The 54,394-nt window shown below is 39.4% G+C and overlaps 2 protein-coding genes across 3 annotated transcripts in view; one reads left to right on the top strand and one right to left on the bottom strand.

Annotated features, from left to right (window-relative positions):
* Positions 1 to 10,705: 10,705 nt before the first annotated feature.
* On the bottom strand, positions 10,706 to 28,476 carry RELL1 (RELT like 1). 2 transcript variants are annotated; one of them, XM_032187434.1, is made up of 7 exons: positions 28,338 to 28,476; positions 19,385 to 19,618; positions 17,842 to 17,913; positions 16,977 to 17,034; positions 14,243 to 14,482; positions 13,562 to 13,749; positions 10,706 to 11,010 (listed from the first exon to the last, which is right to left on the bottom strand). In XM_032187434.1, the coding sequence occupies exons 1-6, from the start codon at positions 28,426 to 28,428 to the stop codon at positions 13,569 to 13,571; spliced, it is 876 nt and encodes a 291-aa protein (XP_032043325.1). In that variant the 5' UTR covers positions 28,429 to 28,476; the 3' UTR covers positions 10,706 to 11,010; positions 13,562 to 13,568. The 2 variants fall into 2 exon arrangements, with proteins under 2 accessions (XP_032043325.1, XP_032043324.1); XM_032187433.1 differs by having other exon boundaries at positions 13,573 to 13,749.
* A 23,055-nt stretch (positions 28,477 to 51,531) lies between these two features.
* PGM2 (phosphoglucomutase 2) overlaps positions 51,532 to 54,394 on the top strand; it is a 17,711-nt gene continuing 14,848 nt past the window's right edge. Inside the window, exon 1 of the mRNA XM_032186848.1 lies at positions 51,532 to 51,617. Coding sequence (XP_032042739.1) covers positions 51,561 to 51,617 — 57 coding nt within the window. The 5' untranslated portion in view covers positions 51,532 to 51,560. The remainder of the gene's footprint in view (positions 51,618 to 54,394) is intronic.

Genomic DNA, 54,394 nt, shown 5'->3' with positions numbered 1-54,394 from the left:
GAATGCTGGTCTGACCATTAACACTTACGTGAGTGTTAAAGAACTGCATTTTAAGTAATGAGTAAATATTTAAAGTATTTGTTTAAATGCAGATTCCCTCTTTTCATCCAAACACTGCAAGATGAAACAAAGATCTCTATTCCTCTTAACATAAATGATACTCCTAAGTGCAACTGAATAACTGTTTCTCTTGAAGCTGAGACTTTAAAGTCAGCAACAGACTAAAATGTCACCACATTTCACCTTCAAAATAAAGCTTTCTATGTCAAGAATCACAGTACGGTTTACCAACTGATTTTCCTCTGCCCTTTTCCTCCCTTTTCAGTGGGAGTTATCTGTACAACTGTGATTTTTGAAAATACATGAGTAGTAAATCACCATGCAGATTCCAAACGGATCTGTGAGGCTGAGAAGCAACGTTAAGTACCAGCTTTTAGTAGGCAGTCCTAAGCATTTTCATGTAACACCAAAGGACAGCAGAAGACTACCAGCACGTTGCGTTCTCAGAATGACAAAGCCACAGCCACCAGGCCAAGGGGGACCCAGTGGACACTTCCCTTATGTCTTCTTGCTCGGCTTGGATCAGATCCACCTCCAGCACATCTTTTTTTTTTTTTTTCAGTACAGGTTTTCCAAGGTTGAAAGAGGAAACCCCGTCCTCCCCTTGGCCACCCCAGCCCCTCACAGTCATGCCAAGACACAGAGTGGTGGCAGGGACAGGTTGCCAGGACAAAGAGAAACAACTCAACAGCACCACAGGCTTTCATGTGCCCTCCCTGAGGGCACCGCCAGGCCTGAGAACAGGCCCCAGGCCTGCCACACTGTGACATGATTCTTAAAGTGTTATTTAAGCAAAAAAATAAAGAGCAGTTTATTATCTTGCTCCCCAGGAAATAAAGTAAAGCAAACCCATGAGGGTCAAACCAAAACCAGCTCCCCAGACATGCCAGACCACGCTTCTCCACCAGGACCAATGCCCGTTAGTGCAGGGCACTGCAATTGCATCCTCTGCTATAGGCCAGCCAGGCCATAAATACCTTATTTATTGTGGGCCAAGTTCCCATTGTCTCTACTGGGAGAGGAATGAAATGCAGTGAGAAATGAGTATATTCCCTGCATGGAAAATACCCGGCAAATGCTTCTCCTCACCAAATATGTCAGCACAGCACCTGCATCCCTCAAGTCTGCAGGATACGGAAAGCTTTCCTAAAACAAAAATGAGGGATCACCAACATTCAGGCTTCCTTATCTCCTATTTAATAGTATGCAGGTTATTATATGATACATTAAAAACATATGTATATAGTTTTATTTCCCTTCTGCTCCACCACTTCACAGTTGAAAGTGGCCAGAACCCCTAGCCACTGCTCACATTACAGTATGCTCTTCACAGTAAGCATGCGAGAGAATCAGTTCTTTCAGAAATAGTTTTAAAATTCCACAATTTTCTCTATTATTAATCAGCTTTTAATAATATCAGAACCAAGTCTTATTCGGTCTTCTCAGATGATGACGAAAAGAAACGTGAACGCTGCCAGCTTGAACAAGCCATTTGGCTTTTGAACACTTAGGTCAGACAATTGTGAAAATAAAGTTTAATATCTTGAGAACACAGAGAAAGTAACCAAAAAGTTTCTGGAATCTAGAATAAGCCACGTATGTAAAGACTTCTCTCAAAAACTACACAAATATTCCTAAATAATGCCAACCAGAATGGAAGACAGCCCAGTGCACCCAACTCAAGGAAGTGAATTGATTTAACCCCTACAGAAAACATTATGGGGCAAGTTCATTTACAGAGCAGCAAGAGAAACTGAAGTGATACTGTGGAATTCCTCAATTCAGCAAACAGGATCATTACAGGAAAGCAAAAACCTGGAAATAAATAAATTCCACACAGATGTTTATTATTATTATTTTAAAGAACAAAGGCAATTGGTTGGGGAAACGTTGCTATGGAGACTCTCCATTAAAAATTAAAGTCCAGAAATAGAAAGTCTATTTGCTAAAAGATACTTCAGATATGACTGCTTTAATCTAAAAACATGAATTCTTATCATCATGTAAATCATGAAAGAAGAAAACATTGACTTAAAAATCTGAAATAAATCCTGCCCTTGTGTTGTATGTGCAGTTTTAATTTCCTAAATGTGATTTAATTTTCCATAAGATTAAATCTTGCTGAGTCAGAATACAATATATCAACATTTATTAGGGTCCATGTATATGGCATTTCATACATTTATTCAAATGCCTAAGTTGGACATTTTAATTGCATTGAAATGATTTCTGTTAACATTTTATCTTGAACTGTGACACCCCTCCTTGCACGGAGATGGAAATTGGAATCTAAATTGCACAAGAGTAGCAATTAAAAAATAAATATATTAGAACTTCTTTAACATGCTGAGTAAACAAGAAAGTATATTTATCGAAGGCGTTCTACATGGAAAGATAATTTATTTTTAAAGGAATTGTTATCAACAGAATTGTTTGAGACACTGTGTCCTGGGTCTTAGTGCACCTGTATCTCATACAGTATTTAGGACTGAGAAGAAGCAGGTCTTTTCACTGGTCTTTCCAACAAGAACTGTCTTTGGCAAAGGATTTTTTTTCTTAGTATCATGAAATCAAAGTAGAAACTCACCAGCAACTTCCCTGGATAGATTTTCCAAACTTCATACACAGCCAGACAACTCAATTTCAGGAATCTTTTCCCAGTAACAATTTCACTTGGGGTCTCAAGGAAATTTGTTTTTAACCTTTCCTTCATTTTGAACCTTCACAGTCACTTTCTAGACTTCAGATCAGGCAACCCTTGAACAAATTGGAAAACCAGGAAATACTCAGTCTGCACCTACAGATTATACTCGTGTCAGCTACTACTGAGCGAGTAGTGTTCTAGCTGCTTTGGGACTTTTTCAATTTCAAGCAACAAGATGCTGAAATTCTGAAAAACGCTAGATGCACACCATGGATTCTCTAAGAAATTGATATTGATTACAGCAATGTCATGTCTCAACACAAGCAATTAATTCATTTTTGTTAAATAGTTTTAGTTTTTTTTAAACACAGTTTAACCCAGCTCTTGGGGAGCGACTAACTTACTGCCTCAACTCCTTTACCCATTCTCCCATCCCTCCCTTTCTGTAGTCAGAGAAGAGCAATATTCTCGTGTACGACTTCATTCAGGGAACAGGATTCTCTCAATGAATCTGGAAAGACGATAGATATCTCTATTTTGTTTTTAACCCAGTTCCTGAAGTACAGCTCACAAGCAGTCATCTCACAGCCATCACCATGAACAAAACTGCAGGGAGGTTGCACCGTTCCCTGCTCTGAATCGCAAGTGAAATGACTACAGATCAAACAGGACTTGACAGGTTTTTGCTGTACTTCACACCTCCACTCCGTACTAACTAAAAAGGAAAAAAAAAAAAAAAAAAAAAAAGAAAAAGAAAAGAAAAACTTTTATAGCAAAACCAACAAAACAAGTCTTTCAGGAAATACACCATCCCAATATTACGTCAGGTGGCAGATGACTTAACAAAAAGTACTGAACCAACCCCACAATAAAACCATGTCACACGAAGATTGCAATTTAATTTGTTTGCTCACTGAGCTCGCTGCTATTTACTGAGCCACAGATTAGCTTCATTTTTATGAGGCTGCAGAAGCAGAACAAGGCAAGCCTCTCATCTTAACCTCAAGGATGGCCAGATTTCCAATAGTCTGTGCCCATGTATGCTCTCCCCGGCTTTTAACACTCGGAGCTGTACCATGAGACAGCAAGTAAGTTACTGAGACTTACCTGAAATGAGAAGAAGGTAAGCAGAGGCAATGCAAGTGAGTACTGGGACCAACATGAATGTATCAATGAGATGAAAATACTGTTAAGTTTTAATGACAAACTGTAGGGATTTGGCCAAGAATCTCCTGGAATTGATAACACAGGTTGCTTCCATTTCTCATCTAAAGGTTGATATCTAAATAAAGCTTTATTTTCCTCTAGTACTCACTTGATAACTAATTGCAGCAATAAGATGGTATCAAATGACTGTAGGATCATTCATCAGATTAGCCTCTCCATACAATCTTCAGGAAAAAAAAAATGCACACAGATCTCAGCATTTCTGATATAGGAAATGTTATATGAAAAGACCTTGCTGTGGCCAAAACTGGTACAAGTTTCTTCACAATGCCTATCTCCCCCACCCCCAATTCCACCTCCAAGACTGAGGAAATTACATGTTTTTAACCCAACAAGTTTCAGTTTAGTAGATAAAAGTGATACAGAGGTTACTCTAACAAGTATTCAGCCTATTTTACCAGAACAATGCCGCTGTCTGATTTTGGTTATTGTTAATTTCTAGTGATAAATCTCCTGTTTATACGGACTTGCGTATGAAACATTCATACTAGCATCTTCAAAAAAGAAAAGACCCAACATTAATCAAAATAAAATAAATACACAGATTCCACCCCAATTGCAAATTACTTTTCCAGAGTCATGCGTTCACGTTAATTAGCAGCTGATGCGTGCCGCTATTGTTTTGACATGAGCCACACGGATCCTGTTCTTGCCCATCACTTTGATTAAAAATTTGGCTTCGGGAGAAGTTACGTTGTTCCTCTCAATAATTACAGCAGCCACTTCCCGGCTGACTCCAGCCCCAGGGATGGGGACAGGGACAGGGCTGCCACCAGCCAAGGCCACCCTGTTCCTGGGGCACATGAGACCCAGGCACTCAGCCCCGGGGAAGCAAAATGCAATTGCTGAGGTACCACTGATTAAATTAGAGCTTTTTGTTGCTGTGGTGTTTAACACTTAAACACACTCCAGAAAGTTTTCTGGGATTGTCAATAAAAACGTCAATAGCTCCCTCTGCTGCTAACAAATACATATTTCAGCTGCTCTACCCCAAACCTGCTCCCTGCTTACAGACCATCACACTCCTGCCCGTATCCCCCTGTATATCTCCACATAGTAAAAACCTTGAAAAACAGAAAATAGTATACACCACATGGGTATTTTAACACTCTCCTAAAGCCGTTGCTTTTAAAGAATAGTTATTTTGAATGTAAGTCAAGATGCTGAAGGCTACTACTTTTACATATTCACTACTTTTCAGTGATGATTTCACAATATCTTATTCCATGCAAACATCACACTGTATTACCTGAAGAGAGGAAAGGAGGAACCAAGAGTAGTGGATATTTAAAACAACAAAAATAATCACAGATCAACTGATTGCACATGGACTACGCATGCTAGTGACTCCCTGCACATTTAGTCAACCAAAAGCTCTGATGGTGCTTTAAGCCCCTCTAAGCATATAACAGGCATCTGTGAACTCTGTGCTAAGGCCCATTCCTCATCACAGGTAACTTGGTATTCCTAACCTGAACTCAACACCACAACACACTGCCAACCCACACCCCAGCGCTCCCAAATAACTGAGAAGTCACTCACTCCCTCCAGCAGTTCCCAAGCCTTGCCAGCACATCTCTTCACAGGCGTCCGCCATCTTCCAGCGCTACAGGCCGGGGGGCTCTCCTGCCTTCTCTTCTCTGCTCTGAGGGTTAGGAGAGCAGGCTCCTACTGTCCCAAAACTGCTCATCTGTTTTCCCCCATCCTCCTTGCTCCAGCCTTACATGCCCTTTTATTAATTTTGCCTCAGCAGGTGGTCTAACATAGCTCCTACGCTGACAGGGTGCCTTGCAGCTCTGTGGAGGGGCAGTTCAAAAATCCAGTCAGCCCTGCCACAGGTGGTGCTTCTTAGGCAGCAAGGGGAGGAAATGGTGCATCCAGAGCAAGAGATGAAACCAACTTGTGGCAAGAGGAAATGACTGGTGCTACTTCATTGTACATGCACAACAAATGAAGAAAAAAATGATACAGAAGAAAAAAGAAATGGAAATGCCATCTAACATCTGTAGAAGATAGCCAGTACCTTGAGCCTAACTTCAAACTTCAAGCAAAACTCCCAAACACATGACTTCACAAAACATTAGGAAAAGAAAAAAACGTTTAGAGTTTTAGATTTTATCTGCCAAGCCCCATGCTTTGTTTGTTAATATTAGATAGCCAGAGCTTAATCACTCTGTACCAAGTTTCCTTGTTTATTCATTAGCAGTAGTATTACATGCCTAGCAAGGAAAAGGAAAGAAGAGCCCTGAAGTGCAGAAACCCAGTTTAGATAGGTACAAGTTGATTTGCACTGCAAACCACCTGCAGAGCACAGGTGGGAGTATTCAACATCCATTACACATCCAGGAAATTTAACTCCTTAGGAGAAACAGATGCTCATGTTCCACCCCAGTAGGCATCAGCATTATCAAACCAGAATAAACTGTTTCCTCCGTTCAACATGAAACTAGCACTTTTAGAAAGAAGGCACTTTTAAAACCACATCATTTTGTAGCAGTATGCAGTGAAGTACCAGCTCAATTTATGTTGAAAAACTGACACTCTTTTTTTACAGTCTTTTCCCATCACACTCTCCGCACCCATCTCCCCATCTGTCTTTCAGTTTGACTCTACCACCCAGCCACATCTCCCTCCCCAAGCCTAGGAGAGGCCCCAGCTGTGTGCACACTTCAGAAGAACAGGAGCAGCCCAGGGTTAGCTTCCACAGAAAGTACACAGATAAAACAACTACCCATAGACTCAAAAAAAAAAAAAAAAAAAAAAAGCTGAAAGACACCCATGCTTTCACTTTTTTTTTTTTTTTTTTTTTTTTTTTTAATGAGACCAGCTGGATGAAGTTACCTTGCCTTTCCACACAGGAAAGAAACAGTCATCAGTACAGGGATCTTATGAGGTACCAATTTTATCAAAGTTTCTGTACCTGGGAAAAACAGGGAAAGAGCTGGGAAAGACCAAATGAAGAGCTACCAAGTACACTACGGTACAACATTCAACTGAGTGTTGGTAACAAAGAAAACCAGAAACATGAAAAGAAACTGTTTAATCCTTACTGTGTTTCAAGAAGACATTCCACACACACTCTTTACCTGTAAAACCATGGTTTATTAAAGACACAAGTAGCTTCCTCATCTATTTTGCTACAGTAAAATGAGGTAGCCTGCAGAATTTTGGCATAATGCCTCTGGGAAAAAATAACAATTGTATATTGGGGAGAAAATATCACAGAATCACAGAATTTCTAGGTTGGAAGAGACCTCAAGATCATCAAGTCCAACCTCTGACCTAACGCTAGCAGTCCCCACTAAACCATATCCCTAAGCTCTACATCTAAACGTCTTTTGAAGACTTCCAGGGATTAATTACATATGAACCATGTAATTACATATGGGATTAATTACATATGAACCATTAATTACATATGAACCATGTAAAGAAGTTTCGGGCTGGAAAAAGAACCTTCACATTTCTTTTGAGAACTGATCTATGTCAGTACAATTATAATAGCATTTCTCAAGATTCAGTACAGCAATCCTTTTTTATTTAACAAATGTGCATATTTAATAAAAGAATGTGTATTATACAATTATAACCACCATCCTTATCTTTTCTGGCATCAGAAAATGTGTTCAAATTCCAGAAATTTGCTATCAGCAGTGTCTCAGTTCTTTAAGGACTGGAAGGATTCTCCCCTACCCCCACCCCACCCCCATTTTTTATTTTTATTTTTTTAATTCTGAATATAAACTATAGCTGCTTTTGAACTTCTAAAATTCAGATACAGACCTCAAAACAGACCTTGTGCAATGCAGCTAGAAACATCAGAATAACGAACAGAAAAACTGCCAACTGGATGGTTGGTACACTGATAATTACATCTCAGCTAGCCATAACATCTTGCTTTGAGCCTCCTTCACCCTGTTTAGAGAGCAAAACTCGTTTTAATGCCATTTACAGATTGTAGTCATCTGTGAGAACATCATGTAACAAATTAAGCATTGTAATATCAGTGAGAGACACAGAGGAAGCAATTGCAAAGAGCTTCCTGTCATTTGTAATTTTTCTTTCCATACCTTACAAAAAACAATTGAGAATAATGAGAACGTAGCTTTTTTTTTTTTTTTTTTTTTTTTTTTTAAGTTTTTAACTTTGTATTGTTTGACGTTAAAGTCCTGATACCTTAGAGGTAAAGGTCTTCAGTCAGTTAACAGCTTAGATTAAAGCTTAGACTTTCTTCTTCCTCAGACAAAATAAGGAACAAGTAGCAGTTGCAATTGTTCTTTCTCAAGAAAATAAAACTCAAGTACAACACATAACAACCTCCATACACAAAAATTCTTCTTACTACCTCCATACACAAGAATTCATAGTGCAAAGAGATTGCATTACACATTAGGAGTTCAGACAGACTACTTAATGGCTAAGTTTCATACAACGGATGCAGGTTTAAGGAAATCACAAGCAAGCTTATGAATCAATGTTTTATTTACCGCTTGGTAGTACAAAAGTTGTATATAAACTATTTTGTTAAACATACATCTGATATGCAAAATTAGGAAAGGCTAATTAATATGGCAATATCCATATCACTACAAAATTGCAGAGTGTAGTGTTGAAGGCAATAAAACAGGCACAGTTTCTAATTCCTCTTACCGAAGCAGCAATGCACAAATTAGGTTCTTGCACATACCAGATCTTATAATACCTTATGTAAGTACTTTATACAGGTAAACAATGTTTTACATATCCACCACATTTTTTGTTTCTTTTATTCCACATATTTCCAATAGAAAAAAAAATAGAAAATACTTTTAAATTAAGTAAAAAATATAGGGTATTTCTGTTTAAGCTTTCTTTAATCCTTTTGGCATATTACCATATATCCCACCATGCATTAAAACACAATACTATCAAATTAAAAATTAAAAAAAATAATAAAAATAAAAATAAAAAAAAAGCTTTTGGGACAGTCTATAACTGCATATCTCCTTTCTGAAAGCTATTTAAAACTGCTTGGCTTTGCCCAATACTCCCTTTTTCCAGCAACATTTTATACCATACCTCTCAATCTCTTAGAAATTTAAAGTTAACTACTATAACCAACACTGACTAAATTATCCTAGAAAAATTAGATCTTTATAGAAATCAAGTGAAGTTTGAAGAAGAAAAAAAGCAAGAATCTAACAAATGTATGCCTATAAGGTGAGTTTGATAGTTATATATTGAAGAGATGTTATAAACCAGTCTTAAATTAACAAGAATAAGGATGCAAAACACTCAAGTACCAGTCCTGGTCAAAGAGTTATTTTAGGTGGTCAAAGTTATTTTAGGTACTCAAAAATTGACAGTTATCTCTGAAAATAATGAATTTTAGAAGGTAAAATAAACAACGATTTCTTTCCAAGGGCTTAGGTTTTGGTTTTATTTGTTTTCCCTAAACACAGTGTCTGTTAGGTCTAATCAGTTTCTACTTCTATCTATATCTCATTGATACAAGTCAAATGAAGATGATCGCAGCACATACTTCCCAGCACCTGTCAAGCAAACTCCATGTTTCCTGACAAGATGTAGCAGTATCTAACACGGTAAACAAAGAGTATTATTTCCTTTTTTAAAAATTGTTGTACACTTAGATTGTTAAGACTACACAAGCCACTGAGGAAACCTTATTCCCATATCTGAAAGAGAAACGCAGTTTAGAGCGCTCAGATTGAAAGGATTGAAAGCATTAATTTAAAACATAACAAATTTAAAACGAGCACTGATTTTCATGGAGTTCATAGATCAGATTAAATTACTTCATAGTTCTCAGAATATAGTGCAATCTCTAATAAAATGCATTACACAACAGCTTATATTCTTAGGCACTTGGAGTAAATGTTATTTTTCAGTTTCTTTTATACAGCAAAGTTTGCTGAAGTATTGCAAGGGCCCCTCCCTGCCTCTTTCCCTCCAACCCCCAAAAAAAAAAAAAACAGAACAAAATAGAGATCATAATAAGTGGACACAAAAGTAACATCACAAAACCATCACTGGCATTTTTAGCAGTAGGTCACGCTTAAGATATTAAGGTAGTGTAACAGTGGCTTAAGATTTCGATGCCAATGAGAACTGCTACCCTCAGTCCAATTAAGCCACTCTAAAGTACTTTAGTACATAGTCCATAAATTTTTAATGCCATATATTCCATATTCTTATCTAATGGTTGAAATATGTTGCCTTAGCTTAATAAGGAACCTGGGGGTAAAAACAAAAGAGAAAGGCAGAACTATTAGGCATTCTTCAAATAGTAGCAAGTAGTTACAAGAAAATGGGAGAACAAATGGCCTAGAGGAAAGTGACCTTCCCAAAGGTTCACCCAAGTGCATAGAAAAAGATACTCCTTAGCCTAATGTTAAGTAGTTATCAAGGGGGAAGAAAGACAGCAGTATCATTTAAAAACTATGTATAACTGAAATACTCCCTCCTGTGAATTACCCTTCACAGAGTCAGAGGGCTTACATACTAAAGGCACACATGCAGATCTGGATGACTGCTTATTTCCCTGTATGTTTCGCTTGGCTACCAACAGTTAGATTAACAGAGTATTTTAATCTTCTGAAGCCTGACTTTCATCTTCAGTGAATGCTTGTCAACTCTGGAAGAACACAGAAGTATCCAGATGGACCAGAGGGGTAAACACAGCTTATCCACAGGGTAATCTTATTACATCTAATATTAAGCTCAGTAAAAAAAAAAAAAAAAAAAAAAAAAAAAAAAAAAAAAAAAAAAGTTGTCTAAGTATAAAAAACACTATTTGATAAGGCTTTTTAATCTTTCCTGTCCAAAAATGTATACGTATTTTTTCTTTCAAAGATGAAGCCCAACATTTGGTGCTAGGTCCACAAGGTTCAACAGTATGCAAATGCCTAAATCTTAACGATTTTACTGGTGAAAAACCATCAACCTTGCACGGATGCCATCACAAAACTTGTAAAAATGCTACGGTGCCATAAATACATTTTCTTAAATAGTATGCATCTCTTGGGAGTTTTCTGTTTTCTCCAAAGTGCTAGTAGACAAACTTCTTCTAGAAGCTCCACCTACAAAAGAAAAAAGCAATTACAAAAATAAGCATGATTAGAAAAGTTAGTTTTAGGATGAGCAGGCCAATTAAGAAGTCAGCAGATGCTCTGAAATGGAAAAAAAAAAATGCCACAGTTACATAACGTGGTGGTTATGCATTACAAGTTTTAGGATGTGAAGTCAGAAAGTAAAGGAGCTAAAAATTCAGCTAGTAACCATGCAAAGGATGGACAAAAACATCAACATAAACTGGTAAATCACACTGCAGTGCAAAGCATACACAACTTTGAAAGGGATACTAGGAATGGAAAACATTACATAGCTGCAGCACAACACTAACTTCAGTTGTCTTCCTAGTAGTTTACCATGGAACTGCAAGAGCTCCACACAGAATTTGGACTAAGTATCTGCCATATATGTACTCCTTTTTATGTGCCACTTAAAAATAAATAAGTAAACTGAAACAATGAATTGTAGTCTGCTCAAGAACATGGACCTCAGAGATCTGGACAAGATGTGCTAAGCATAAAAGATGCAGACAGCAAAATGCTGAAACACTGCAAAGCCCATTTCAAGACAAGAACTTGTCAATTTTGGGAGGGGGGGAAATGAACTCAAAAGTAGAAGTGAACACAAGCAGCCAGCAACATTACATCATTCAAGTACTGTCCCACTCAGAAATTCCAAGTACAAGAACTCTCAGTAACGGCAGCTAAAGCGAGGCCACAAAGCACAAGTCCCCTGCCTCCAGAAGCTGTAACAAACCTTTTCTGGCACCAGCTACATGCACATTTGTGCCTTCCTTCTTCCTCCACATATGGAGATCTGAGCCAAATTCTCTAAAATAAAATGCTTTTAACATTTATTGGCTACAGACACAGAAGTCCTAAACATGGCTTATCCGTTCAATTTCAGTAAATTAAGCTGTTATCATTTATTAGAAGTTGAAGTAAGTAATTGAAGCAGGGGTCTAGCTAATATCTGTCTATGTATGAACAGCTTCTCATGGCAGTGGACTAAAACTGATACAGAACCATGCTAGGGAAGAGACTGGTAGGCTTTCAAGCAAAAGCGGTTTATTTTTTGTAGTACAGAGCAAACAAGCCTGGCTAGTTTCCCAGATTTACAAAATAGTTTTGTTGGACTGGAGAGAACTTTACAAGAGATTCCACTGAGCTATTTCTCTGCCATTAGAATATTTGTTTTCAGAAAGAGCAGCATTTTAAATCCTAGGGGAGGGTTATACAATAGAAAACTGCCATAGATGGACTTTTTTTTAAAGCTATATTCTAGAGCGCAGCCTATTTTTAGATTAGGGCAGTAATAGTTTAAACTTCGGGAACAAGTTTTATGTAGTTAGAGAACGGCTTTCTTTTATTTATGAGAGAAAGGAAATTAGAAAACTGAAGTACATAACATTTCTAGATTGTTTTGGAAAAAAATAATCTTTTCAATTCCAATGCACTTATGCACTTAACAATATTTTCATATTTGCCTCTTTCTTGCTATTTTTCTTGTTAAAAGACAGACATTATCTTCCCATTAGTCAAGGGACACATTACTAAGCCTGATCAAACTCCCATTGGAGATATTGGAAAGAAAAAGGTTGCACGAGTAACAAAACCACCCAGATTGACATGAAGATACCAGTGCAGTTAGTGACGAAACGCCCTTTTTACCTTCTTACCCACCGAGTAGAAAAAAAAAGTTCATCCAATTTTCCCACAACAGCTTTTTAAGTATTTGGAAGTACAGCACACCTCTAAGCCTCTTTCTCAGTAGGAATGATTGAAAAAAATAGGAGGGGTGTATTCTAATGCTGTGGCATGGTGTCCAGATCAATCAGTTTAACAATCACTTTTCTCTGCACTGCCAGTAAAGGTTGAGAGGAAGTAACCCATATAGCAAGCCAGCTCACAGATTTGTCTTCCATGTTAAATTAGCAGTTACAGAATGCTTTTTTAATGAATACCAAGGAACGCTATGGAAAGCCCTCATCTCACACCTTGGCCTTTCACAATGCTACCTTAACATGCTCAAGTGGTTTGTTTTTTTGTTTTGTTTAAAGCACACTTTAAAATGTGCTTTTGCTTAAAGGCACCTAGTAAGCAGTCAGCTGATACACACAGCACAGAGCAGCAAGCATAAGGAAGCAACACTACAGTTACTCCAGTGAAGCAGCTGTCAGCAGCATTTGTTTCTTTTGGGACACCAGCACATTGTCACTAAGATCTGAACTATCCATTTACTGTAAATAATTAATATGCATATGTTTTTTTCCTTGGAACAGGAATGCCACCTCCACAAAGCAGATTTGAATTTCCACATCTATCCTAATTTCAAAGTCTAAATAAACAATTAGATAAGAATTTGGTAGCTATTCTAGGCTTTCCAATTTACCATTAACTGATCAAATATAACTTTTGCAGTCTTTTATAGAAACTTTCAAAATTGCCCAATGAGTTCTCACATGGCTCAGCTATGTTTTCAACCTTATTTTTCCTCACTGACTACCTTAGTTTATTTCATAACATAGCACTTGCAGTGTTAGTCCCCAACATTTGGTACCTGCTGCTTACTCTGAGCTTCTCCGCTCTTGTGTCCCCTGTTTGGCAGGTGTGGCAGGCGCTTCTCTTGCTTCCTCCTTTGCAGGCGTGGCAGGCACATCACCATTGACGCTCTCCACTCCAGTAACAGACATCAAGCTTTTCCGTTCTTTGGAATTAGATTTGTGCTCCACTTTTGTGACTCTAAATCTGAGGTGTCCAAAAGAGAGATTCAGTTGCATTTCCATGGATATTAGCTAGGTCATTCTCAGTATGCAAGTTATGAATATGCACACATTTTTAGATAGGGGCATCTGAAGACCTGGACATTACAGCACAAGCCCATGCATACCCAGCTCCACTTCAGAGCAATCTTCCTTTTTATTACCTGTGCATACTTCTAAGACACACTGCTGCTGAGGGACCTGCTTTTTAAAACAATCCACAGATTCTATACTACTAGAACAAACATTTTTTAAGACAACTACAATGTAAGATAGGAATTAAAACTAACTGGAAGCAGAATTAGGTCATTTTATAACTCATAATTAACCAAGAAACATCAAAATAAGAAAGAAGAATTTACTCTAAAAAATGCAGTCACTGATTCTATAAATAGGGTTAAATCAACAGACAGCTGATCCAACACGGACCACTGTAGCATCTCTAAGGAAAGCATACAATAAAGCAGCATCTATCTTACCTTCCCACAGAAAGTACTGTAACCTCTCCAAGCCGACTTCTTCTGTGCTCTTTGGATTTGTGAGCTGGTTTTATGTGATGCCATCGTTTGTGGCTACAGCGAGTGCAAACATCCTTTTCTACTACTCCTCCTACAGTATGGAAGTGATGGCCTTTGCAGCTGTGCTTAAATGGAGCAGCACCAGGTGACAAAGGAGACCCCGGACTCGTTGGACTCCCAGGAGTGGCAGGAGATGAAGGGCTACATGAAAAAGCATAAAGGAATGGCAGAGTTTACTATAAAATCCTGTTTCATAAAAGAAAAAAAAAAAAAAAGAATGAAGTATAACCTTCAGTTGTATCTAATAGCCATTTTTTTTGAGGGACAGTTTATTTGTGAGAATGTGGGGTTTAAGGTTCCCTCTAGTGTATTTTTTTTATTTTTTTTTTTTTAAGGTTCCCTCTAGTATATTTTTGTGGTTAAAAATCACTTCCATCAATTAATTCTTCTGCAGTCATGTGGCTAATATAACTACTAGAAAGTAAAAGAAAGTGAAAAAGATCAGGCTAAAATAGATATAAACAGGTTAATTGAACACATACAGAGGAAAGAATCTAATCAGCTGATTAAATTTACACTTGGAGAATTAATAAGGGTGTTTCACAGTTGTTACAGCATTTTTAAGAACTCACAAAAAAAGGACACAGTCCCACGATACTGTGAAGAGGCAAAACTAAATATAGAAAAAAGGAATTAACATGTCATTCAATCTAAGCTTCACACAAAGTAAAAACATACTTTTGGACTTAAGCATCAGTTTTGACACTGCCTTTCAACATGTTCTCACAAAGCAAGCTAGAACTCAGTGTGTTACAGGTGAAATTACTATAGCTTAAGGTAGCACACCCTGTTTAAAAAAGACATACCAGAAAGTTACGTATCAGTAGATTACTGTGAAACTGAAAAGACATACTAAATGCAGTTATTCTGGTCCTGATGATAGTCAGAGTTTTACATAGTTTCTTGGGTAATAGAATAAAAGAATAGCTAAAGAATCTGTAAACTTTAGGTTACATATAGTATCTGTAGAGAATGAGACCAGAAATGAGGATGATCAGAGGAAAGTGTGAGAAAGATACTCACACATACAGAAGTATTATCAGAAATACTGGGTGTGTTGCAACATAAATTTCAGTGCCTTAGCAGAAAACAAACAAACAAACTTTAGAAGTCCTGATTAAAAAGCAGCTAGCCAGGTAAAGATTCTTCAGAAAAAGAAAGTAAAAATCACAAGCTGAACATGAATCATTAGGATGTTGTTGGTTTAAAATGACAAATTTCACCATGGAAATAACAAGAACACAACCTGTCAACCTAATAAAGTTACAATTCTAAGCTTTGACCTTTGATTCCAGTTACCTGGAATGTTTGCATCCAGTTTTTGGAATGTTACTTCAAGAAAATAAGGGACTCCAAGGAGAACAGAAAGAAGAAAGACATAAAACCTGCCATGAAAGACTGGGGTTACCTGGATGCTTATTTTCAAAACAAAAATATCAACAGGAGACATTTGATAGTCTTAAAATAAATAAAAATTTTATAAGACAAATATAATCTATTTAACATGTCTGAGGCAAGGACAAGAAGTAATGGCTTTAAATGGCAGGTGTGCAGATTTAGCTTTGCCATTATTATTCCTACTGTTCAAAAGTGTTTCATAGTGGACTGAACATACAAAAAATTTAATGGATTTGCACTCAAGTTACTAAAGCTTTAGGAGTATCTGATAGAAATTATGCAAGAGCAAACCATCATATCTTTTAGTAGCCTTGTAATACCCTTTTCCCTTCCCCTTTTTATATTTTAATTCACTAGTGAAATTCAAACTTTCCAAGTAACATTGCAAAGACCTACACAAGATGTCCAAGTTGAAATTGAACCAAACATTTCTGCTGCACCATATAAAACTTCAAAATAATCCCTACATTTAAGAACTCATTCTCTTAAATTCAAAATAATTCTTCAATAATCAAGCCCCTAACATTAAGATAGGAGATAAATGGTTGCACAGTCAACTCTGTTTTGCTAAAAGAATGCTCCTACTTAATTAGTGACAATGCTACTTGAATAGGAATACAGGATTACATATAAAGAGTAGAGTAATACAGACACAGTTTTAAAGTACTTAAGAGTACTTATACCTGTAGGTAAACAGAATGATATGTCAGCAGCTCAAGGGCTGAACTACTTTCTCTATGTAAAATTTTTAATAGGTGTGCGGAGGAAAAAAAATAAGAGGTAGGCCAGCCAATATGTATTACCACAATTATAATGCAAAAGAATAAAACAGAATGTGACACTGAAAGAGGTATCTACTTCAGGCATCCATACAAATGAAGCAAGCGCTGCTTCTGCTCTTTCAAATCAGCAGCAAGTTTGGACTAAACCAACTCATAATTAACCGCACCCTAAAGTAAACAATTATTTGCAGCCTCTGTAAATCTTTAGCCCAAGAGGCAATAAACTGCTTTTTACAGACCTAGAACATATAACCAGAATAGCCAGTTACTATAATAGGGCTTACATTAAAATGTAGTGACTCAAAGATATGACAAGGAAATCAAGCTATTATCCTCATAGCTGATAACTACAGTAAGTGATATAGTCTTAGAAAAGTGCATAGGAAATAAAACACTTTGAAAGGGTACAATTTTAGTTGCCTCAGGAAACACACATCAAAAAGTTGAGCAATTACCTTTCAGGTTCAAGGACACTGTTATCTGCTACCATGGCCTTTAAAACATCAACATTTGCTGTAATGAGAAGAAATAGAATTCTTCAAAAATGTACAGCTCTAACTTTAGAAAAGCAAATCGTAAAATTAAAGGTGCTAAGAGAACTTTCATCTAGAAGGAAGATTGCTACACTATGTGCAGAAAGACATCAAGAGAACATCATGCTAAAAATGTTAATAGAATTCTAGGGAATTTTCTTAACGGAAGCTACTCAAATTACAGCTCATATTGTACTCAGAGATCTGCCCCAATACAAGTCATATAACAGCCATCTGCACAAAACTGCCAAAACAAGATCCCCACAAATCTTAAAACATCCATTTGATCACAGGTGCATCATCACCTCTTATGTATAAAGCAACTTCAGGTAAAAAGCACCAGTTTAAATGAGCCCTACAAAAATACAAAATAATTACTTAAATAATTACTTAATGATTATAATTACAAAATAATTACTTAAAATAATTAATTTCAAGACAAAACACTTGATCTGGTCAAAACATTAGACTCTGACATACTTTAAATATTAAGAAAACAAGCTTGAGCTTGTACTTCAAAAATAAGCAAAAAGCTTAAAAAAAATCAATCACCTAAATACAGTATTAAGAAACATTTGAACCAAACTCACTATACAAAAATATTTTCAGGTAAGCAAAAAACTTCCTTTTTGTTTGAAATGATCACCTCCTGAAGTCAAAGAGTTAAGCATTTACATACAGGTTATTAAATGAAAACGTATGTGCATATCAAAATTTTGAATATTTTCAAAAACTTTTATCAGACACCACCACAAAGGCTCATAACTTCAATATAACCATACAATACCTTCATTTTTCATAATGTAGTTAATAATTTGTCCTACAGTGTCACTATTCTCATGTGCCGTTTCATTCATTTCTGTGAAAGGAAATAAATATAAATATGTTGTCAATAGTTTGGCCTTTTAAAAGAAAAACATTAGTTTTTAAAAAAAAAAAAAAAAAAAAAAAACATCACTAAAACACCCCAACTTCAAAAAAAAAAAAAAAAAACAGAAAAGATGTTACATTAAAAAAGACTTTTTAAAAATAAATGCTTTAACATTCATTTAAGACTTCAAAAAGCTCAATATTTTCATAAACACACATCAAAATTCTTTTTATAGCTACTTAGGAGTCACAAACAATCCCAAACATAGGGAAGAAAACAAAACCAAAATCATTAAACTGTCTCAAGTCACTATTTTAAAGTAAGTATTATTGGCTTCTAGTATAAGAAGGATCCATTTAAGCTTTTCACCACAACCGCAAGGACACAGAACGATTTATTTTTTTTAATTTATAAATATATAAAACATTCGCATATGACTACAGGAGGAAGAGATTTAGGAGAGAAGCTTCATGACCATACTTAATACTTCTGGGGTTGACTGCTGTCAATAACAATGCTGGAAGCTTCCCCAGAATAACCTCAGAACACAGAAAGACTGGGGAAGAAAAAAAAAAAAAAAAAAAAAAAAAGGTAAAAGGCACAGCTCTGCCCTTCCCTAACAGACATACTGTCTATATACCTTGGAAAAAAAAATAATCACAGGATGGAGATGAGTTTGATAGGTGAGGCCTTGAATTTGTCTCTAAGTAGTGAATTAGGGGCTTTCCTATCTCTTTACTCACCGTTCATCTTCTTCATCCTGATGGCTACAACTTTATAACGCAACTTACACAGCTACTTCCTCCAGCTAAGACCTAGAAGCTGTCCCCTCTCACTGCCACTCATCTCGGTGTCACCTCTCCCCCAAGCTACAGGATGAAGCATGCCCACTGGCTGAGTGCATGCCGCAGGCAGTGACTGCAGGAGAGCACAGCCGTACATCACTACTGCAGCACGTGGCTCTACCATGAGCTCTACCTTACCGCTGTGGCACTGTCATTTGCGCATCTTATGGACCTGCTGACAGGCTGTCAATTAACGGGGAGAAAGGAGAACAAGTGATTCAACCCCTCTTTTTACCAAGCCGTACATAACGCACTCTTTGCTCTTTTTTTATTCCCATCTTCTCTCAAGGAAAAAAAGAGCCATAAAACAAGAGCACAAAAGAAAGTATCTTTAAGAAAAAATGTGAGCAGCACACCACGTAAAAAAAGGATGCAGACAGTCAGCCCAAAGGCATAGTTTTATCTTGAGATGGAAGATGAGAATGACAACACAAGGATAAGATTGCTAAACATAAACCTAAGATTTTAGGCTTTGAACAGCAGCTTTTTGTCACTCCTCAACGTTCAATACTTTGTTACCACCAGCAAGTGGAGTGCATAAAAGCAAACTGAGGACTCCGATAGCTGCAACATACAGGAACAGTAAAAAGATGTGTATTAGACATGTAGATTACCTATTTTTTCCTCAGGCTTTTCCTCTTCTATTTGCTCAGCCTCTGTTGTACACCGATACCCTTTTTTCTTAAGGACATGACAGATGAGGATCCCCAGGAGACCCATGATGAAGAAAACAGGAACCAATGCAAAGGCAATGTACTCCAGGTGGTCAGGTGTGCTGTTGTTGCCAGTTGTCACAGTAGTTGTCTGTAAACCGCGGCTTTCCAAGACCTGCACAAACTCTCCATTGCCTGTGTAATGGAATAAACACAGTTATTACAACAGACCACAAATGCCTTTGAAGCATTTAGAAAATTGTGAGTATGGCCAAATCCCAAGAGCGTTAATGGGATGTACCTCCTGCGACGGCTTGGAAGGGCAAGGTGTACTCTACTGGTTTAGAGCTCACCCCTGTAACAGTCAGTATTTAAGTTGTAGTACAGTCAAACACTAATTCAATAACAAAAATTAAGCATTTTTAATATTAAACTATGAAGTTAACAGGTATATATTCCATGTTAAAGATTGGCCTTTTCAATTACAAGGTCATAGGGAATTTAGATTGGAAGCAACCTCTGAAGTTCCTTAGTCCAAACGCTGCTAAAAGCAGCTCTGAGTAGATCAGGATGCTTAGGTACCCACGTAGTCTATCTGAAGCATGGAGATTCTACATTTCTGTAAAAACTGCTCCAATATTTGACTACCTTTAGGGTAAATACACAGATTAAAAATCACAGCACCTCCTCATACATCAGATATTAAAGCATACATCTGATTGCAACTAAATTGGACTGTTCAGCTAAATCCAATAAAAATATATGTTCACCTATTCAAAATTCCTTCTGAGACCCTGGAGTACATAGGTACATACAACTTATTTAGTAAAGGTTTGTATATTACTCAATATGCAAGAATATTCCTGCGTTTCTACTTTCTATTCTTCTCGACTTTATCTGAAAAACATTTTTAGAGAAGAATAACAACAAAAGAGACCAATAAAAAAACTAGCATTGTATTTTAGCCTATTTTCTACCTACTTTTTTTTTTTTTAGAGCAGACGAGGCAATTCGTAATTTTTCTATTAAATCAGTTGAAGGAATGAAGACTCATCAGAAAACCATTTACATGATATTGACACTTCCACAAGAGAAATATCTAAAACCACCTGTGTCCTCATTTAAAAAAAAAAAAAAAAAAGGATCTCCAGAAAACTGCAGAAAGAGCATTATTCCATAATCACATCTACTGTGCCAGCTATATAACTAAGTTGTATTTGAAAAATAGCAGTAAGGTGACAGCTAAGAAAAGATACATAAAACTGCAGTTAGACATTTACCTTAAATTTTCTTTATACCAAAACATTAGCCATTTACTTTTCGAGGATTTCTAATTTTTTTCAGAATTCTCTGAATACCAGTTCAGTAATAACTAATACACAAGACTTGCTCAAAGTGAAAAACTGGCACTTTTTTTGAAATATTTGATCAAAATCTCCCTTAGCTTGAAAAAAAAAAAATGCATTACGCATTTCTCTGAACAATTTGCTACACAATAGTAGGAATGCAGAAAACAGAAGGAAATCCAAACAAGAGTCTGAATAGATCTGGAGGCTGAATGAACTCTAAATGTTAAAATTAAATCTCAGGATGTTTGCTTTGGACAAAGCCAAATGGCCTAGCTTGCTTACAAAACCAAACTTTTTTTTTTTCTTTTTAAAGAGAAGCCAGCAATCCTACCGATAACTGTATGCAGAACTTGTTAGGTAGCTACCCTTCAGTAGCTCTAATTTATGCCCAGGTAGGACAACTGATCAGCATATGCACAATCTAACACAGAAATTGCAATTGTTATACACTCACTACAGGGAAATAAGAGACAGTAGAGGTTAAAATAATCATTTAACTGAAAAAGTTGCTTTCACAGTTCGTTTTCTAAGAATTTCTAATTCACATTTTAATATATTAAAATGAAATGGTTGTTTGTTTGGTTTTCAGAGGGTTCTTAAAACATCAGGCTGCAGCAGCTACAAAGTTCCCCCACTTCATCACAGAATTTACTTCCTAGGCAGGCAAAGAGCCATCATATCATCTTTATTTTGTTGACTACAATGTTTCAGAAGCTAAGAAATACAATTGAAATAGTATGTATCACAAGCTCTGAAAGGTTAGCATTCATTCAACTGTAAGGCAATGTGCTTTGATTTTGATGCACATTATCCATTTTTAGAATGGGAAAGATGCAGTACATTATTGCAAAGACATCAGCAGTCACTAACAAAACCAACAGGTGGAAGGACAAATGAGAAGTGCCACAAAATGAATTTGACTCAATTATTTTTTAATGTTTTCCACCTCCTTGTGGCAAAAGCAGCATGCATTACCCTAACAAATTATATCTCCTGACGTTCCTCCATAACCACAGTAGGTAATTCCCACTTCAAACCAGACAGCAAGTGCTTCCAGCTCTCCATGCTGTGGTTCATTAAAGCTCCTCCAGATGCAAAATTGCTTTGTGAGGTCCCCTTGGTCCTACCCCACCGGATTTGCACCGGATTTTAAAGTGGACCACCAAAATGATTCAGGTTTAGCAAAAAATGCCTTAAGTAGTATCTGCTTTTTAAAGCAGTCACTTGAGTGAATCAGTATACTTGCGGTTTGGCAAACTGCTCTATCAAGGCCATCAAGAGACCGAGCAAGCTGATGTGGAGGAACAAGCAACCGTGGGCAAGGAAAGATGAGTATCTCAAGAACAAGCCTTCCTGAAGTAATTGGACTAACATGGAGCCATGGTCGTGCAGGACATCTCCAAAAATAAAGTGGCAGAGGGGAAATTAACTACATGCAACAAATATACTGTTCTACATAATTGTTTTTAGATCATCAACTTGACAGCCACTGAAGATATGCACACGATTTAGAATGCAAAGCTAACCATCAAAGCTGCACATGAGCAACAGAAGAGAAAAATTATGCAAAAGAAACAAGAAAACGGATCCCAACTGCTACTGAATGCTCAGAGCAAACAGGAAACTTGGTATGAACTCAAGCCAATTTCAAGTACACAAGGAACTCTAACAACAGAGCACATCACATTTTCAGAAGGACAGGTCTTTTATAAGCTATTGCTAGAGCTGATCCCCACCCTTCAAAAATAAAAAAAATAATAATAATAATAAAAAAACAAGCTAGCAGGTACTCCTCAGGTTAACGCTCCCAGCCCTTTTTATGGAGGCTGAACCTTCATACTGCTTCTAACATTACTACCCACACCCAAAGGTCTCCCTCTCCACCCAGCAGTGCCTCAAGAATATTTTACAAAACCTTTAGGAAACACAACATATGAGGAAAAAAAGTTGGCACATTAAGGAAGAAATACCTCATCTTTCATTAAATTACAACTTTTACCTGGCCTAGCCAGGCCTACTAACATTTTAGTCAAACACTTGATGTTACCAAAACAATGCCTGACCACAACAAAACCTCCATGACCACAGGATCTTGATAGCTGTAAGAATGAGGCTGGACTGGACTAGGTACGCAGAGGTACTCTGTAATAACCCTTCTTCCCCCTTCAAGTTTCTGAGGTTCACAGCACACAGAGACCGGAGCACCTCGGCAAGGCCGCCCCACCTGGTGCTGCTGTCCCAGCAGGATTAACTGTTCCAGCACATCGCCTGCCACCCGGGGCCAAAGAGCCAGCAAGGGCAGCAGCTCCCACACGTACAGGTTTCCCTCTCACCACAAACATAGGGACAGAACAACTCCTTCCTCAGTACATACTGCCACGATACCAGACCTTGCTTGTGCCAGGTTACAGAATTAGGCTTTCCTTGGTTCCTGCAGCAGGAAAAGATTTCATATTTAGCGCGATCGCTCTGAGCTCCCTGAGATAAGCTCCAGTTCAGCAAAAAGCTTGGCCTTCAGCAGTTATCTAAGCAGACAGTTCTCAGACTTCTCATAAAGCACAAGTGAAATCTCTAGAAAGATTTAATATTCCTTAAACAACAGCTCCGACTGTTGAAAAGTTTGTTGATTTTTTTATAGCCAAGAACATACCTATTTAGTTATAAGTCATGTGAAACGTCATTAAAATAATGCATTGTCTTTGTTTTTCTGAATCTCCCATACTAAACTTAAGTATAAGCCACATCCTAACGGATTACTTTAAGCACATTCCACTTATTGCACTGTTTAATTTACAGCAATAAACCCATAAACAATGATGTAATCTCTCTGCCCTGCTGATAAATCTGACTTCGTTACATCAGATTTTGCCTATTATGCCCACGCCATGTTGAAATATTAGAGCATACCTTTTAAAGAGCTTTGTTTATACTTTATGAATTGGATTGTTCTAGCAATCAATCTGCTAAGAATAGCTACGTACATATGTACTACCATATCCATGCAGCTCAAGGAGTTGCATGATCATATTTCCTGCTTTCAGGCATGAAAACGAAATACGGGTTTCAACCTCACAATATACAGAAACAAACTATTGTTGGCCTTAATGTTAATTGAATTGTTAGAAAAATTAGGTATGCTTGACGTACAACCTATTAAAGTGCAGTACAAGACAAATGAAATGTTCAGAAAAGACATTGCTTAAACATCTCAGCTTAGCATAGCTGGAGAACACGCCTCAGTAGCAGCATTACTTGAAGCAATTCTCTCCCTGCTTCTTTTTGTGCCAGTTCACTCATCTGTAGAAACAGGGGAATCAGCCAGGGTTCAAATGGTTTAAATAAAAAAAATAGTTTGCTCGGGCGTTTTCTGTTTTTCTTTCTTTAACATCTGAACCACTTTCTCATTCAACTCACCATGTGATCCTAGAAACATTTACCAGGCGCAATGAAAGCACTGCACAGCCCAGCAATGCCACCAGAAATGGGCAGGCAAACCTGACAGGCTCACACTGCAAGGGAAAGGCAGCTGGGCATCACACCCAGTGTTTCTTTTTCTCCTGGCTCTAGTGGAATTATAATTATACAGGATTAAGCTACGACACTTCCCATCTCCAGGCTGGACATCTATAAAGGTAGATGGATGTACACCTTGTTACAAAGCTTTCATTTTAAGCACGATTCAAAGGAAAACTTTTGTTATTTCAATTACATACTTCTAAACTCAGACAAAAGTCAAAAATTTTATTTATTAGTTCAATTTCCTGAATACATGCTAAATATCTCACTCTTAAGATCTTCAGAAAACATTTAAAAATTCCCTAAGGTAATGGAGTTTAAGGGAACTTAATGAGATGCCAAAACTGGCCAATTTATGTCCCTTAGCAGTTCAGAAGCAGTGGATATTCTCGTAAAAGAAACAAGCTCTAAATCAGCTCTTTACTTTTGTTCAGTACATTCAAACTTATTCAGGTAAGTAAAACAAAATGCAGTAAAGGTTTCTGTTGTCACAGTAATTTCACTTTTCAGAATCATAATTCAAACACTGAACAGTGACTTTCCTTACACCGCTGATGGTGAATACGCATTGATTTACTACAGTCTGTTAGTTATTTTAATTACAGTAGACTCAGCCAGAACAGTTTACACCAACTTCAAATTAAATACACTTTTTAAGAGTTACCTAATTTAAACAGGATTTTTCTATTCTGAGTCAAATTCCCTTTACACAACCAAGCTGATGGAACAACAAGAAGTTTCGCTCACAAGTCAAAACATATATAAAGACATTTAGGGACTACTGGAGCTTCTCTGCCCTACTAGCACCATTGTAGCTATAGAGGAGACTATAGAAAAGGCAGCAAGGAACGGGTTAAAAAAGGCTTTTTTTTCCAAAAGGAAAAACTGTAAGGGAAGACAACCTGTTGCCTACCAGTTGCTTCACCTATTGTTCACTGAAATCGTACATCAGGGAATATCCACGCACTGGACAACAAAGGAAAGAACGCTATCATCTAGGAGCAACAATCAGCAGGTTTGTGAATTCCGCTTAGCTTTCAGCTTCCTTGTAGTAGTAACCAGAAGCTACAAAGAGAAGCGAAATAAGCAGGAAGTCTGATGAGAAAAGGAAGCCACATGATGACAGAACATTATGACGACTCGTAACGGTACTGCCAATTGCCTTAGAGGTTAAGCAAGGTTGTTCAAGGTCTGCTGTCAGGAACTTACGAACAGACTGCAAAACCTTTGTTAAGTTTGTCACAAGAAGTACCTCAAATGAGAGAACAGAAGGATCAACCACACTGCTTTACAGAACCACAGGCTGGTGAGGCTGGCAGAGCCCTCTGGAGGCCCCTGCCCCAGCCCCTGCTCCAGCAGGGACACCCTCAGCAGGGTTCCCAGCACCACGTCCAGGCAGCTTCTGGAGACCTCCAAGACCCCACACAGTCTCTCTGGGCAGCCTGTGCCACGGCTCCTCACCCAAAACTAGCTCCAGTTTCTGAACCTTAATAGTAAGATGCACGCAGACGGTCTCACAGATGACCTGTCTTTAAAAACCACGGAACTGAGAGTCTTTCACAGGACCTCAAGTTGGATCCTGCAAGAGCCCTTCAGTTAGAGACTGAGTTTTTGGCTCACTAAAGTTATCACGAGATTTGTGATGACCTCAGCAAGGGCAAATTTTGCAGTAGGTCTTTGAAAGAAAGCCTTCTCCTCTGAACTTTGAGAGTTAAGTCTCAGCTGGGATGAATTCTTTCCCAGTCCCTACTTATTTCTCAATTACATGGCATACCAACACTATTTCAACAAGCTGTCTACAAAAAATTTTAGACAGGCTTCCCTGAAAGCTGCAGGGAGAGCTGAGAAAGGAGATACCTCCTAAACAAGGGCAGGTCCCATTAACAGCAAAGCATAACCAAAAGTGTCAGTGGTGTACAAAGCATGTAATCCTCAGCTATTTTAAACCATCACAATTTCTACACTCCCAGACAGCTTATTATGAGCTCTTAAAAAAGGACAAACTTAATCTTGTCAGTTGCCCTGTCTGTCCGAATAACCACACCATGAGGATATCTGGCATTATTAAGAACTCAAAACCAAAACTAATGAAGACAAAAATGTCTAGAGCAGTTCAGCCTGTTGAAAAATGTAAAAAAATATACACTACAAACAGAAGGAAGAGAGGCTCAGTCCATTCCTTGTACATGTACGTGATACAAGATGCAGCTGGTAATACCAAGCAAACACTGAGACAAAAACCTTATGCTCTGCTTTTGCTAGTGCTAAAACTGCAGTGCTTATGGGGTAATGGCTTGGGTCACTGTGTGAGCAGCCGAGAGTTCGTGCTGCAAAAACATGCAGAACTGATGCTTTGTGTTTGTATTTCTGTGGGAACACTTTTCCTCGGATCTCAGCTTTCAAATACAGCATGCACTCTGTGCAATTAACAGAGTGCACGTCACCAGTGCCTGTCAAAAGAAAACCCTCCTGGACATACCAGATATTTGAAGCTATTCCCCACTATTGGTAAATTTAGACGTGCAAGCAGCATGAGATCAATGCTACCAAACACAGCAAATCAGTGCTTTTGTGCAAACAAACATTCACACTAGTTGAGATCTGTCACAAATCAATTTTAACCAAAACCAGCATAACTTCTGTGTGAAGATACGGTGGAAAGCATTTGACAAACCTCAGAGGAAGGAGAAAAAAAAAAAAGACCCATTCTTTCACAGCTTTTGCATTTCCTGTTACACTTTGCAACTTTCAGCTTTCAGAAGTACAGCTGTTCATCTGATTTACCAGACTAAATTACAGGTACAGTCACTAAATCCTACCAATGCACATGGCATACTAACGGCTCCCCAGTGCAAGTGCCTTCAAGCTCTGTGAAACAGACTCGTTTATAACATTTCAAAAGAGTCAGCACAAGCCCACATACACCCATCCTTTCATCATACTAACTACCAGTCAACACAGACCTAAAATTCAGGCTGCCTGACTTCTTTCAGTGAAACTGATTAGTTGGAGTGGGGGGGGTGGGGTGGAAGTCTGAAAACATTAATACCTTCAGCACCATTCTACAGGTCCCGGTTGTGCCTACTGGTACTACTTCCTGCTCTCCTGGAGAGAAGGATGGACTGGATGTTGAGCCTCCCAACCTTCTTGTATTCAGGAAAAGGAACAGCAAGTGGCAGACATCTCAGCCCGTCCTGCGCCAACCAGTAACACTCCATTTACAGAGCTAAGTACGAAAGCACTCGAAACACGCAGCGCCCAATTTCACACTAATAATCCCGCTCACCTTAACTGCTCCCACAGTGTTTGCTCTCACCAGCCCGGTGAGCTCTTATCGGCGCCCCACCAGCCGAGCGGAATAAAGGCGCTCACAAGGCCAAGGCGAGCACCAGGCTGGGCAGCGCAGCAAGGCGCACGCCGCAGTACGCCCGCTGCACTCCAGACGGGACAGACGAGCTCAGTTTCTCTCTGAGATTATCAGCACCACAACATTTGGAGTTAGACATAAACAAAAGACAGCGTCACTTCACAATAACTTCCTGCGGGAGCCTGCGTGCACCCGGGCAGCTTCCAGCGCTCCTTAGGGCCCCGAGTAACCGAGCCCCTAACCCCAAACACGAGGCCGGGTTTAACTGCAGGGCAGCCCCGAGCGGAGCAGTTATCCTTCAACCCGCTCCTATTCCGTGAGTCACCCGCTCAGCGAAGCAGCTCCAGGACAGCCGCCGGACCCGGATTTGGACAGTTAGGTACTTTTTTCCCCCGTTTTCCCACCCGACTCCCGGCCACACCGGCAGCAGGCACACGACGAGCCGCTCTGCCCCGGAGCTCCGCGCACACAGCCCGGCGGCAGGGCAGGGCAGGGACCCCCCGGTTCCCCCCGGCTCCTCGCACCCCGGCTCCCCTCAGCCGGGCCGAGCAGGGCCCGGGCGGGCCCCGAGCAGCCGGTGCCGGGCAGGGAGAGCTCCGGGCTCCCCGCGGAGCAGCGGCGGGGCCAGCCGAGGGCGATGGGGGGGTCCCGGCTCCCATTTTCTCCCCCCGCCGCGACCCACCGAGAGCGGAGAGGTGCCCCCCGAGCCATGGGTCCGTGGGGCCAGCCGAGGGGGCAGCCGGCGGAGTCCCGGTGGTCGCTGCCGGAGCCATCCCGACGCTTCGCCCCCGCTGACTCCGAGCTGGCAGCGCCGCCGGGCCCGGCCCGGCTCAGCCCGGCCCAGCCCAGCCCGGCCCTGCCCACCGGCGGCGGGGCGCGCCCTGCCCAAATGGCGCCTGCGCCGGGCCGGGGCGGTGCTGTGGTAGCGGAGCGGGGGGAGGCTCGGTGCTCTCTGCCCGGCTGTAGGAAAGGGGAAGGTGCTTGTGGTGCACTCCTGTAAAGAGTTTTCGGTGTTCGACCCCGCCGCAGATGCATTAGTGGGGTGAGGGAGTGCTGGCATAGGGCGCCCAGGCGGCTTTGGAGGATCTCCAAGGAGGAGACCCCACAGCCTCTCTGGACACCCTGCTGGGGGTGTCCTTGCTGGAGCAGGTGCCCCCAGAGGGCCCTGCCAGCCTCACCATCCCGTGATCACACAGCAGAGCCTCTAGGACAGCTTTCTAGCCCTGTCACCAGCCGTAGCCGCTCCCTGCCCGCACAGCACCTCACCCCTAGCAGCACCTTTCTGGGGCCAGGTGGAGGCAGGGCTGCCTGCCAAGTGTGGCCCAACAGCCCCTGAGGCCAGCAGAGTTTGGTCCTTGCCCAACTTGCTTAGTGTTGATCAGGTGCTGCAGCAGCTCCCAAGCACCTATGTGGCATGCTGAGCTCTTGGGGTTGCCCAGAGCCTCTCACGAGAGCTGGTTCAGGTGCATCTCAGTCAAGGGTTTCAGACACAGTTGGAGGAGGCCCCTGTGCCACCACTGCCCCTGGAGGACCCTCACTGCCAGGGCATGGCATGAAGGCTGAGGAGATCTGGTGGGGATGGCTGCTCAGCACCAGAGCTGCCCCACACCCAGAAGGAACGGTGCTGGTTACCAGAGCTGGGTTAAAGCTACTCAGTGTAATGGTGGGGCAGTAGGGGCCTGTGTGGCATTGGTGAAGGTGCCACTGCCTCAGCATTCACACTGAGGCTTGCAAATGTTCACATCTTTCATGCGACTCTTCCTTAATTAGCCATCAGCTCACACAAAAAAAGGGCACCACTTGCCCTTTTTTACCTCTTCTCATCCATGATACCTCAGATTTGTACTTATACACCTTGACTCTTCACAGTTTAACTCCAGCATAGATTTGCATCCTGTTAAACCAGCTCACATGCTTAGACCTTGGCCCACTTTGTATTTCAGCCTCTATAACTGGACTTTTCTGCTGTCATGGCAAAAAAAAAAAAATAAATCATACTCTTACATCAAGGCAGCAGCAATTACATCTTCCCATTAGTTCCAAATACATTGCTCTAAATTATTCTGATCTAAATTATTTATTTATACTTGCTCTTACTCATTTTAAATACCTAAGCAAAAAATGCCATTAATTTAAGAAGCAATGTTGCAATAATTATAAAGCCATACACATTCTGGCATGATTTGTTTATCTAGTACCAACAATGTGGGCAGAAATACCTTTATTGACTAGATGTTTTCTCAGCTAGATCCAGTACATTAGATCAACACCTTCGTGTTTGAGCAATTAGTCCATCTAACATCTTTTCCCCCTCATCATTTTTGGTAAAGAAAATATGCAGAAAATCGTGTTCTTAAAAGTAGTAGATCAGTACCATTGACAAAATGCACTGGAAACTGCAACTCTGGAAATAACCAGTCTTAATCTTTTTACTGTGTGCTTGACTGTCAGCTCTATTCATGGTACAAATTGTAGCCATTATTTGTACACAAAAATATTTTTTCAGAGATACATTTATGAAAAGATCAGGGTGATTTAACACCCGCGATAAACATGTTGACAAGCAAGGATTACAATTGCTCTCTTTTCCTTCTTTGGGAGCAAGAGAAAAATACTTTTCAAAGAATAAGCATTTTCTGAGTCCAGTGACAGAGCTCTATTGATTGTTCAGATACTTGTTTAGGTACCCATTTTTAGCATCTATTGAAGTGATTTTTACAATTCCTTTGACAATTCGAGGTTGAATACTGTATTTCAGAATTTGTTTCTATCTTTAGCTGAGTTTGACTGCTATTTGCCCATCATCAGCCTTAGGAACGGCAACACAGCAGTCCTGAAAATAGACTAAGCCATCAGACACAGTTATGACATAGAAAATAAAAAGTTAAAGCTTAATAATAATAATAATAATAATAATAATAATAATAATAATAATAATAATAATAATAATAAAATACAACCGCAGAATACAGTACTTAAGGTATAAGTAGGTATGGCTGAACTTTTTGCCAAAGTTTACTTGTATATTCAGCCTGAAGGAGTTCAAGAATTTAATGAATGTCATGCTTATAAGTGGAAATGCCTCTTCTGAGTCCAGTAGATAACCAAGAACTTGAAGTCTCAGATTCCTTATTTAAACAATTGATTGGAGATTTATTCATTTATTAGCAAGGAAAACTAAGAAAGAATGAACAAAAGTGTCCTTTTCAACAGAGGGGAGAATCAAACTTTCAAAAACATGTCTTTGATCCTCTCAGGTTTCCTACAGAAAGTACTGCTACTCACCTGAGTAGCTTCTTCTCTGCCTCCTCAATCACGACTCTTTCTTTTTTTTTTCTTGTGATGTGGTTCTCTGTCAACTGTATTCAGCATCCTAAGGGAGACAGAGATGAGGAAAAGGAGGGATGCTTCTTTTTTTTTGCTTGGAAAGTATGGAACTCCATTTCCCAGCTGACAGGTTATCCACAAAGTTCAGCACAATTTCTGAACCACATCTGCCTCTGTGAAACAAGCTATCCAGAGGAAGCCCCTGGCTTAGGGTCTCTCTCTGACTTCAGAAGCATTGGTTGCACTTTAAAAAAAAATGATTAGAGAACTAATCTCAGTTTACAACACAGCCCACAAGCAGTGAGTTGGCACAATTTCTAAGGCAGCAACTTCCTGGCCTTCTTCATCCACTGGAACAAATGCCCTTGGGAAACTCTTTGACTTTGCCACTAGAAGATCTGTGAAACTACCCACAGACTCCTACAGAGAATAATAAACCTCATTAAAACATTGTAAGCCATAAAGTTTCCTGAACAGATTCAAAACTTGCCAGAAGTTTTAATTAACCCAATCTATGTCAACTGTTTCCTCAAGATTTCTAAAATACATCTTTTTTTTGTTCCTATTAATAGTTAGTAATGTTTAGTTTGCTCATATTAATTTATTCCTACTAGTATGTTCCTATTAGCAGATAAACCAGTGAATTAGGAAGCATGCAACCAATTTTTCTAATGCAAAGCAGTCAAGGAATATTCTTGTTTAATGGCCTTTGCCATTGCTTACTGATAATTGTTGACACAATCGAGAAAAAAAAATAATTATCCTATTCTGTACTCTGTGTATGCTCTTTGAAGAGCTCAGGATTTGTATTACTATTCATTTCTGCTTTTCCCTTAGAAGACCTCACTACTATTACTAGAAATTTGAAAAATATATGTCTTTACTTGACCTTTATAACTAGGAAGCAAGTATTACTTGGTGTTTTGCCTATTATTTTTACTTCAGTCACAAATTAAGTTACATGTTACTGAGAAGTTGTCCTATTAATGAATTTACATTTTTCATTATTGTTCCACTGTTGACTTTCTTTATTAGATGACTTTTTCTGCATTTCATTTTTATTGGTAGGAATATCAGAATAGAACAGACAGCTAGCCAGCTCTCATATGTAAGTTACAGAAAGAAAAAAACATTTGCAGCAGTAAGTAGGAGATAGAGAAGCCATTGCTCTCACATCTTAAGCAACATTGCCTTGAACGTCAAAACAAGGAAAATATCTTATTGTGACACTGGAAATGTCACATCATCAGTCTCTTTTATATCACTTAACAAGACACTAAGACACTTGAAAATTGGTAATCAAGATGCTAGTCTCACAACTGTATAATTCCATAACATGTATAAAAATGATTACATATACACAAATATTTCATTGTAAAACTAGCTAATACAACTGCAAGTAAAGCTTGAACACATAAAATACCCTTTGAAATTAAAACGGTACATGTTTCCACACCATTTAATTGTTCAGTTTTATTTATTGCTAGAATCACAGTTAAGACACGGGCTTCTTTGTGTCTGCTTTCTAAGAGCTCTTTCTAACCTCCTCATGCTCAACCACCACAAATAAATAAATAAATAAATAAATATCATATGTATTCTCTATTATTACCTATACACACAAAGCAAGATTACTTTTAAAACATTTTAAGGCTGCATCCAAATGCCAGCAGTGTTTAAAACACCCACATATATTAAAGAGGCAGCCTTTGGTAGCAGTAATTTACCTGACAGTGTTTTACTTTACAGACCAGAGTGAGCCAAATAATAATGTAGAACAGTAAGAGAGATATTAACATCAGGAACAGGGATGATGGGGGGGAAAAAAAAAAGAAGAAGAAAAAAAAAAAAGTAATTTAATGTGTCAAGTATTAAACATTCATAAAACTCAAGTTTAATTATTAGTTTTCTGACAGAACTTTTACGTATCCAGAGGCTCAATTCCTCCCTTATAAAAGAGCAATTGCAAATTTCTATAGGACTGAGACCATTTCTTAGTACATGTGTCCAAATATGAGGACTAGGACATCTTGGGTATTTGCTTATAAGAATTTATATATATTATAAATAAACAAATAAACAAAAGCTAACCTAAAACAAATACCTGGACCCAGACAATTAATCTACCTTGGAAATGATACCTCTAACTTAAGGCAGCTACACTTATCAAGCCCCTATTCAAAAAATAAAATAAAATAAAATAAAATAAAATAAAATAAAATAAAATAAAATAAAATAAAATAAAATAAAATAAATAAATAAATAAATAGAGCTGGAAGGGACATTCTCAGCAAGCTGTTTGAAAGCTAACCTAATTTTACATTCTATTTTGCTTAATATGCAGCTGTTTCTACTGATGGAAGTAAATGTATTTCTGAAAGGCACTGATTCGCATGGAAAAAGAAAAAAGCCAGCAGAACTGTACATAAAATGCAGTTCTGCTCTAAAATTTTAAGCTTTATACTTAACAAATTGTCCATTTCTACAACATTTCATCCTGTCTGGTTGAGAAAATAACAGTAAACAAGCTAAGCCTTTAAGGTAGTGATTTTCTAGATGCAATCTCCCTTTCCCTCTCATACTTTTCCTGTCTCTTTCTTTCATGATACTGTTCCTCTAATGCAATTAGGTTGCAGGACTTTCTTTGTCGGTAGGAATATGGTTTCAGTTTTATTTGTACCTACGTGAGGTCAGGGTTGTGGTTCTCACCATTCAAGGAAAGAGACGTTTGGTTTAGTCAGGACTGTCTCCCCTTTGTTTGTGGTGGGTCCCACTGATGTGGGTAAAATCTGTTTCCAGCGAGAATAAAAAAAAATACTTGATTTTGGAACCAAATCGTTAAGCTACCTGCCTGAGAAGAAGACCACAAGGCTATAGACACTGTCCCAAGGACAGAGCCAATTCTTTGCAAATATCTGCATGTGTATTGAAAGCAAACAATTAAAAACAAGAACTGGAGCCTAGCACTTCCCTCTAGGATGCCAGCCCATAGCATTAGAGCAATCTGGGTAGGGAATAAAGAAGGAAGTGGTACAATTAGCTTTAACTCTTTAAATGGCTGTGGTTGTCATTATGTTCCTGAGATGCCAGATCCTGTTGATACTTGGTAGGTGTTCCCCAGGAAAGCCTGGCAGATGGAGCTCTCCTCAGGGAGCTGAAGGACAGGAATGTTGATGATCTGGATTCTGATCGGGTTTAGGCATGATTCGGTGTTAGCTGGGTCCTAAACATCAAAACAGATGTGCCTTCAAATGCTTGGGGAACTTTAAAGGCTCTGCTATGGCTGTTAGGAAGCTCAAGCGCCTCCTGAGTTAATCAACAGCTTTGGACCTCAGTGGACTATAAGGATGTTCAGGCTATTGTTAGACCGGCCTCTGGGGACACAGGGAAAAGGGAGGAGCTCAAGGAAGTACCAGAGCAATGCTGAGTTCGACAAAAAGATTACAGGAAAACAACAAAGTTCATCCTAAACTGAAAGGAGTCGTGAAAGAAGACTGGTGGTTTTGCATCTTGTGGAGAACCGTGTTGTAAATATGCAGCGTAGTGTGGCTTGTTTGGTGTGTGGCAGATGTGGAACCTGATGCAGCACAAGGTAGGGCCACAACCACCTAGGTGACGGCTTTCCTCTTGGTTTTACACTGCCACAGGTGCTAAGGTATTTTTTACACCATAGCTCGTAAGTAAAAGTCAGCATGGAAATGCTCTAAGGTTCTGTATCATAATGTGTGTTTTAAGCAAATGAAAAGTAAATCAAAGGCCTATAGTAATGAAACTAAAATCCACTGGTTTACATTCTGTGCTGTTAAGTCATTATGAATTAATTTGTAACAGCTGAACAATATTCAGCAGGGAATTCAATGATAATACAGGTGGGTGGAAAACTAAGTCCAATAATGTTGTGTGAAGTCACAAGGCATGAAAGAGCTGGCTTCATTAATGGCCTCATGCAAATAGCACATTCACACCTCTGTGTGCCTAAAGCTAAACATATATATACAATATGCATATATTTATTTATATTTATACATACATATATATATGCATAAAAGGAAATTTAGAAATATGCATATTCTACTCATAGAAATCCATTCATTCCTTTTGGCAGCATCTCTAAGTGAAACTGTCAAAGTAACTGCATTTCTGAGAAGCAGGAGGGGTGCATCGAGAAATGCTCATAGAAACCTGGAGCTGTTTCTTAGTTCTGCAGTGACTGTGGCTGGCTGTGTACTGGGAGACAGAAAGTACTTGTGAGCCGAGTCCCTCCCCAGCTGCTGCACAGGCAGACTTGCAGGGTGTGTTACACTGCAGATGTTTTCAACATATGCAGATCTTTTCCAGTTCCCAGAGCTAAGTCAGAAGATAAGAACAAACTGAAAAGCTTGTGTTCTAATTAAACACATTTAATTACTAATTTAATCCAGTTCAAGGATATTTGTTATCCTCATCTTCTTTGTCTCTATTATGAAAACAGATTATCTTCTGGTTGGGATTATTTTGAATTAGATGAATTTTGCATTCAGAACTTTGGGTAAAATTTGAAGTCACCTTAGCTTCTGAGATTTCATCATCAATAACTTTCTGAAGATTGTATTACTAATGAAAGCCAGGTAAACTAGTAAGGAGATACAAATATATCTGTTTGGCATTCACATTTCAAGATTTATGATTCTGGTCTGTCCGAAACGTTTGAGGTATGCTACCTCTCCACTTCTGAGGATTTCTCAGTCCTCAGATCAGAGACTGCTCTCTCAGGACTTAGTCACTCTGAAGTATTATTCTTCAGAAAATCAAGGAATCTTATTACAACCTTCATTTCCTGGAAGAAAATAGGATGTGGGTCTGCAAGAGAGAGGTCCTGCAAAGAAACTTGTGTGGTTTAATTAATAGCTTAGAAGCTTGCTTCCTTGTGAAAAGCCCTACTTTGAGCTTACTGGCTATGCAGTTGGAGTAGTATATTCCTTGAACATAATACTGAGGCTGGAGCTATTAAAGTAAAATAAGTCATGCTGCAGTGGTAATTATTCCTCAAATATTTTCATGGTTTGGAAATCTGGCAAGTGATCTGTTAGCATGATTTGGTTAGACTTCTCATGTTGGCTGACCAAAATATTAGCTACCATATTTAAACTCCTTAAGCATGATTAGATTATTTGGGTCAAAATCCAGAGGCAAGTAAGTGATCACTAAACTACAGTATAGTGGTGTGGAGAGGATCGCCTTCATTTCTTCCAACATTTCAGAAGCATGCTCTGAAAAAAAATAGGACACATCAAGTTCGCATGCAAGGAGCTCTGTTGAAAACTCCATGAAGAACAGATCCATTGAGATAAACTTCAAATTTTGTTAGGCTTGTTTATTCCCACTGCCTTTTATGTGAAACTCTTAGATAAGAAGCCACACACAGATCAAAAACTGTATGGAGAGGGAAGAGATGTGACCTGAATTCCAGATGTGATCTGAATTCCATTGTTTACAACAGTGTTTCTATTGATATGTATAATCCCTGGTAGATCACCAATCATTCACAGCCAGAGAATACACAATATTAGAAAAATATATAGGCTGGAATGCAGTAAGATATGCAACAGACATGGTTGTGTGGACGCTTCTTGAATGCAATACGATAGGCATTATTTTGGATCGTTTTCTGGCAGAAAATGCTTAGGACTTCCTAAAATGCTATGAGTATTGGAAATTTGCTCAGTTCCTTACCTTGCCTTCTCAAGCCCAGCTGTGCAGTATTTCTCAAAGCAGGTCAGGATCTTGCAGTAACTCATGCCGCTTTGCCAACACTTCACTGGGAGTGTCAAAAGCAAGATGAGGTCTTTAACTGGATACCTAATTAGCTGGTAATTGGAGCTGAAATGGGAAGTCTCAGAGAAGTGGGTAGGGAAAGTTTAGCAATGCAATATATGCTTGTTGCCACTTATGTCACCACCCATCCTTGTGAAGAAAGTACTTTCATCTCTATAGCTCATTTTTAGGAATTAGAGGACTGTGATTTGATCTCTCCTGTTGGGCTGAACAAAAGCAATTCCTTCAACCTCTCTCCACATGTCGTTTCAAGCTATTAAGTTAGTCCTCCATGACACTTGCACAAGTTCTGCAGCTAAGAAATATTTTTATCTGGAAGAGGCAGAAGAGTTATTGTCAAGGACTGAAATGTAAACAGCTACTGAAATCCTATATGATATCTGGTGCACAAAGTTTTCATTGTATTGAAAAGACCTTGTTGGATCAACTACCCGCAAATCTGGATATGAAGAACAGTTGAGAGCCTGGATATGAACAGCTGAGAGTCTAGGGAAGACTTCTGTATGGAAGGAATGGTGTCCCAAAGCTGGGCAGGAAATAATGTCCCCTGACTGTAAGGACTTTTTCAAGGTTTTCACAGCTTTCTCCCTTTCATATCAAGATAGATCTGAGATCTGAAGCATGAGTAAGAATACTTTTTGGCTAACAACTCATGAAAAATCAGTGTTGGTGAAAGTTTAAAAAATGTAAAATATGTAAATCTGAGAAGTCCACCCCCCCAAACAAACAAACAAAAATGTTTACTTGTAGACTGATCTTCTAGTTAGTTTGCTTTAAATAAAACACAATTTTCACTAGGGACAGAAAAGAAATATTATCAGAAAACAATTATTGGAATAGATCTGAGTGCTGACAGTCACTGTGGGAAAAATGAGAAGTCTCAGAAAGCAAAAGAGATTGTGGTGCTCTGTTTTTTTGAAGAGAGACTAGTAAAGATTCTGTTGCTTTTGACTGAATGCCACAAACCTGGGCCCGCTCTAGTTAAATTAAGACAATTGTGCAATTCACTTATCTTTAGTGTCATGCTTTTAAATATTATAGTTGTTAACTTCAATACAAATTCTAGTAAAGGACATTTTTTTTTTTTTTTTACTAGCACGCAGCATGCTTCTTTTTAATGGAAACAAGTAGGATGTGTTCTCAAACAGGAGCAGATAAAGGAACTGCTCATCTTCTGTGTTTTGTGTGGAGCGCATGTTCTTGTTAATCATCTTGTTTACTGGCCATATCGCCTACCCTTGCCACAAGATTTGTGGCATTTTGTGGAAGGATCTCTTACAGGATTTTAAAAGGTGTATGATAATTAAATTAATATGAAAAACATCTCGTAGTTGAATTGGTAAGTTTTTGCTCATTACATGCCCCTAACACATCAGGAATTAGCAAGTGAGCTTCTTATGGACGGGGAGAATTATTATTATTATTATTTTTAAAGGAACGGATATTAAATCTGCTGAAATATATGATTTCAGAAGATCCTAATTTTTTTGTTAAATTCAGTCACACTTGTTTGACTATGTAGACATAGAAAACACACTACAAAAGGTGCAACTGGGTTCATTCCTTTGCAGAGGGAGGAGATGTTTAACCTAAAAGCCTGCTATGTTAGCCTGCCTTTGCAATGTGGACAAGTTGTTTGATTTCCTTTTGGATCTGAAATGACTTAAATCCATAGGTCCTGCTTTGTCAAATAAAGCCTTAAATCAAGGGGTTATGGAAGCTGAGGCTGGCAGCTCTTCTCAATCGTGGATGCTGCTCTGCTTCATACAACTAGCCAAATCTTTGTAGTGGTAAAAACTGAAATCCAGTATCTTGTGTCCTAAGCACAAAGATACAGAGTAATTGTCTTTCTTTCTTCAATGATTATTTAAAGATTTTTGTGCTTAAACCAGTGTGCCTATCTCAAAATATTGTATATTTTGATGATTTAACACACTGTCAGACTACATTGTTTCTGTATTCTAGGAGAATATAGCAGATGCTGGACAACTGGGAAAGGAAAAAAAAAATTAAAAAGGAAATTCCTCCATAGTTCGTAACTGATTTTTCCCTACTAATATCTTCTATGAGCTATTTAAATCCATGTTAAATCAAATGGTTATTGTAGAGTCTTTTTACTTTTTTTTTTTTTCTTTTCTTTTCTTTTTTTTGGGGGGGAAACTCCCAGTTTTAGCATAAAGCAAACCAATTTCTTCCTGCCAAAGTATTTACTAAAGAAAATGTTGGCGGGCAGGGAGATGGAACAAACTATATAGAGAAAATTGCTTGACTTGCCTAGACTTGCAAAGCAGAATCTCAAAAGAGTGCAAATAACATTAATACATTAGGACGAGGAGAGACTTTAAACGGATGTTTTTGATATGAATCACCATGTACACCAAGCACTAATCTGCAACAATTATATCCTTAATGGTCATTATTACAGGAACAATAAATATTTAGCTCAGCCTTCCTCTGGAAAGTCATGGCCTAGACTGATATTAGTGCCTAGACTGATACATCTCTCTATGATATAAATAATAATAGAATATAGAAAGAGATACTATTGCCTAGAATTATGTTAGCTAAAAATCACAGATTCTTAAATTGCTTCACAGGGAATATGTAAGTAGAATATGGTGCTAGATGCTATTTTCTAAGGATTCATTTGACCTTTATTCAGCCTCCTAAAGTAAACGTTTAAATTATTCCACAGCATCTCTCAAGAGTGTTAAGTCAACAAAAGGCCTTGTGTCTCCAAATATTTGCCTCTGATGATAGCACACTGCAAACAGAAGCCAGAATCAGGGTTTCCACCTGATGTTTGTAAAATGTAATCTTGTCTCAGCTACCGAGGTCCTGTGGTAAAGGTAAGAAGCTCCTGTTGAACATTTCCACATTCCTTCAACTCAAAATATTTTGACTGAAAAAAGCAAGGGCATTTTTGTTAATGGTGTTTTACTGTGCACCACACGAACAGCAGAGTATAAACCAAACCAAAACAGCACTGCTCTATAAGGTCAGATCCTTTGCTTAATTCTCCACTGCAAGGAATTCTGATGAGGATTCTGTTTTGCCTTTAAAATATGAAATACCCTTTTTTGAAATAAAAATCAAACCCAAATGGTGAGGTAAGTTCTGTTGAGAGAAAATACCATCAGACAGTAACAGTCTGTAAACTTAGCATTGTTATTTTATGCTGCTTCCCTCTCAGCTCTTCCTCCTGCCTGTCTTCCAGGCCGCTATCACGTGGCATGGGAGGGCTTGCAAGTGGGAGGGACCCGGCCACTGGAGCAGCCCAAAATAACTGGAGAACCAGTTAGTGTCTGAGGGATACAAGTGAAGTCTGCATTTGCTATAGGTTTAGGCTTGTGGTTAAAAGCAACACAGCTTCTTGCTCTGCCTTTCAAGCCATTTATAGTTGAAAAGCACCTGAAATCTGGTAGGTGAATTTGAATGACGTTTTGCTATTAGGAGACAAATTATACAGATGAATTTTGGTGATTCTTGCGGGGCCACTGGTAGTAATGGGAGCTTAAGAAAAGCCTAGAGGCATGATCAGAGCAACAAACCAAGAAAGAGGTGATTCACCAGCACGCTGTCAGTGGTCATCATCGCTCCAGCTGATATGGAAACAGGACACTGCAGTCACATCGTCACAGCGTTTGCGGGAACCCACGAAAATGGAGGGGAACAAAATTTGGCTGTGGCCAAGTGAAGTCCGCTTTTTGAAGCAGGACGTTCTGCTGCAGAAAAGGAGAGGAAATGCTGGCTGCACGTCTGTCCCTCCAAAAAAAAACAAAAAACACTGACCGCTTTAGGTTGCTGCTTTTGAAAGAGCTCAGCAAAGCTCTGGCTCTTGCAGCAGAGATCTGACTGTCGCAGTTCATAGCCACAAAGCCCACAGCTGTTTCCTAAGGTAGGCAGCTCACAGATAAGGCCAGACAGCAAGATCAGTTCAGCTGAGCATTGCAGAAGCAGCAGCTCTGCATCTTAAAATAGGAACACAGATTTATTTTAGCAGCTGAAAAGGTTAGAACTCCAACAGAGCCATGCCAGGAGCTTGTGGTTTAATCAGCTGAGGAAATGTTGGCACATGATCCTTGCTGGTCACACCGAGGTCTGCTTGCAGCCCTTTTCAGGCCGTGGGTAGTGGCGTTTTCAGGCCAACCTAGGGTGCTGCTCTGGTGGGGAAAGGGTTTGCTTTTGCTCCTTTGTGCATTCTTGGTTTTGTTTGTTTTTTCCCCTTGTTGTACAAGCAGTTAAAGCTTATGTTGCTGACTGTTTCAGTGTTCAAAGCAATACTTCCAGTAGGCAATTAAGATAAAATCTACCTATAGTAAATCTGTGAAGTGCCCTACTGACACATGGGGTTTTGTTTCATTCAGTCGTTCTCTCTCTTCCAATCCCTTCTTCTATTTTCTGACTTCTGTATGTTTATCTTCATCTGTCTGTACAAGTGACTATAGCTGCAAATATCCCAAATAATGATGGAGAGGCTTTTTTCTGTTTGCTTGCTTGTGCTATGGTCAATGCACCTTCCTTTCTTTGGCAATTAAAATTTCCCTGTGTGTTTAACAGTGATGTTGACACTGTAATTGGTGCCTCAGTGCTGGCTGACCTGACAGGAACCTGCAAGCTGTCACAGCAACCCAAAAGGCTTCTGAACAGCTCGTAAGCCTTCCAGTAGATGTGAAATGGAAACTGTGGCTCATTGTTTCTCTGAGGAGCTTCTGTCCACTGAAAATAAGTCACTCCATCAGGATTTGGCTGATAAACGTTAGGTCCTCAAAGTGAAGGCAACATAAGGCAAAATTTAGTCTCTAACAAGTAACTTCTGAGTCAGGGCAGAGAAAGACAACTCATGACTTTTATCCACTGCCACTCTGTAAGTTGAGTTAATGCTCATTGAAATTCACACCACTTCAAATACAAATGCTTTGCTAACCTCAGCATTGGCATCGGGTCCACATCAGAATAAGCTTCCAAGCTAAAAGCATTATAAGTGAAACATGAAACTAGCTTGTCTAAGGCTCCAATTAAAATTTCTTTGTAATGAGTAATGAAGACATTTCAGGTATTTTCAGAAGGATGGTGACTGTCAGTTAACAAAAGACTGAGTTTTGTCTTCAGCATATATTGTTGCCTTACCTAGAACAGTACCTCAGCAATTCCTGACAAAACCAGCCCCTTACCCCCACCTTAATTTACCCCAGCATCTCCTACTGACACCCCAAAACCTCCTCATTGATTCCCACCTACAGCCCTCTGCAGGCACTTCATTGCTTCAGCCCCTGTCCCCTCTAAGGGCACCTCAGTACCTCCTGTCAAATCCTGCCACTGTCCCCTTCATGTACCCCATTGTTTCCCAAACAAACTCCCCCGCTGACCCGTTTGGGGTCAGTGCTTCCCCCAAAATCTCCCTGCTGTTTCCTCGGCTATCTCTGTGTTTCCCCCCAGAAACCTGCTTCTGCCCCTTTTGAGCTGCCTCACCACACAGTCTACCAACATGAAAACAACTGGAAATGAAGAAGCGAATAGTTGAATCAATAGTTTATAATTTAACATTGTAATATCTAAAATCTAGAACAGTATTTACAGAGAAAGGTCACCATATATCCTTTTGCCTTTTTTTTTTTTTTTTTTTTTTTTTTTTTTTGCCAACTATAGAAACACCTCTTGAAAAAATTCTATTTCAGACCTAATTTTGTTTATTTTTCTACTAGATAGTGAAGTCCTTCAAAAGGGTTTGTTTGTTTGTTTGTTTTCCACTATACAAGTCTCCTTCTTTTTGTCATGACTTCTTGCCCTGCTTTGGCACTCGCTTTAGAGCGCAGCAGGCACTAACACAGCTCCCTGAACCAGTGGAAAACCTGCAGCCAGCGGGGCTCAGAGCTGGCAGCAGGGGTGGTGGGACCTGGGAGCACCACGGAGCCTGTGAGCATCCCTCAGGCAGACAGCAGCCATCTTCTAGAAGCACAGGAAGGAAAGTATTTTATTTCCTTATGTTTTTTGTTTCCCAATTTTGCCACAAATATTAATCAACTTCCCTGTTAAGATATGCAAGCTGATTTTTTTTTCCTTTTTGAACAATTAAAACAATAAAAAACTGATTCCTAAAATTGCAATGTTTAACAAGAAAACTGAGAAAATAATTTGAAGAGAGTCATATCTTTTTTTAAAAAATGCAAAGTTAGTTTTCAAAGATGTTGAAGTGCACAAACCTGTTACTTTTGGATTGCTGTGTGTAAAGCCTTTAATGCTGTTTAAATTTGCTGAAATGTATGCTCACACATGTGCTCACACCATATAGGGAAGGGTGAGAAAATAAGAGGTTACGTGTCTGAAAAGGAAGCACCCAAAATGTATGAGCCGTACACTTTGAGACGTGCTAATAAAGCTGCAGCTACTGCATGATTCAAATTGTATAGCACGGGGAACTGAGTCACTTTTGTCTATGACTGTATTTGCCTGCTTTGTTTTTAAAGCATGAGCTGAATGTTGGATTTAATCATTTCGGCTAAGAATTTAGAATAGCGTGCTCAGTAGCTCCTCTGTCTGACCAGTTATCGGGTATGTGGCCAAACACATGCTGCTGCCTGCATCGTGTGCTTGCCAGCAGTGATGATAGGAGTAGATACGTATTTGATGTATGTGGGATTTAATCTTCCAGTTTACTTCAGATTTACTAAGCTTAATCTATAAAACAAATGATTGCTTTAAAGCAAGTCTTTAAATAGAGGGACATACTCTCATTTATTGATGCTGAATTACTTGGGAATTCATTAACAGTGTTTTTGTCAGGAAGACTTTATTCCAGCAAATATTTACATCTATAAAGGAAACTGTACAGTTTCCTCTACAATAACATTGTATGACAATACAACAGCATTATATACCATAAAACAACAGGAGAGTGCTATAAGAATGAAGAGGTTTCAGAAAGTAGTTCTAAAACTTCATCATTCGGTATAGTCAGTTCATCATTTGGCACTTACAGAAGCCTTGCTCTCTCTCTTCATCATCAGTGGTTTGAACGGCAATGGTTTCCTGTCTATGTGGTCACCAAAATCAATAATGTCACATTTGCAGAACTTGTACTGCAGGGCTGCTGCAATGCTGGTTGTGCACGACATTGCATTTTCCTAAGAAGTTTCAGACAGATTTCAAGCTTCTTGAGAAGTGTGGCTGAAGAGTCTTAAGAGTCTTCTGTTTGGGGGGTAAAGAGTGCTTTTTTCCTTGAGAGTATTCAGGCACTGGGACAGGCTCCCCAAGGCAGTGGTCACAGCACTGAGCCTGTCGGAGTCCAAGTGTTTAGACAATGCTCTCAGACACAAGATCTGGTTTCTGGGTTGCCCTTGTGGAGCCAGGAGTTGGACTTGGTGATCCTTGTGGGTCCGTTCCAACTCGGGATATGCTATAATTATAAGAGTAAGTGTTTTGTAAAACCTTTTTTTCCTAGTCTGTCTGTTTAAAGGTTTGGTTACCATATGATATGAAGCACTACACTATGAAATACCAATTTCAAATATATACGTAATTAAATTTCAGACTCTGAATGGTGGTCACACATGCCTGTACAAGGCAGAAATGTCTCACTTACCGGTACAAGAAAATTGTGCTGGAGGGAGCAAATACTATGAATCACTTACAGTATATTTGCAAAGAGTTAATTACTCTTTGTGATATTATGAAACTGTTCTTATTTTATAAGGAAGAAACTGTAGTTTAAATCAGACATGTTCAAACCTTTTCAGTGCATTCCCACTCTAGGACGTGGGGTAGAATTCCAGGCCATTGTAGGGCTTTTCCTACCCCAGTTATTCATCATGTATCACTGCGATCCTCCATGCAAAACAAACCGCCTGTGACTAGCCTATCACCTACAGAATGTGAGCCAGCAGGAAGGCGCTTTGAGTCTGAGTATTTGGCAAGTAAATCAAAAATAAAAATGAGCATAATTATGCAAATCAGAAAGCCAATCTCCAGACAGTATCTCAAGTGGTGAAGGCATCAAGCCAAATACCTAGTGAGTTATTTGCATTTACTGAGCAAGCACATGACATGAGAAAAAAAAAATCTCTTTATACAGGAATGGTTACAGAGGCAAATTGTTCTCAGAGCTGGTGACTTTTATTCTTTTCAACAGTTTGGGCACAGAAGGTAGAAAACGAAACCAAAACCCTGGTCTTAAGGTGAAGCTTCGGAGTCTCTGCTGAAGAGTATCACTATGATAAGTTAATTAAGTTTTCCATATATTAATAATAGGACATCAGAAAGTAAAATTTACTTGAATTCAACTTTACCTCAAAGCTTTACACAGAAAAACTGGTAGTTTTCCGAATCCATGAAGTTGCTTTTATGCTTTCAGTATTTCTTTCCATTCCTTGTTGATGGAGCATCATGGAAACAGGAATGCTGTAGCGGGGTGAGAAAGAGTGGGGCTCCTTTTTATTCATTGGCATTTGTTTTCTCTTGCCCAACTCTAGAGATGAGCAGAGGAAAATCCAGCCCCAGACCTGTAGGAAGAGGAGCATTTCTTTCAGATAGATTGCTATCTGAAAGAAATGTTTTTCTTTGACAAGACAAGACGCTGTGAATGCAGTTCTCTCTCAGTAATTACAGCAATCTCAGTAATTATTTCTGCTAGCACCGAAAGAGGGCATCCTTTCTCTACGGTATAATGACAGGAACACTGAACTAATAAAAGCTTTGAAGAACCTAGTTAATTTTTGAAATTATTCTTCTGCATTTTAACTAAAATTTATTGAAGTTTAAAAATGGACCTGTTTAAAAAGCAGACTGTAGTACTTCACCCTCCCAGCTCTTTGAGGCCATTTTAAGGCCTGCCATACAAACTTCTCAGTATAGCCTTTCTTGTAATGTTTTTATGGGTTCGGAAAGACATGCTTTATCTCCTGTACAAAGAGCAAATAATCTGCAAGATAACAAGAGTCTACCTCTTTTAAATAATTTCCTTAATTTCAGATTTATTTATTTAGCAAAAGCAAGGTAGGGTGTTTAGCAGTACCTTCTACTTAGAAAAGCTTTTTATCACAAACATGAAGCTACCAATTTTCCATATTTTAGATACTATTTCCTCTGTCAGTGGGACATCAGAGAAATTCTTTGCATGTGAGCTCAGTTTTGCTGGCTAGTGAACTACATATTACAAAAGCATACTGCTATTTATTTAAATTAAAAAAAAAAAAAAAAAAAAAAAAAAAAAAAAAAAGCAACTGCCTTTCCCCTTTGATATTGCTGTCCCACCTCTCAGTCATGTATTTACAAGCTTGAGCATTTAGTGGGCCCTGCTGCATGTTCAGCACGTTTGAGAAATAGCTTCTTTAGAAGGCTGAAGTCAGCTTTAGAAGCTTAACATTTTGGGAAAGTTGCCTATAATCCTCACAACATACTGTTGTTAAGGCAGGTATCTTTCCAGTATATTCAGGCTGTGACCAGTTTAGATTTTTTGCTTCTATTTTGGGTAACTCATACTGCTTAAGGACACTTTGTCATAACTTAGTGCTAGGGAACTGTTGGAATCGCTCTCAGCTCCATTCCTGTAAAAAACAGTTATATGTTATAGGCTTAGTAAATGTATTTAGGTGCCCAGAAAGCTACCTAACAAGGAAAGAAACTTTACTGACAGTCACAGCAGAACTGAAGAGCGTGTATAATAAAGTATTGTACCCTACTCAATTCTTTCACAAAGGAATTGGGCCAAAATAATCTGTGCATAGTGTTCTTTAACTCTGTGATACCAAAACATTAAATATTTCAGTTTTGTCACAGCATTTGTATAAAGGGCAAGTTCGAGATCATGCCTTTTTTTTTTTTTTTTTTTTAGTGTAACTGACTAATTAACTAATTTGGGGGGCTTAGAAATGAAGTAACATCTAGGAAAAGGGCAGCAATCCAAAATATACTTGAAGAGAACTGGCGTTAGCTCTAACTTTGTCCTGTCTGTCAGACTAACGTAACTGAGTCTGTCCCTGAACCTGGAAACTGGCTGCTGTCTGGAACAAGAAAGAAAAAGCACGTTTTGGTAATTCAGCTGCGACGGCGTCCAAGATCTCCTGCCTGCCAGAGGTCAGGCGTTTATGCCCGACTGTGGAAATTAGAAAAGATCCCTTGGTTGTGAGAAGTCTACAATTAACAATGGATGGAAAAAAAAAATCAAGAGGAAATAAAAAATAACCTGACACATCCTGGGTTAGCTGGTAGACCATAGAAATGTAGAACAAATACTAAAGTTCAAGCCAGGAATTCAATTTCCACTACATCCTTCCTTCTCTTCCCCTTCTTCCTCCTCCCCTCTCATTGGGTTACGAGAATGGTTCTGTATTTAAGACAACATCCTATTGTGAGGACTACATGTGCTCTTTTAAATGTGTCATGTATGCCACCGTCTGCCAGTCAATCTGTGGTACAGAATCAAAGCTTTCCTCTCTCCCACCTCCCACTGGTACTCCAAGCTGGTGAATGAAGTGAAAAGTAATAAAATAGCTTGAAATTTTAAGACTGCACAAAGTAGGAAAACTTTTATGCAGGTTAAGCTTTAAGAAGCTACAGCTAAATTGAACTTGTTAATAGTAATATCCTATAACCCTTAGTTGTCTTCTTTGTTTCTTTATGTACCACAAATAGAAATCTCTATGTCCCAATTTAAAGTAAACGAAGAATGGTTATGCACTAAAATCATATTTAAAATGGTAGAACCAGATAGAAGAGTTGTAATTTCCTAAATGTAACAAGAAATTATCACTGACTGTGATATTCTCTTTCTGTTAGATTTTACTAATTTTCTCTACAGCTATATCATAATTCTGAAGAAGTCAGCAATGAAAAATGTAGGTTCCTTGCCACAACACACAGCATCTCACCTAGCACAGAACCACAGAACAACTGAGGCTGGCAAGGCCCTCTGGAGGCCCCTGCTCCAGCCCCTGCTCCAGCAGGGTGCCCAGCACCGCGTCCAGGCAGCTTCTGGAGATCTCCAAGGAGGAGACCCCACAGCCAGGAGACTCCCTGGGCAGCCTGTGCCAGGGCTCTGCCACCTGCCCAGCACAGAAGTGCTGCCTGATGGTCAGAGGGAGCCTCCTGTGCTCCAGTTTGTGCCCACTGCCTCTTGTCCTGGCACTGGAAACCACTGAGAAGAGCCTGGCCCTGTTTTCTTTGCACCCTCCCTTTGGGTGCTTTTATACATTAACAAGGTCTCTCTATGCAACCTTTAGTCATAGACAACTTTTTTAATTCTTATTGATCCCAGCTAACTGGTAATTTCTCATGTTGTCTCAGCATGTGCCAAATAGTATGCTATATCAGAAGGCTCCCTATGAAATGTCATTTTATTATGCCTAAATGTTCTCCAGAAGGTTGCAGACTGATTCCTATTCTTTTGACCAACAGAAAAGAGTATTCCTACAGACCACTTTGCTAAAAGAGAAAAAAAATGTACCAAAAGTAGCAGTCATTCAGTCAAGTATGATTTGAAGAGTATGACATGATCCAAAGCTGTCCCGTGTTGAGACTGACAAGGTCATGAGTGATTTTGGAGATTTAGATTCATTCCAGTTTATTATTATTGTTATTGTTGTTATTTCAGGGAGTAGGCATGTTCTCTGACTGCCATTCTTTGAAAATAAATTATATGTTATTTGATCAAGACACGACTTGTTGGTTCTCTAAATGTTGGACCGAATCCCTAAACAAAACAAACAAACAGAAAACCACAACAATACTCAAAATGTGCCAGAAAACATCAATCATTTTGCTCATTTTTCTTAATGACAGAATCTGTCTCTCTGCCTACAAATGAAATAAAGCAGTTTACTGCTGTGGTGTCATTAAAGGAAAAACAAACAAAAACCCCACAGTTAACAAGTAGATGCTGTTTAGTTCATGCATTATGTAGAAAGTCTGTACAGGTAGAATCATAGAGAGCCTGACTTACAAAATACATTCATCTGGAGTTTTTGGCTTCTGTATATGTCAGTGAAGAGGGATGCTTTAAGTACTTTATAAAGTCCTCCAATGAAATTCTAGCATAAAGCTGAATTTAGTAATGGGATTACATGAAGAAGATGCAAGTAAAGTTAGCTTCAGTATTTGAAGTTCCCAGAGAGTATCAGGACTACAAATTGACTCATTTTATTTGTTGTTTTTTCTTCTTTTTTCATTTTGCTAACTTCGTCTGTTTTAGGTTACAGCTGGAGAAAAGAGAGGAAAAAGACACCATCCTTTATGACTTGGTTTTATTTATTTATTTACTTACTTACTTACTTTCAGTCTGTGGTCAAACAAATACATCTTTTCTCTGATAATCCAGTATCTCCATGTTCTCATGAATTACTGTTGGTTTTCTAATTCTTTCTCAGAAATTTGTTCTCTGGGAAAAGTCACTAAGAAGGATCTAATTGTTAGATTGCCTGACATTTTGAAATTATTTGGATTGTATTAATTGCATGAAAATGATGTTAATCACAGGAGAAAATGCATCAGAAGTTGACCATTTCTTTTTCAGCATCTTTTAATCCCATTAGACAATTAAGTTTTTAGGAGTGAGGCGCTTGGCAAGTTGAGTGATTCTGTCCACTTTGTTCAGAGCAGTCCCAGGAGGTACTAGACTAGGACTTTCAAATGGATTTTCAGTGACACAGCTGAACCTATGCTATGTGATAAATCCTGATGGCCATTTTCCTCCATCTTCTAGAAGAAAATGTTTGATTTATAGTTTGATTTATACTGAGGCTATAAGGAGAAAAAGGAGACACTCTGAGGATCTGTTGATGTCTGCCACCACTCCTCCAGTTGAGTCAATTGCAGTACTTTGACAGACAGCTTTGCAGAGTCAAAGTCTTGGTTAATGTATCATTATTCACTTACACAAATGCTGTTTTTTCCTCTAGTTATTGTCTGCTGCCTTTGAGAAGCATGGCAGAAGTTCAGTGTTATTTTGACAAGGGCAGCCACTTCCTCATTTGCCTCATCCTTTTAAGCATGGGACAGAGGGGATGCTTAAATTGTTCCCACTGAAATACTGCTGGAAAGCATCTGAATAGCTATATCCTTCATGTGAGTTCAGATTCAGGACTTGGCAGCAAGTCACCCTCCTGGCTCCAGGGTGTCTGCTCTTCCTCCTAGACGTCACCTTCACAGTGCCATTGTGTTGCCCAGGACCTCAGTCCGTCAGCAATATGCACTGCATCTCTATCGAGAACCCAGGGATTTTCCATGACATTGGTCTGTACTGCAGAATTGAGCCAGCTGCAGGAAAATCTGTCATTCTTTTAAACTCTCTCTGGAATTACGTGGCACCCGGTCTGGCTCAGACACGGACAGAGGTTGACAAAATCTAGGGAAAAACTCTTGAACAGCAAGTGCCTTGCCCCTAAAACTCAGCAATCAGACTGCTTTCTCCATTAATACTTTGGAAAGCTGATGCCAGGTGTCATGTTATGCAAGAAAGAGGGTTCAATGTGCTCGGGGCTATTCTGTCGCAAAAAATCAAACTGGCCACATGAGTTGTTGCCAAAGGTTCATTACCAAAGAGCTAGAGGAGAGCAGACTAAAGCAGTGAAGCAACAGATTTTTGTCTGCTTTCCTTTCTGCTGGGTTCCACTGATCTTTCATCTCAGACTTTTTCCAAAAGGGTATCTTAATTGGTATTTATATTGAGCTATACTGTAGACGGGTATTCATTAACATTTTTGCAAATGATGTGTAGGATTTTTCTCGTTTGCATGCATTCTGGTAACATACTACCGAACTTTGAAAGCTTTCCAAATATCACTACAAATTATTATTTCCATGAAAATTTACAGAGGTAGTACTCATTATTCTAACTATATTTGGTCTATTTTCTATTTTTATTGGTCGTACCTGCCATTAATGTCTGATTTATAGTATACATGATAATGCACAGAAATCATACATGGTTTGGCAGATAACGAGCAGATCAAACTTGACGGTGTGATTTATAGAAAATGTATTCACAAACAAAAAGTATTCTTTAATGGGAGTAGCATTCACAGTAATTAACAAGCTCTTTTCATGAATGGGATTTTGAGTCCTAGAGTGGGAATGGAGTTAGCAGTCGGCTCACAACACGGAGTAGGAGTTCTCGGGGATATTTTTGGGTGGTATTTTGGTAAGGGCTGTGTTGGAGCCATGCTGCTGGGCACTGTCTCTGTTAGCAGCAGCGGAGCTGGGTGCTGTGACTTCCATGCACAACTTCCTACGGTTGCCTGGCTGGCAATGAGAAGAGAAACGGAACTTATGTGGTCCAAAGTCTGAGATTAAACACTGAGGAGGAAAAAAAGACCAGTTGCGGGTCGGTTCACTGCAGGATTCACCCCGACTTGTGCAAAACTCCGGTTTCTGGAGCGTGCGGGAGCGAGCACCGGGGGGGGAGCAGTGGCAGCAGAGCCCCCGGGCTGCTCCCCTCCTTGCCTGCAGGCGCAGGCAGCTCTCGGCTCGCATTTCCCCGAGGGAAGGCTGGCTGCTCTCTAGCTAGGAGCTCTGCCCTCGCAGACAAGCGCAGGACCCTGCCGATTTCTGCACCCAACGCACGAAAGCGCCGCTAAAACCCTCAGCCCTCCCCCGCCGCCCTGAACGCCCCGCGGCCGGGCTGAAGGAACCGCGACATGGCGGCCCTGACCCCGGCCTCGGGCGGGGCGGAGGTGGGGCGGCTCGGCACGGCCCGGCCCCGCTGCGGAAGAGGGAAGGAGCGGGGCGGCCGGGGCTGCGGCTGGGGCTGAGGCTGAGGCGGCCGGGCGGCACCATGGCCGGGGACGCGGCGCTCAGGCGGGCGGCCGAGCAGTGGCTGCTGTGGGACAAGGTGAGGGGAGCCCGGCGCCCTGCCAGGCCGGCCCCGGGCGGAGAGGGGGCGACTCGGTCCCTTGGGGGCTTGGGGAGGGAGGCGCTGGGTTCTCGGGGGGATCTGGCAGCGGGGGTGCTGTCTGTCTGTCTGTCTGTGTGTCTGTGTGTCTGTCCGTCCTGCTGCGGGGACCCGGCTCCCTGTCAGAGCAGCCTCGGAGGATGCCTCGCCGCGTTGCCTGTCGCAGAGTACGAAAACCTGCGGGTGCCTCCATGCTGCCCTTTGCTCAAATGCGCTTTCCAAAAACGCTGGCCTCGAAAAGGACCGGGAAACGCAGGGGGCAGCATCGCCTCCTGCCCTCAGAAACTGAACCTCCACGGCGGCCTGGTGCCTCGCCTCTTGCTCCCTTTTTCTGCCATCGCTTTAGTACGCAGTACGTCTGTTCCTGGGAAGGTGCTTAAACTCCTTAAAACAGCTCTCTGTCCGCAGTTTGGATCTGGGTAGTACTGTACGCAGAAGTAAAACCCTCTGTTTATTTCTGTGTTCTACATGTCTAAAGGAACTTTTTGCCATGGGGCTGTTTTGGAAGTGCTTATGTAGCCGCTTGTTGCTGCGTTTCCCACTAAGATTCAGGTCTGCATTTGCTATATGTGGTTTGCATTTTTTCTCTCCGTACATGAAATTAGTTTTCTTTGTGGAACGTGTTGGCTATTTGTCTCACTTACATTGCTTTCAATGGCTGACCTTTTTTTAAATCAATGTACAATACTGTATAGGTTTTGTGTGGCCTACATATTTGTTTGTTTGGTTATTCTTCTGCTTATTCAAGACCATCAATGAAAACATAAAGTACACACACACATATATATAAAATTAGTTCCAGGTTCTAAAGGCCATCATTGGAAGTACTTCCAATTTGTTGTGATACTTCATTGAAGATTGACAGCTCTATTCCTGTTAATGATGCTGCAGTGCCATACTAACCCCTTGTTCAGAGCTGTTAGGGTATTAGATCAGGTTCTGTGTAAATTTTTTTCAGCTTAATTGATTTTAGAGAAAAGTCTGGTTTTAAAGGGTGCTTTTTTTCAGTAAAATAACTTCCTTGACTAATGTTAATTATATTCCAGTTTTCTGCTTAATCAATTCATTTTAATTGGTTATTCCAATTATTTTGTGAAACCCTTGTGAAATTCAGCATCCCTTGAACTATCGTTACCTCTTTGAAGGCTAGCTCTTTGTTAACAGTTGCGTCTTTGACTGCAGTAATATTTGACCAGTATGTAATACCTCGTTGCAGATTGCTGAAAGTAGCAAGGTATTGTCATTCATTTCTCAGGGAGCTCCTACAGTGTTTGCATTGAGCAACAGCCTAATCTGATATAACCCTTGTCCATTTACTCTGATATAAAAAAAAAAAAAAACTCCACGGGAAGGACTGCTTTTGAATTTGAAGGGAGAAGTTAATTTTTAATGATGATAAGCTGCACGTTTCTTGCAAAATAATAGTTTGCAAGAGCAAACCCTTATGCATGGAAATGGTCCTGCTGACTTCACTGGAGGTAACAATTACTGTGCATATTACCAGGCTCTTTTCGTCACTGTATTCATTACATAAGTATCATATTTGTAATTCATTCTTTTATCAAACATAAAATTATGGATAGAAGGTAGCTTCTCTTTTTAATAAAAACAAAACTTGTTTAGTCAGAAGCTGTCCCTCTACTTTAAAACCTTGAGAGGACTTTTTACACTGAGGAACCATCTCTAGGGCCTTCATTTAGTGTAAATAACTCATATGTAACAAGGTGATGTTTAAGTAAATTGCAGTAATGGATATTAATTCTGTATTATAACACCTGCTGCTGTAGTCAGAGACATCAGTATTCTCAAAATCTTATCCAACTTGTTTGAGAATAGAAAAAAGAGAGAAGCAAAGAGGAATGAAAAAAAAGCAGCACTTCACTTCATCCTTCAGATACAATTGGGTCCTTTTATAGAGATTCTTCTGCTTTTAAAAAGTTGGTTTATTTTTGGTTTTTTTTTTTTTTTTTCCCAAAACTATATACACTGGCATCATAATACTCCCAGAGTTCTGCAAGGCTTGAAACAAAATGGGGACAATAGTATGTACATTCAAAAAGAAAAAAAAGAAAAAGAAAAGCAGATTCTTAGGAGAATATAGCCGTAAACAATTATAACAGTAATTCTGGAAAAATCGTGTGTCCAAAAAAGTCCTGTGTTTGTATTAAACAGACTTGGGCTGAAATTTTACCATTATGTTTTTATAATGCTTCTAATGGGGCAGGGGGGAATAACACAGAGAACTGAAGGCACACAACCAAGCTTTTTCTGTCTAATTATCAGAATTAAGTTGAGCCTTCTGCAAGGATGGTTCAGTTGCAGCATTCCTGCATTGGTAAATTGCTAATTCTTAAGCTGGAATTCAGTAATTCAAGGGTACATACTTGCTTATGGCACCTGGGAAGAACAACTTTTTTCCGTACCGAGTCCAGCTTGTTCTGCATTATACAGTTTGCTTATTCACGCAAAGCCTTGTTAGCTTTTTGAGTATTTATTTAAACTACCACATTTGCCCTTCAGCAGCAGGTACGTAGATCAGTGATTAGGGCAGGAGGCATCCACAATTTTTAAGTGTAATATGATGTCTAAGAAAAACATGGTTTGGTTATTAGGTGTTACAAACTGTGGTCTCACTTTGATGCACAGAAGGCTTAGGCACTTTCATAAAAGTTCACCCAGATGAGTGCTGTTGTGTGTGTTCTTCAGCACTTTCTGGA

Source organism: Aythya fuligula, chromosome 4, assembly GCF_009819795.1.
Source record: "Aythya fuligula isolate bAytFul2 chromosome 4, bAytFul2.pri, whole genome shotgun sequence".
NCBI classification, from domain to species: Eukaryota; Metazoa; Chordata; class Aves; order Anseriformes; family Anatidae; genus Aythya; species Aythya fuligula.
Note: the sequence above shows the minus strand (reverse complement) of the source record. Positions and strands in the feature narration are given on the sequence as shown.

Coding starts and splice junctions, on each gene's coding strand:
- RELL1 (XM_032187433.1), bottom strand. CDS start 28,428: ATGGCTCCGGCAGCGACCACCGGGACTCCGCCGGCTGCCCCCTCGGCT. Junction 19,619..28,337: donor GGGGCACCTCTCCGCTCTCG/GTGGGTCGCGGC, acceptor TCCATTACACAG/GCAATGGAGAGTTTGTGCAG. Junction 14,483..16,976: donor AGTGTCCTTGAACCTGAAAG/GTAATTGCTCAA, acceptor TTTTTCATGTAG/CCCTTCATCTCCTGCCACTC.